The following is a 72,089-nucleotide window of genomic DNA, read 5'->3' as shown; positions in this document are numbered from 1 at the left end:
CCTTTCACTCTGTCAGCCCTACAGGGTAGGCCAGAGCTATCGCATATGCCAAAGCTACCTTTGTCATGATCAGCTATAGTAACAGGGTCTCACAAATCAGAATGCAGTATGCTTTTTCTCAGTCCTCTTTTATCTGTATGTGAATTCAGGGACGTTTTATGATTGTGTGACTGTAACTTTGTTGCTTGTATCCTTACAATTTATATTGATATTGTTTCCTGATAGCTTATTTGTATCCTATGCCCATCATTAAGTGTTGTACCTTATCATTCTTGATGAAGGTATCTTTTCTTTTATGTACACTGAGAGTATAAGCACCAAGACAAATTCCTTGTGTGTCCAATCACACTTGGCCAATAAAGAATTCTATTCTATTCTATTCTATTCTATTCTATTCTATTCTATTCTATTCTATTCTATTCTATTCTATTCTATTCTGTCTGATATGTCTTCCCGTCCTTGTTTGGTCTCAAGCAACCTTTATCTGCTCATTGCCTTGGTAATAGATTTTCCCTCTCTCTATCAAGGTCATCCTTTTTATTCGCTAAACATCCAGTGGTCACTTCTGCCATAGCTTTAGTGACCAGAATGAAAGGAGTTACAGTCCAGCAGAACAAGGAACGCCAGGTGGGAAGTCTGATGTACAGGATTCCCAGACACTAGATATTATTCAAGGACATGTTATCTCTTATTGTCTACGGAGATTCTCAGTCCTCCAGGTCATGGTTGTCCCAAAGAAGTTTTTTTTTTAAAGAGGCAACTGGACTTTCTGGTTTTTCTTTGAAGACGTTTTGCTCAGTGGTGAAATCCAATCTTTTTTACTACCGGTTTTTTTTTGTCCTCAGCTTTTTTTTTTTTAATTTATTTAATTTTGTCACAACAGTATACATAAACATTGTCATAGTAAAAAAAGAAAAACATATCATGAAATATATATATATATAAGTAAAGGATGTGCATAGCTATATTAATTAGATATAATAAAGAGAACAATAGGACAGGAACGGTAGGCACTTTTGTGCTCTTATGCACGCCCCTTATAGTCCTCTTAGGAATGGGGTGAGGTCAATAGTAGACAGTTTTTGGTTGAAGATTTTGGGATTTTTTGTAGAGACTATGGAGTCAGGTAATGAGTTCCAAGCATTAACAACTCTGTTGCAGAAGTCATATTTTCTGCAATCAAGTTTGAAGCGGTTGACATTAAGCTTGAATCTATTTTTTGCTCTTGTAATATTGCGATTGAAGCTGAAGTAGTCATTTACAGGAAGGATATTGCAATAGATGATTTTGTGTGTTAAACACAGGTCATGTCGAAGTCGACGTAGTTCTAAGTTTTCTAATCCCAGGATTTCAAGCCTGGTGGCATAAGGTATTTTGTTGTTTTCGGAGGAGTGAAGAACTCTTCTAGTAAAATATTTCTGGATGCATTCTATTGTATTTATGTCAGAGATGTGGTGTGGGTTCCAGACTGATGAGCAGTATTCAAGAATAGGTCTGGCAAATGTTTTGTATGCTCTAGTTAGTAGTGTAGAGTTTTTGGAAAAGAAGCTGCGTAAAATTAGGTTAATCTTTTAGAGCCTTTTTTGCTATGTAGTTGCAGTGAGCTTTGGCATTTAGGTCATTTGATATGAGAACTCCAAGATCTTTGACAGGGTGAGGGTCGTCAGTAAGGTAATGACCATCAAGTTTGTACTTGTTGATAGGATTCTTTTTTCCAATATGTAAGACTGAGCATTTGCTGGTAGAGATTTGGAGTTGCCAAGTTTTAGACCAATCGGAAACTAAGTCGAGGTCTTCTTGAAGGGTAGAAGTATTGTTAGTGGTATTAAATAGTTTGACATCGTCAGCAAAGAGAACACAATAACTTGAGATGAGGTCACAGAGATCATTTATGTATAGTATGAAGAGCGTTGGACCAAGAACACTACCTTGGGGAACGCCACTTTTGACAGGAACAGGATTTGATATAGCGTTACCAATTTTGACCACTTGTTGTCTGTTTGACAGGAAGGCGTTTATCTAATTGTGAAGAGGTCCCGAAATGCCATAGGATTTTAGTTTGAGGAGTAGTTTATCATGTACTACTGAATCAAAAGCTTTGCAGAAGTCTATGTAGATTGCATCTATTGCTTTACCTTGATCAAGGTTGGTAGTCCATATGTTTTTGCAATGAAGTTGTAAGTTACAAGACAATTTTTTTCTGAAACCAAATTGTTTATTAGAGAGAAGGTTGTTTGTTTCAAGGTGGAGTGTAATGGATTGGTTTATGATAGATTCCATTACTTTGCATGAGACACAGCATAGAGAGATAGGTCTGTAATTTTCAACTAGGCTTGGATCTCCTTTTTTGAAGATAGGGATGACTGTGGCTAGAGACCAGAGTTTTGGAAGGGAACTAGTTTTGAAGGCTTTATTAAAGATTATGCTTAAGGGTTCAGCTATATTAATTGAAAGTTTTTTTAAAAAGTATGCACATAGTCCATCTGGTCCAATAGATAAAGATGGTTTCAGGTTGCGAAGGGCTTTTTCAACATTATCTTCAGTGAAGTCTATATGTGTTAGGTCGTTGTTTTCTTCTGTGAAGTTTATATGAGTTAAGTCATTGTTAATATTATTGGTACGATTGGGGAATGTTGGATATGTTGGGTTCTGTGGGCGTGGCTTGGTGGGCATGGTGTGGCTTGGTGGGTGTGGCTTGGTGGAAAGATACTGCAAAATCTCCATTCCCTCCTCACTTCAGGGGAAAGATATTGCAAAATCTCCATTCCCACCCCACTCCTGGGAGAAGGATACTGCAAAATCTCCATTCCCTCCCCATTCCTGGGGGAAGGATATTACAATATCTCCATTACCACCCCACTCTGGGGCCAGCCAGAGGTGGTATTTGCTGGTTCTCCGAACTACTCAAACTTTTCCCTTATCGGTTCTCTGAACTGTTCAAAATTTCTGCTATCGGTTCTCCAGAACCTGTCAGAACCTGCTGGATTTCACCCTGGTTTTGCTTCTCATCCAAGAAGCTTCTTCAGCTCTGACTGGATGGTGGGGAATGGAAGGATTTATACTCCTTGCAGACAGCTGATCATTTGCATTCTTTTAGCAAGTCGTTAAGGCCACCTGGAAGTTAATCTGTTTCATCATGTCCCTATTTTTCTACTTGCATTTTTTATGTGCTTTCGAAATTGCTAGGTTGGCAGAAGCTGGGACAAGTAACGGGAGCTCATCCCGTTACACGGCAGCACTAGGGATTCGAACCGCCGAGCTGCCAACCTTTCGATCGACAAGCTCAACATCCTAGGCCCTGAGCCACCGCATCCCTACAAGTACTGTACTACAAGTCTACAAATGATGTTCCTTTCCTTAGAACAGACTAACTCAAGTGATTTTGCTCCCCAATATCAAGAAACATTTTCCAGCTCTTTATTTACACCTGCATCTTATATATGGATACGATGGGGTGGGGAAGACAGGGGTTATTATGTATCTTCCCTGTTATCTCCTGGCAACAGCTGCTTTCCACCTCTTCCAAAGGGAGTGGGCTTTTGTCTCCTCCAACAGATTAGAAAACCATAGAGAAGGCTGTAACACTGGGAAAGATGGAAAGAAAGAAGAGGAAGACTGACACAAGATAGATGGGCTCATCTACAGTTGTAATAGGTACTCGGTTGGAAGATTTGAAGGAACAGCTTGGGGCAGGTTATTCTGGAAAAAATAGAGTTGATACCAACTTGATGGCACATAATCACTGAGAAAAATGCAGAGGAAGTTAGCACCCACCCCTCTCTTAGAAAAATGAAATATTTTAGGAAATATTAAAAGGGCAGAATATTTCCCCTAAAAGGAAGGCAGAAACTCAGCCCCCGCCCCTTTGTCAATGGGCCATTAAGGCCTGGGTCAGTCTATTCTACATAACAAAGATCTACCTCCTTCAGGCAGAGCCATAGTAGGAATTGCCCAAAGCAGGGGTTTTGAGGAATTCTGGGAGTTGAAGTCCACAAGTCTTCAAGTTGCCAAGGTTGGAAACCCCTGGCCCAAAGCCCTTTTATTACATCATCACCCAGCAAGGCCTTAGACTCAAAACTTAGACTCAAAAACACAACCTACAAAGTTACCCTGCATGACCCCATGAGAGTCTTACAACCAATCAGAATACAAGCTCAAATTCAAAAGCCCAGAGGGGGCATAAAACCCTGGCACTCTCAGCATCTTCTCCGTTTTTGCCCAGGATCTCAAAACCACGTGGTCCTGTCCACCATTATAAACCATCTTTCCAATCAGCCACCATGTTTCCGGTGTCTTTCTCCCCGCTTGGAACTGAACCCAGATGGACATTTCTTCCAACAGCCTCTATATCACTGAAAATAAAATGGAAACATCTGAATATGTTTCTTATCAAGCTAGCTTGGAGCCCCATGAAGTTTGCCACCCAAATCACCAACTCGGCAGTTGATCTGGAGAACCAAATTAGAGAGGGTCCTGCACGCAGGCCCCCTGATGGCAGAAGCAAAAATATCCTCCTCCTCTCTCGCTTTGTTCTGCTCTGCCTCTGCCGCCTGGCTCTTTGCTTGTGTCCACCCCCAGCATTTCTGAATCCACCTGGATTCTTCTCAGCAGTATTCAATAATTCATTTGGAGCTGTTTGCAAGCTGTCCTTAATTTTTGAGATGATCTTTGGTTTGAGGAGCGGCCTCTCCCTGCTTGTCTCTTTCCGTAGCCCCATCTGCTCTGTGGCAAGAATGCAGGGGATTCTGAAGAACGCAAGGAGATAAGAGAGAAAAAGAGCTCTCAAGCCTTGTGTACTAGGTCGCTCCATTTTGTACCAAGGACGCCTGTATCACCATTCAGTTTAGCCTTTGATTATAGTTGGTTTCTTATTCTGGGAAAACCCAAAGTCTTCTTTATTGCATGAATACACCGAGACAGTCCGGGGAGGGGGGGGCAAGTTTTCCTTTTGCCCAGTCTACGTGCAAAAAAGTACTGAAAAATAGCAGTAGCAATAGCACTTAGTCTTATATACTGCTTCATAGTGTTTTACAGCTCTCTAAGAGGTTTATAGAGACAGCATATTGCCCCCAGCAATCTGGGTCCTCATTTTACTGACCTTGGAAGGCTAAATCAACCTTGAGCCGGTCAGGATCGAACTCCTGCTTCTATGGACAGAGTTAGCCCACAATACTTTATTCTAACCACTGTGCCACCACGCCATTATAGTGGAACAACACTAACCACTTTTCAAACTAGTCTTTTTTTAAAACGAATGTTTATTTTACAAAACTTGTACCCCACTGGATTCCACTGACCCTGGGCAGCTTGCATAAAAACTCTTGTATTTTATTACTCTGTGGATTTGAAATCTCTTTCTAATTGTCAGAGGTTTGCTTTATATTAGATCACTAACTTTCCCCTTTCAGAGAATATAAAGAGAGAGGGTCTTTCTAAGCTATATAATTGAATCATATAGGATTAAATTAAATTTACCAGATTAAGTTTACCAAATTAACACCTGTCTACCCGATGAGCAAAAACAATGACAATTCAGTTGTAACAATCGCTTGCCGTCTTGTACCCTCCTAGTGTGTTGGAACAATGATTCCCAAAATTCTGAGCTATAATAGCTATTAACTGGGAAGTCTGGGAGCTGTAGTCTTTAATGCCCTCCTGAACTATCATTCTCACACGTCCCAAGGAAGGAAAATGGCAACGGAGACAAGAAGTGAAGTACATTCCTATACATGTATCATTAAAAGGCTCTGTTGTTCAATGAAGTTTGCCCAAATAAATAGGTATAAAATTTAGACAATTAAATAACATTGAATTCAGTGGCTTATTTTCAAGATTCAGATTATATATATAATCTGGTTATTTAATCTGGTTCTTTGGTTATTCGGGTTTTCTCCCATGTAAAATTGGAAGTGTCTTGGCGACATTTCGACGAAGTCTCATTCGTCATCTTCAGGCTTCAGCTTCGTGCTTCTGGGAGCAATGTGTGATTGTAGCTGTTTCTTCCTTTTTAACTGCTAGTGGGGGTTTGAACTGATTGGGTGGGAGCTTGGCTGTAATCACACATTGATTACAGCTGCAATCACACATTGCTCCCAGAAGCACGAAGCTGAAGCCTGAAGATGACGAATGAGACTTCGTCGAAACGTCGCCAAGACACTTCCAATTTTACGCGGGAGAAAACCCGAATAACCAAAGACCTACATACAAACACCCGCGAAAACCTCAGAAAACAAATATATATATATATATTTGTTTTCTGAGATTAATATATATTCAATATATATATATATTAAAGTTCTCTACTACCTAGATGTGATCTGAAGTAAAATATGTCCACCTTCCAGCTTATTCCTATCTGTTCTTTGCAAATTTGTAGTAATTTCTGTTTGCTGGATCGCGATTCATACTAAGACTGTAATGTAGCATGAGGGTACAGAACTTTTAAGATATATGTAGAACAAGATTGTCAAACTTGATTTCATTGAGGGCTGCATCAGGATTGTGTTTGACCTCAGGGGGACCTCAGGGGGCCAGGGTGGGTGTGGCCAGGGTGGGCATGCAGGGGTGAAATTCAAAATTTTTCCCTACTGGTTCTGTGGGCGTGGCTTGGTGGGCGTGGCATGGCTTGGTGGAGGTGGCATGGTGGGCATGGCAAGGGAAGGTTACTGCAAAATCCCCATTTCCCCATGATCAGCTGGGACTCAGGAGGCAGAGAATAGATGGGGGCGGGGCCAATCAGAGTTGATATTTACTGGTTCTCCGAATTGCTCAAAATTTTCGCTACCAGTTCTCCAGAATTGGTCAGAACCTGCTGAATTTCACCCCTGTGGGCATGGCCAGGGCGGGACGTCACTCGACGTCACTCTTTGAGGCTCTGTTTTCAGCTGCGACAGCCTCCTCTGCCAGCAAAAACAGAGCTTGGGGAGGCTGTGCACGGTCCTCTTGAAGTCTGTTTTCGCTGCAGAGGCACCACAGGTTGGTCCTTTGCTGTTTCCGGGACAGCCCACGAGCCAGATCTAAGCACCCCGTGGGCCGGATCCAGCCTGCGGGCCTTGAGTTTGACACCCCTCACGTAGAAGAAGACATTTCAGCACACTGCGCAAAATCATAGTTTGCTTAACTAAGGGACTTGCAAAACTATAGTTACAAACACACCAAGCCATTGTTTGTAAACCACAATGTCTGGGACTGGTTCATGCAACTGCTAAGAGCCAACCCACAGTAAGGTTTAGTGTGACATCCGAACTCAGTGTACTGCTCTGCAAATTACAGGACCCTATTCCTTTTTTGTGGGACTACACTCCCAGTTCCAATCCTGTTGCCTTACACCACTGAAGCTTCTTCGATATAATAGTATGCCCTTCCATGGGATAGAGAGGAAGCCTGAGGAGACTGTTTAGATATCAACATGGAAGATACAAGGGTTGGTTTTGCTAAGTACATCATGGTGCTAAGCAGGACTCTGTGGCATCTGTCAAAGCTTCTGAGAGTCAGCAGGAAGCAGGCAGGCTTGATAGTGCTGCCTGGATCTGTTGCGCTATTTTTATATCTAGCAAATGCTTTGTCAGAGGACAGCATCCGGAGATACTGAGCCTTTTGAAATACCAGCTGGCAATGTGACAAGATGGTCAATGGCTTCCAGACCAGTTAGAAGCAGGAGGGAAAGGGGGGGGCTTTGTGCCTATGCCAGACCTCCAATTCGGGGTCACGGTAAAAAGTCTGTTTTCACCAGGGGAATCCTTGCGTTCAGTAATAGGAAAACAGCCCTTCCCCTCCTACCCAAGTTGTACAGAATTGTCTTAAACTGAGTCACAGCTTAGATCTACATTGTTATATCTCCTTCTCAGAATAAGCTCCAATTATTTTTAGGGGAACAACAAAAAGACATTTTACGTCACTACGTAATTTTTGATCCTTTTTAAAATTTCCGGTTGTAACTCGGCTGATGTTCTGAATCAATTCACCTACTCTCTATTTTTGTGATATTTTATTTTCTAAAAGACCTGGAAGACTTTCTAGGCCAGTGATGGAGTGTCAAAGGTGGCACGCCACAACCTTTTTCGAGGATACACCAGCGTTCACCAACACTCGAGGACAATTATTCTCAGAAGCACGACTCCAAAAATGAGCTTGTTTTAGGATTTTAAAAAGTAGACTTTTTGTAGAAAAAAAATTCCTTCAGTTAAGCTGGTGAATTCATGAACTCCACCAAGTAGTTTTCTTATCGGCAATACAAAAATGATTTAGCATTGCCATCCTCCCGGATCCTTAAAATAAATTAATTTCAATACATTAATTTATTAATAGATACATATTACTGTCAGAACTTTGGGATTTCCTGATAGTTCCCTGTCCAAGTACTCATTCTTTAAGTACTCAATATCCTTTAAATTTCTGGGGATCAGCCAAGATCAAGTTCATAAGCTTTGCACATATAACTCCATGTCCCCACAAAAAATATATATAGTATATATAGACTAGACTGAGCACAACCAAGCCCCCACCAACACAGGACACACCCCCAGCCAATCAGAGCACAGAAAAACCCCCATCCAATCAGAGCACAGCCAAGCTCCCACCCAATCAGTTCAAACCCCCACTAGCAGTTAAAAGGAAGAAACAGCTGCGATCACACATTGCTCCCAGAAGCACGAAGCTGAAGCCTGAAGATGACGAATGAGACTTCGTCGAAACGTCGCCAAGACACTTCCAATTTTACACGGGAGAAAACCCGAACAACCAAAGACCTATATACAAACACCCGTGAAAACCTCAGAAAACATATATATATATATATATATATATATATATATATATAAGTATGGAGGATAGCTGACGGTTATCTGTCATTCAGGCTCAGCTCAGGCTTCTGGGAGCAAAGCACGCTGAAGCCTGAAGATGACGAATGAGACTTCGTCGAAACGTCGCCAAGACACTTCCAATCTTACACGGGAGAAAACCCGAACAACCAAAGACCTATATACAAACACCCGTGAAAACCTCAGATACATATATTCACATATATATATATATATATATATATATATATATATATATATAGTGTGTATATATATTTATATACTTATATATATATAAGTAGTCTCAGACTTATATGCCCAGACCTTTTCTAACGGATAACAGTTCTTCTATACCCTAAGACTTAGGATGTTAGGAAAATAAACCTGTGTCAGAAGGATCAAATTCCTTCTTTTTCCCTTGTTTGTTTGTTTACAAGCTGAGAATTTTAATCAGATGATTTATTTATTTATTTATTTGATTTTTATACCGCCCTTCTCCTGAAGGACTCAGGGCGGTATACAGGCAAAATAAAACAAACAATACAAAGTACAATTTAAAATGCAATTTAAAAAACTTATTTAAATTAGCCTGAAAATTAAAATTTGGCATGCACTAAAAACCCCATTTAAAATTAATAAAATTTAACATTAAAATTCAATTCAAGCCAGCCCCGCGCGGATGAAAAGGTATGTCTTCAGTTCGCGACGGAATGTCCGAAGGTCAGGTATTTGGCGTAAACCCGGGGAAGCCTGCTCCAGAGTGTGGGAGCCCCACAGAGAAGGCCCTTCCTGGGGCCGCCAGCCGACATTGTTTGGCGGACGGCACCCTGAGAAGTCCCTCTGAGAGAGCGCACGGGACGGTGGGAGGCATGTGGTAACAGCAGGCGGTCCCGTAAGTACCCAGGCCCTAAGCCATGGAGCGCTTTAAAGGTCGTAACCAGCACCTTAAAGTGCACTCGAAAGGCCACAGGTAGCCAGTGCAGTCTGCGCAGGAGCGGTGTTACGTGGGAGCTACGCGTAGCTCCCTCTATCACCCGCGCAGCTGCATTCTGGACTAACTGAAGCCTCCGAGTGCACTTCAAGGGGAGCCCCATGTAGAGAGCATTACAATAATCCAAGCGAGAGGTAACGAGCGCATGAGTGACTGTGCACAAGGCATCCCGATCAAGGAAGGGGCGCAACTGCTGAACCAGGCGGACCTGGTGGAAGGCCCTCCTGGAGACGGCCGTCAAATGATCTTCAAACGACAGCCGATCATCCAGGAGGATACCTAAGTTGCGCACCCTGTCCTTTGGGGCCAGTAACTCGCCTCCAACAGCCAGCCGTGGCTGCAGCTGACTGAATCGGGATGCCGGCATCCACAGCCACTCCGTCTTGGAGGGATTAAGCTTGAGCCTGTTTCTCCCCATCCAGACCCGTACGGCTTCCAAACACTGGGACAGCACTTCAACAACTTCATTGGGGTGGCCCGGGGTGGAAAAGTACAGCTGGGTGTCATCAGCGTACTGCTGGTATCTCACCCCGAAGCCACTGATGATCTCACCCAACGGCTTCATGTAGATGTTGAACAGCAGGGGCGAGAGTGAGGCCCCTCGCGGCCGACCTCTGCCCCCCCGTCAACACCGTCTGCGACCGGTCGGAGAGATAGGAGGAGAACCACCGATACACGGTGCCTCCCACTCCCAATCCCCCCAACCGGCGCAGCAAGATACCATGGTCAATGGTATCAAAAGCCGCTGAGAGGTCTAATAGGACCAGGGCAGAGGAGTAAGATGATCACTGGAGGTCAAAGATATTATGTTATTTTCACCCAAAGTTGTCAAGTTAATCAGTGGAGGTCAAAGGTGTTATATTTATTCACCCAAAGTTGTCAAACTGCTTTGAGTAGGTGCCGCCAACGGAATACCTACCTCTCCATCTCCCCTTTTATAGATCTTAAAGATTTCGCCAATTATGATCAATGGAATGGAATACATCAGCTTATTGCAGACAAAAGTTTCCTTAACTTAGAAGGAAAGCAGATGCTTCTTCATTTAGTTAATCAATTGTCTCCTTATCTAGAGCTAAAATATATGTTTTTCTATGCATAAATTATATGACTTTCTTTACATGAGTTTTGCTACATCATGTTTATTTCATTTATACTGTCGGTGCCAACTTTTACAGAATTTAAACTTTTTATAAACGTATCAGAAAAATATTCCAGCACTAGGATTTTATGAGGAAGAGCATGTGAACTGGAGCTTATGTGTCATTGCCCAGTCCTTCTCTTGAAAAGAAGACATCTTAAAAGAAAAATCCCACTATCATATCTTTGTCAACCAACTACCTCTTTCTCTAAGAAGACAGGACCAGGGGTGAGCTGCTATGGGGTCGCAGGGGTTTGGGAGAACCTCTAGCTAAGATTTTATGGAGTTCGGAGAACCCCCAAATCCCACTCCTGGCTGGCCCTGCCCACCCCGCCCCACCCCTCCCAAGAGTCCCTATGCGACCCATTTTGGATGCAGGTAAGTGCAGGATGCAGTGCAATGGGGGCTCAGGAAGGGCGAAAAACGGACCTACCGGAGGTGCAGGAAGGTCGGAAACAGACCTGTTTCCAGCCTCTGGAGGGCCTCCAGAGCCTGGGGAGGCCATTTCTGCTCTCCCGGAGGCTCAAAGAAAGCCTCTGGAGCCCGGGGAGGGAAAAAACGCCCCCCCCTGTGGTGCAGGAGGCTGACTAGGCCCCGCCTACCATGGCCATGCCCACCCAGCAACAGGGCAGAGAAACCCTTGCTAAAATTTTTGAAGCTCACCCCTAGACAGGACCATCACTAAAATTATAGTTTGATAGAAAGTGTTTTCATACAAGAAGAGGAATTCAGGACATTTTTTAAAAAAGGTTTGCTAGTAGCCCATTTCACAAAAAGTCTAAAGCTTTACTCTTGAACCAGGTCAAGATTAAACTGCTCGAAAAGTGTGCATTCACATGCGCGCGCATACACGCACAGATACACGCACACCTATACAATTTACATGCTGATGCCACTGCAGGAAAAATCACATGGGAGGAACAAAATGAGAAAACACTCCTTAAAGGTCTCTGCTGCTTAAACACAATATTTTACCCATAAGATTGGGAAGAGCTATTGGGCAGAAACAATGGGAGAGTGTTCTTTGGGTCAGAGGTTATTTTTGGGTAAGGATTCTTTTGCCAGCTACCCATTCTGAGTACCAACATCCAGCCATCTCTAAATCGGAAGTGGGAAACAGGAGAGAAAAGTTGGTGCTTGCTCCTCCCCCTCTTGATTCAGAAGTGACAAGAGTGGTCTGCACTCTTCCCCAAAATGTTAAAAGTGGGAGAAGGCTTTGGCAGCCCCACATCCTTCCCCTCTCTCCTTCCTTCTTGTTCCCCCCTTCTTTCTTCAGAAAACAAAGAGGCTGCTTACATCCCCAGGGTGTTCTTGGCGTCTGAGAACATCCATTAACAGGCATTCTGATCTCCCCCACCACTCCTCTGGTCTTTCAAGGGGAGTGTTTCCTTATTTATGAAGCCACTCTGAAGCAGCCAAATGGAAGGATTCCCCAGCATACAGATACTCCCACTCCTACCTCCCTCCACCTTCCAAGTTGAGTGCCTGCTTACAAGGGGAAGGGGGGGCCGGGCCGGGAGCTGATCTTGCAAAAGCATTTCAGAGAAATGCTCCTCAAGCTTTTATTTCTTCAGGGCACCAATCCTCTGCAGTGCGGGAGGAGGGGCAAGGGAGAAGAGGTGTAAACGGGGAGAGATGAAAACTACTCCGTGTGGAAGGCATGGCCAAGGCTGGGGGTAGATGTGGGTGTGGGTATCTCTCTCTTTCTTCTCAGGGCAAGAGGCACGTCTTTGCAAACAGGAGGCAAGTCTTCACTTTTGGAATTAAATCTGTTTTCAGCAGGATCCTGAAAGATGCTAGTCAGGGGTCAGGCTCAAAAAGGATGGTCCAGGGAACTGGGGGATAAAGTCAGTGAACTACTGAATCCCATGACCCATAAATTAATCTTGAATCCATTTATGCATTTCAAGAGATCAGGGATTCCAGCTCCACTAAAATTGAACAGCAGTTGAATAAATACCCCTAAATGGCAACCATCTTTCTTAGAAAGGAGAAATCCTGAGGTGGAGGGATAATTAATTAGCTGTAGTAGATATTTCTTTGTATTAAGTTTTTGTTCTAATTAAAGAAGTAAGAGTCATGCAGGAACATTTGAAGAGTTACTGTAAATTATCAAAAGATTTAAGGAAAGGTCCCTGTTTTCTGCCTACTTATGCTCTATTAATCCATCCCTTCCCTTCCATCCACCTTCCTCAACTTCTACTTTATCTTCACCAGGTATTTACTGTCAACTTCGAATTAAGCCTGGCAGAAGCCATTTTTCTATCTCTCAGTTGCCACTGAGAAATAGAGTGGGGAAGGAGGATGAAATGCATTACTAGACAAAACACAGAACTTTCTCGTGGTAGCCAAGGTCATCTCTACAGGTGTTGGATAGAGACGGGGAGGAGTGCCTGGAGAGCCCACCAATTAACCTAATTGGCCAACATGACCTATGACTTTTGCGACTTCCTGACCAATGAAGTCCAAGGAGATGACCATGTGAATTACTTAAGAGCTGCAACTATTCACTTAACACAGTGGCAAGAAAGGACGTAAAATGGGTAAAAGCTCATTGAACAGCTGTCTCACTTAGCAATGGAGATCCAAAGCTCAATGGTGGACATAAATTGAGGGGTACCTGTACCCTTCCCTTTCAAGTGTGTCAATCATCAATAATCAAGCAGTCCTTTGCTCTCAAATTCTCAATATGGTCCACAGTGATTGACGTCCACTTGTTGGAGGATGGATTGAGTAAAATGTGGTGAAACACACTTAACAACTCTCTCACTTAGCAACCAAAATTTTTGGCTCAGTTGTGGTCATAAGTCGAAGATTATCTCTGCCTTCCTCTGCATGACAGCCTTGTCCTTCCCTTTTCTGGAAATTTTCCTCTCTGTTAGAGGCACCAAAATAACCCAGATGATATAAGGTCTCCTGCTGGAGCAGGGGGTTGGACTAGATGATATTTTGTGGAGGGAGTTTTTTCTTATTTTTATTACATTGAAACCTTGGGAAGCATTTAGAGTTGGTTTTCCATTTGATTGTGCTGATATGCTGTACTCAATAAAGAAGTTCTTAGAGGAAGACCTTAGCCTCTGAGTTCTGAATTGCTTGAGTTCATTAGTTGGGATCATGACATTTACTTTGTGTCAAGGTAAGTCATTGCCCACTGCACACCATCTAAACAAAGATTTTCATTGACCAATGAAGAACGGTGTTTGTGTTCACAAAATGCATTAACTCATGTTGAACTAAACCACTGTTGGAGAAATAAGCCAATTTTCTGGGTGACACATGGAATCATAAAATAGTCATGTGGGCAGCTTTGCTTAACACATTAAGCTAAAATATAGTTGGCTAATTTATAGTTCCATGTGTGGTAAGTAAGTCCAAGAAGTTTCTTTGGTTCTTCAGAACTGAAGAAGCTTCTTGGATAAAAAGCAAAACATTTTCAGAAATAAAACCAAGAAAGTCCGTTGCCTTTTGAAAAAAAAAAAGTATCTTTGGGACAAACATGACCTGTGTGATTGAGAATCTCCATAGACTTTCAGGGCAGTGTGTGTGTTGTCCTTCAATTGCAACAGTGCAATATAGTTTTTTTAAAATATTTCTATCAAATGTTTGAATGACCAGGTATCAGGACCCAGGAAAGGGAATTTGCAGAGAGAAGCAAATCAGCAATTGGCAGGAGTCCTATGGACTGTGAAAAAACTGAGTCCACCCCAGGTTCATGAATAAAAAATGAAAGAGAAAAACTCACTCAGGTTAACTTCTAATGACTACATCCATATCACTCTCTTGGCAACAACATAGATATGGTTTATCATTGTCTTCTTCCACAATGCTTTTTATTCCTTTCAACTCCCCAGAATGTTGAAAGAAAAATATGCAAAAGGAATGAAGATTCTGTCTTATCGGTCTGTCTGCCTGCCCATCTTTCAGCAGGATAATTCTGAAAATCAAACAGAATAGTTCAGTTGATTCTGAAAATGGGCCAGATCTGGCTGGGGGCTATCGTGAAAAACATTCCAGAAAAAAAAAAGTTCTTTAATCCATCCTATAGGAGCAGCAGTTGGGAAGTGACTTGGAATGTTGTTGATTGCTCTGTTCTAAGCCCTCCCACCTCAACCCTGGTCTTGAGACACGGAGTGACCCACACAAATAAAACATAACAGGAGATGAGAAGCAAACAGGCACACATATACGCAAAATATATATATATATATATTAATGTTGGTAATATGGTTGAAAAAAAATCTCTGCATGTTTTTGCTGCTTTATTGACTTCCCACTCTAACCTGGGGTTTCCTAATCATCTCTCCTCTAAATACAAATCACGGTTACTACTTAGTCAACACAGCTGAACTTTTGAGATTGGCTAGGTATTTTATTAAGTTTTCTTATGGGGGGAAAAATTCACTCGGGGTGAAAAAAAGAGAAAACTACAAGGTTTTCTGAGCCAAAGAATTTGTGAAAGTGACTCATGGAGCGGATAAAGAAGGCAAGCATCTGAAGCAGGCGGAGGCAAACAGCTGAAAAATATTACTGAAAAGAAGAAAACACGCCTGGGTCCCTCAAATTTTTTGGCAATAAGTCAGGTTTGAGGGACAAAATGTGATGATGAGCACAGGTCAGTGTGAAGATAGCACCAGTTAGGAACACTTTAAATCAAATGTGTCTTTTCCCAGTATCATGCAGGAGAGACACCTTTGGTTTCAAGGTGTTTCCAACAAGCGCTACATTCTCACATCCTCCTACACACCATCACATTTTGCCCCTTGAATCTGGCTTGCTGCATAAACCAGCTAAATAATCTTTTGGTCTGATCTCACCAGCGGGACTCTTCTTGGGTTTGGATCCTGCTAGAAAGAAAGAAAACAAGAAAAAGCAGGAGAATGTTTTTGGTAAAAAGGGATGAAAAACATAAGACAAGGCATTTGAATATAGATATGTAATGCTCCTAAGATTGGGAATGCAAGATTGGGGATGCAAGGTTGGGGATAGGCACTGCACATTTGGGAGAACCAATAATCCCACATAGATTACATATACCATCAGTTGGCCAAAATGTTTTGCTGCTTGAGATTCAAGTCGTCATAGAAGGTCAGCCAGATTTGCTGTGTGGAAGCTGCTGTCTGTGGCAGAGGTCCCACAGTCTGGTGGACACATCTGGAATTCTGAAATGTTGTGGATGCCGAGAGCATCTGGGGCAAGAGTAAAAAAAAGAAGAAGTTAACACTGTGTCCAGTAGATTGTGTGGTTGAATCCACCACATCACCTTTCATATTTTCCTGCTGGTTTCTCTCATTAAAAAAAATTGCCCTACTGAACTTTGTATTCACACAATGGCTGCCAGGAAGAATGTGTCCAGCTGAAACATTAATTTACTGGAAGGCAAGCAGGCAGGATTACTTCCAGCAACCCCTTTCTAGCTCTCAGAGATGCTATTGACCTCTCTATCTTATGCTGCCCCTCCTTCTATATGTTACTTGATTCTTGGTGACTGAATATTATCACACTGAAGGTAACCATATCCTGGTTTGCCCATTGAGGACATGATGAAGAGAAGATACATTCCAGTAAACTAAGGAAAGCAGATATGGGTCAAAAGATCTTGATTGCTGGCCTGATAGGTTTGCCATTTCAGTACTTGCTGGTAAAAAATAGCAATTTTCAAAATCAAAGCGATGCTTTCAAAAGATTTCACCTCTTCTTGGGCTTAATTTCAGTCCTTTTCTGAAGACCAATTGCTCCACTGCGTCATCCTTCCCAGCAGCCACTCTGGTCAGCCTGAAGATCCAGGAAACAAGCTGCAGAGAGAACAAACACCACTCTTCGGGGAAACGGTTCCTTCCAGAAGCCATAAACCTGAAAAGTCTTTCTTCCAAGCTTTCTTATAGTTTCAGCATTGTCAGTGAATAGCATGGGTAAATCTGTAGCGCTGGGTGCTAAAAGAGGATGCACAGCTGACTTTGCGATGACACATGGGGTCCTATTAAGAGCCTATCAGTTAACGAGATATTTCTGCATGGTATCACAAGGCAAAGAGCAGCAGTAGAAAGCATCCCTGAGAATTAGAAAGGGTTTTCTGGGGTAAAAAAAATCCTGCCTGTTCATCTTCTAGTAAATAGGTGTTTGCAGAGGGCCACATTCTTCCTGGCAGCCAGGTACACAATTTCCTGATTTTTGGAAACTGCACACTCCCCGTCGCAGAAGATGTGAGCTGGGCTTCACATCTGCCTTATAAAGTAGGTTGTATTCATTGGGAAGTTGGAAGTGGGGGTGGGGGGTGGGGAGGTACAGCAATCTGTGCTGCTTTCATCCAGCAAAGATGCAGCCATTTCTGCGTCTCTCCACATCCAGCATCTTCCTGCTCAACGAGGCAATGTGCCATGGTCTCTTGGGTTGAATTGGAAATGAGGAGGAGGACTGGAAGGAATAATCCAGAGCTTGGGGTGCGGCTGGGGTGGTGGAACTGCAAAACCAAAACCCCCGAGAACCGAATTCAGGAGAGGCAGAGTGAACTGGGCCCTGAGGTAATTGGCAGATTCAAGCAGGCAGATGGCCTTGGCTACCACTGTGGCTCACAGCTTCTTCAGCAGCAGAGAATCCCAAACAGATGCTCTGCCTTTCCAGTTTGTTCGCCAGGACAACACCCAATGCTTTTTATGTATTGCAATGCCCTTTCGTCGAATCAAGTCATTTGAGGGAAGAGCTCCCCACAGAACAGACACTTTAGCTGCGCAAAATGCTGAAACTGCTAAATTCTTTGTCTGCCACTCACGCTCCTGGCATTATTGTCCTCCTGCAAGGCTGGAACATCTAGCCCCCCCCCCCCGCTGCTTGCATGACCTCCAGATGTGTTGTCCCTTCACTCCCAGCCACGGCACTCAGGATGGGCACAGCTGTAGCCCCAAACCCCCAAAGGTCAGAAGGTCAGAACAGTTCTTTTGCACCCTCTCTTCTTTCCTATCAAATTGTGCTAGGATAGTGACAAAGCTAAATGCTTCTCCCTCCCTCACTCCCACCCCCAAAGCCAACAATATAGAGACTTTGCTTGTATAGCTATGCTTTCCAATAGATGCATTTGTCTCCCATCTGCTGCTCTCTCAAGAGACTCAGGAGGAGGAGGCCTCCTATTCTTGCCCATCTTTCTCCAATTTAGCTGCTCAAGTGCCAAAAAAAAAAAAAATCCCACCTGGTTTCAAAACCAGCTTCTGGCCAGCAAAGGGAGACTGGCAAAAAAAAAAAGAGGCTGAAGGAATGGATAACGATGGGAAGGGGAGAATTATAAGGGGCATTTCCGAGTAGATCACTTTACCGGGCCAAAGCAGGATTCAGAAAAGAAAACATCATCACTTCCGGGGACTGAGGGAGAAACCCTCTGGTAGGTCCAAGTACCTGAAAATGCATTTCTCTGACTTAACGGGAGAAGCTCTCCCCCATTTCCTGTCGTGTGGAGATGCTTAGCACTCACTCAGCATTTAACTTTCCGGAACTGACACTTGATTTGATTCCCCCGCCTAAGATTTCCCTGGATCCCTGGAAATCGGTTACACCGACTTGGTTGAGCTCCGGGGGATCCCAGACCAAGACTGAAAAAGCCTGAGAAAATGCGGCGGGGATGGGAGAGAGAATGGGCGGCTGTGGGGAATGGAAGGAGGCTGGCTGGCTGGGCGGGTGGGTGCGTGACCCGCTTGGGCCGCCACAGTCTTGTCTCCCGGTTCGCCCTCCCGCTCTCCCTGCCGGAGGAGCATCCGAAAAACAAGACGAGAGAAGAAGCCGCCCGAAGAGGCAACCGCAGCGGCGGCTTCTCCCGACGGTCCCGGCTGAACCGTCTGCGAAGACGGAGGGGGGGGGGGGGGGGGGGGGGGCGGTGGCGGAGACGGCGGGAAAAAGGCGCGGGGGACGGGAGCGCGAGGACGCCGGACGCCGCCGCCGCCGCCGCACGAAGTGAGCTCAACGGGTTTCGGCTGCTGGGCGCACCCCCTGCCCCTCCCCCGTTTCCCGGAGTAATGTGATTATTGAGCGCTTGGCACGTCTCCGTTTCCACCAAACCCCCCCCCGCCCCCCATTCTCCGAGCGGCGCGTAACGGGAGGAGGGGGAAGCGAAAAAGGGGCGGAGAGGGATGCGCGGCGGCGGCGGCGCGCGCGGCGCTGGACCTGGAGAGCGAGAGGAGAAGAAGGCGGCGAGGGCGAGGAAGGCGCTTGGGAGCGGCGCGGCGGGGAAAGCAGCGGGGGCGGGGGGCGCCTCCCTCCCTCCTTCCTTCCTTCCCAGCTGGCACCGCACTCCGGGCCTCGCCGGCCGGCCGGCTCCCTCCCCGTCTGTCTATGTCTTTTTCTGACTCCAGCGCTACCTTCCTGCTCAACGAGGTAACTTACTAGGTACCGCGCAGCCGCCGCCGTCGTTGCCATCGCCTATCACCACGCTGTACTCAGCCCCTCTTACCTTCTTCTCTTCCTCCTCCTCCTCCTCCCTGTCTGCCTCCCTGCTCCGTTTTCTCCGGCTGCTGCTAAGCACCAGGACCGGCGCGGGCGGTCCTGCCTAAAGCTCTCTTCCCCCAGATTCCCTGACCGCCTTGAATGCAACTCCTTGGCAGAAGCGGAGCCCTTGCCTGGTGGAATTATGGGCAGGAGATGTCGGGGAGCAGGAAAAGAGGGACGGGGTTTTGGGGTTTTTTTCCCCCCGCCTCTCTTTCGGTCACGGTTCCCCTTCGCGGCATTCCGATGATGTGTGTTTTGTTTTGTTTTGTTTTGTTAAAAAAAAAAACATTAGGGTGAAAACTCCTGTTAGAAAACAGTGTGAAGAGACGAGGAGATCCGATTTTTTTTGTGTTTTTTTTTTTTTGCAAAAGCTGGTGTTAACCCCTCCTCCGCCAAATATATTGGACAGCTCTCCAACTTTGGATGGGAAATGGGCGTGGGGCGGAGATTAGGTTGTGCCAGCAGCTCTGGCACTGAAGTCAAAGAGGCAGATGGAACCAGCGCCTGGGGGATTGCAGGGGGAAAATCCCCATCTGGCCCATTCCCTGCAAAGTCCTACCCTCCCCTCTTTGCCCCTGCCAGCCGTCAGCCCAGTGCAGGTGGGTAGGCATCACCTATCCCAGAGTTGGTAGGTAAGGTAAGGGTGGAAATCTTGGTTGGATCATGCATGTGCAATTGTGCATGCAAAGTTGAAGATCTCGGCAAAAGTAAAATGGGTTGTAGTCTTCCAGGATCTGGTGATGTCCGGAAGTATTGGACTGTAGCTCCCATCCTCTAGGGAATGGTAGAAGTTGTCCAATGCAGTGAGGGAGAAGAAGTAGGTTGGTGAAGTATGAATCAAGGCATCTGGTCCAAGAATGCCTCTCAAGATTGTCAAAGGTTACAGAAAAGACTGCGTTGGCATGAGGACTAGGAATGTAGTGTGCAGGAAATTCGGATTATTGGTAACTGGGTAAAAGCTGATACTAAGGAAACTGGTGTACGATAGAAGGACTATCTTCTGTGATTCCCTGTCCATGTGACTTTGCTCATCCCATGTTGCTATGTCCATCCCAGCCCACCTTGCATTTTTGTAGCAGGCAACCCCATGAGAGGTCCTCACCCATCCACAGGTTGGATGTCTCAGTATGCTTTCCTGCATCTTTGTGGTAAATTGTCTGGTACCCGCTTAACTCTTGGGAAGCAGTCTAATGGGGGATGCATTTGCTGGAAAGTGTGGTTGCACTTCTTGTTCTCCCATCCGGTGGGATTGTTCCACACTTTCCAAGAACCCTCTTCATGACCAGCTCTTTCCTTGTTGTGTCCCGCTGCTTCATGCCCCCTGGCACCCCAACCCTACATCTTCTGTGCTGCTCTAAGGAGGTGCAGATAGAGCTGCACTGTCCAGATGCCACTGCCTGCCTCGCCTCCCTCCTTACTTGCCTGTCTCTGTGCCTGCCCCCAAGGGAGGGCTGGTGGGTGGGCGCTATTGTTTTTGCTGTTGCTGCTCAGCTGAGAATGAGAGCATCCAGGGTGGGGGAATTGGATCGATAGCAGGCTGAGTTGCTTTGCCACTGTGTGCCAGCCACCTGCTGCCCCCAACCCAACTAGGGCAGGGGGCACAGCTGTAGACCTCTGTCCATCTGGAAGAGCTCCTATCTTTCTTACCTCTCGGCTCGGCTTCCTCAACAATTATTTCCTTCCCCCATGTATGACGACTCCTATCTCCATGGATTCGAAGACTCTGAAGTGGTGAGTCGACAGGCTGAGAGAAAGGGTCTATTTTAAGCTGGGAGACGCCCACTTAAAAGAACTTGGCCTCTTCCTAGTTGGTTGTTGAGGGGTGATAATCTCTGGGGGCTATTGAAAAGGACTGTTGGAAAGTTGGGGCTAAAGAACCTCGGGGGGGGGGTGCCAGGATTTGCCACCAATTCATTGCTGGGGATCGGATTAAATGGGCATCTGAGAGGAGGAGCAGTATTTTCTTATTTACTGGGACCTTCTTGACTGGCTTCCCAAATCAAGAGGCAATATTTTAGGTAACGGAGAGATCTCGATGGTGAAGAATCCCTGAGAAATAGACAGGGACAGAAGGGATTGCATTATTTGGTTGGAGCAAGACTGGTAAATAGTTTTGGTCTCAGAAGTCTTCCTCAAGGAGCAGAAGAGAGATGCTGTGGGTAGATGAGCCATTTGGATATGGTCCAGACCTGGAGATTCCAGCGCATTAACAGCTCTCTCCAAACAGCTCCACCTGCTGGCTGGTGAGCCTAATGTATGAACTCCAGCCCCTTCAGAAGGGTGGCGGGCATTGAACAGATCCTGCGTGTTCCCATTTGGACGTGTTCTACATCTCACCTTTGTGAAGGACGTGCTTTCTGCCTTTCTAAAGCTTGAAGCAGAAGGGTAGTGTAGTCCATATAAATAGGCAGCCGAGTTGAGGTTCTTTTACACTGCTTTGGGGAAACATCAGTTGTTCCCAAAGTGGCTCCCTTAAGATAATCCCTTTCTGAAAGAGAGAGAGAGAGCTTGAGAAGTAGCTTCAGAAATCCTGGGTGGGAGTGCACGAATGATAGATATGGTTAAGAAGAGAGGTTATTTGGGAACAACAATAGGAAGGAGAGAGAGCGAGATACCCAGGGAAGTCTCTACCGATAAGCCAGTTCAGCAGTGTCAATCACTAGGGGAGCCCTCAAGGTTTGAGGTTTCCTGCAGGGGGACCAGAGTTCTTCTTATCATCTCCAGACCTGGGGCTTCCTGCCTTCTAGGTTGGGGTCAGGCAGCCTCAGTAGGCACATCTGCTTTGCTTTCAGATGTGTGGGTGGGAGTCAGTGGGGGAGGTGGATGATCAGATGGCATGACGGAACTAGGTCGTGGGGGGCTGTGGCATTTCCCAAAGGCTCTGCTTGAGCTGGAGGGATGGGAGAGGTACACTGCATGTTCAAAGGGTTAGTTGTTCTCTTCTCCCCCACCCTCACCTTCCATTTTTAAGATGTCTTATCAAAATCAAAAACTGTTTCTGAAGATTGTACTGAGTTATTTTTTCCCTTCTTCCCCTTGATTATGATCTACTGTATCTCAAGAAAAAGAGAGAAAGGGGAGGGGGTCTTTCGCTAGAAACTGGGCAGATGATGATGCAAGGTCAAAAACCAATTGAGGGTCATCACCTTTTCTTCCTCTATAGGTATCGTGGTTTCTGACAGATATTTTGGGGTGTAATTATAAATTCTAAGTAACAAGATCATGAATCAGGAATCATGGGAACTATAGTAAAAAACGAAAAATCTGAGAGGCACTATATTATTAGAGAAAAGTATTCCTAAATGCTAATATCAGGTTTTTAAATTCTCAGAAAAGTTGGCATTCTGTTTATTCTCTTTATAAACTTGTTGATTGTTTCAGTTTTATTAGGTTTATGATTACTGTGTATAGTGTTAATAGACCATTCAAATAAAATTTAGATTTTTGCTGAGCTTGGCTGTTTTCTTGCAGAAGTTTCATTACCCAAACTTCATAACATCATCCATGCTAGTGTTACCTAGTTAGCTACGTAAATGTTACATAGTTAAGTACATAAATGTTACCTAGTTTGGGTAATGAAACTCCTACAAGTAAATGCCTGTGGAGATTCTCAGTCATCCAGGTCATGGTTGTCCCAAAGGTGGTTTTTCAAAAGGCAACTGGATTTTCTTTGTTTTTCCTTGAAGATATTTCACTTCAGAACCACTGATGAAGCTTCTTGAATGAGAAGCAAAACATCTTCAAGGAAAAACAAAGAAAATCCAGTTGCCTTTTGGAAAAAAAAAAACACCTTTGGGCCTGCAAGAAAATGACCAAGCTCAGAGGAACTCCTCATTTCAACCCTGAGCTACAAATATTCTCCTTTATTTAGAGTTTCTTTCAAAACTTGAAAGATTTTCTTCTACTCCTTTGATCTTGCAGAATTCCAACCTTGCAGAGCAAATTAGGCTGAGAAACAATGACTGGACCTAGAAAACATTTTGGGCCTTGTGGCTGGATTAGTGGTCCAGTGGGAGTTTTCAGTAACAGACCCACATCCTATCTTGCCTTCCATTAATCCTGGTGGCTTTGATGGCTGGGAGCAGAGGTGGGATTCAGCAGGTTCTGACTAGTTCTGGAGAACCAGTAGCGGAAATTTTAAGCAGTTCGGAGAACTGGTAAATAGCACCTCTGACTGGCCTCACCTCCATCTATTCTCTGCCTCCCAAGTCCCAGCTGATTGGGAGGAAATGGGGATTTTGCAGTATCCTTCCCCTGGAGTAGGGAGGGAATGGAGATTTTATAGTATCCTTCCCCTGGAGTGGGATGGGAATGGAGATTTTACATTTTACAGTATCCTTCTCCTGCCACGCCCATCAAACTACACCCACAGAACTGGTAGTAAAAATTTTTGAAACCCACCACTGGTTGGGAGTACATAGACTTAAAACCTGGGCAATCTGGAAGACCCTTAATTTGTGACAGTTTCTGGATCCACTACACTACCCAAATGTGTACTGGGTGCTTGTTTGAGGGGTCAAGCCAGAAACAGGCCAAACAGCCCTGATGATAAATTGAATTTGAGTGCCTTGGATCACAATCACAGCTGTTCCTCCTGTCATTTTGAATTCACCAAGTGTAATGATAAATTAAATAAAATAGCTGGTACAGGAGCAAAAGATGGGCCAAGTTCATGACTCTGGATAAGAATACTTTGAAGATGGTTACTTGTCTTCCTGTGTTTGTCTCCTCCTGTCCAATTACAATTGCTCAGGGGGAAAATAATACATTAAAAAAGAGCCCAGTCCTGCCTTCTGGGTTTCTACTCTTGATTGTAATCCATAATCCCTCATTTGTAGTATTTGGTTTTAGTATTCTCTGGAGAAAGCAGGTGGTTGGCTGCCATTTGCATTTGCCTTCAAAATAAGGAATCTTCCTTTCATTTTACGTGTGTGTGTGTGTGTGTGTGTGTGTCTTTGGTTGTTCGGGTTTTCTCCCGCGTAAAATTGGAAGTGTCTTGGCGACGTTTCGACGGAGTCTCATTCGTCATCTTCAGGCTTCAGCTTCGTGCTTCTGGGAGCAATGTGTGATCGCAGCTGTTTCTTCCTTTTAACTGCTAGTGGGGGTTTGAACTGATTGAGTGGGAGCTTGGCTGTGCTCTGATTGGATGGGGGGATTTTTGTGCTCTGATTGGCTGGGGGTGTGTCCTGTTTGGGTGGGGGCTTGGTTGTGCTCAGTTTAGTCTGTGTTGCAGGGGGATTTGAGCTGGTGAGCTGCATTGCTGTTGTTTGGCTTTGTGGTCGTGCTACATCTTCATAGTGGGTGTCAGTCTGCTGCATGTATGGATTGGCTTCTGGTCCTTGGTCATGCTTCATGATCAGTGTGGGTTTGGGTCTGCTTTCTGGGTGGATGTGCAGACCCAAACCCACACTGATCATGAAGCACGACCAAGGACCAGAAGCCAGACCGCAGCTGCAACATTAGCCATTTCAAACCCCTCCAATCCATACATGCAGCAGACTGACACCCACTACGAAGATGTAGCACGACCACGACCACGAAGCCAAACAGCAGCAGTGCAGCTCACCAGCTCAAATCCCCCTGCAACTCAGACTAATCTGAGCACAACCAAGCCCCCATCCAAACAGGACACACCCCCAGCCAATCAGAGCACAAAAAAACCCCATCCAATCTATATATATATATATATATATATATATATATATATATATATATATATATATATATATATATATATATATATATATATAATATGAGCGACAGTAAATCTAAGGATTGTCAAGACAGTGGAGATCAGAATAAAGCTCAACTAAGTGGCAAGATAAAAGGAGAGAGGAAGAGTTTGTATCTCTTTGACAGCATGCCTTTTAAGCTCTTTGGCCCACATTCAGTGTCTTCTTAGGTTGCTCGTAGCTGCAGCTGTGACAACACAAATGGAACCAGAGATAACCCCTCTCTCCCATTACCACATAGGTATGGCTATTAAGGATTTTAGATTGGGGGCTTTTAAACGTACGGCAGTGGTGGGTTGCCCCCGGTTCAGACTGGTTCGCAAGAACCGGTAGTAAAACCAGCGGGAGACTCCGCCCACCGACCCCGATGTCATCAGGAAGCTTCTGTGCATTTGCAGAAGTGTGCACATGCAAGCAAGCAAATGTGTATGCGTGGCCCCGTTGCGAACCGGTAGTAAAGGTAAGTAGAACCCATCCCTGATCTACGGGCAGGAGATCTTTCTAGAAGGAGAAAAACTCCTTAATTCTAATTTTGAGCACAGGCTTTCAGGATGCTCAAGAACTATGTTTCCAGAAACAGGGAAGAGTGAGCTTCTGACCATGCTCGCTGTGGAGGCCCTGAGAATTATCCCAGCCACCCGAGATTATAAGTATGGACTTGAGGCTAAAACATATAAAGAATACTTGCTGGAAATGGGTATGTCTAGTTCAATGAACGTTGTCCATGGGGTCGCGATAGGTCGGACACGACTTTGCAACTAACAACAACAAAGTTCAATGAAAAGAAGGACCAGGGGAGACTTAATAGCAGTGTTCCAATGTCTAAGGGGCTGCCACAAAAAAGAGGGAGTCAAGCTATTCTCCAAAGCACCTGAGAACAGGACAAGACGCAATGGATGGAAACTAATCAAGGAGACAAACAAACTAGAACTAAGGAGAAATTTCCTGACAGTTAGAACAAGTAATCCGTGGAACAACTTGCCTCCAGAAGTTGTGAATGCTTCAGCACTGGAAGTTTTTAAGAAGGGATTGGACAACCATTTGTCTGAAACGGTATAGAGTTTTCTGTCTGAGGAAGGGGTTGGACTAGAAGACCTCCAAGGTCCCTCCCAACTCTGTTATTCTGTTATGTCAGGACCATGCTGCTAAGTTCCGGTTAAGATGAATTATTGGTCATGCCTTTACCCAAGAATCTAGTCAATTAATGGTCAGTACTAAACTGGAGCTTGATAAGAGTTAATGAAATTCAAGAAGGGTTGGATGTGGACCCCTTGTGAGAATGTCAGGATTTCAGGCCGATTCCTCTCTTAGTCCTTCTTCAGGCTCCACCTTTCCTGCTACAGAGCAGATCTAAACCAGTGGGACTTAAGCTCAAAGGACTGGATTTCTGACTGAGCTTCAACACAAATTTGGTTTTAGAGGATTATTTTTGACTCATCTTCTTTTCCTCTTCTTCTTCCTCTGCTGTGCATGTGGAAAGGAGGCAGGTTATTCTCATTAACCTTGTTTGTTCGCAACAAACAAGATTGGGTAAAACTCCAAAGAGATGCATTCACACAACATGCTAAGTTTGATTAGCCTTAACCTTGGTTGTTTGTGCGTATAACTTAAGACAGAGGTCTCCAACCTTGGCAACTTTAAGCCTGGAGGACTTCAACTCCCAGAATACCCCAGCCAGCAAAGCTGGTTGGAGACCCCTGACTTAAGATGTAGTGGGGTTTTTTTTTTAATGCATTGTACCAAGTGGTTTTTAAGACATTGTGCAAAGCAGACAGAAGATGGATTCAATAACGTGCGTTCAATGCCTCGTGTGAACCACAGTCTCTTTGAATTTTTTTCTCATTCTCCATATGCCCAAGTGACAGAATATTGAGTGGGGAAGAAAAAGATAATTTTGGAAGGGAAAATAAAAAAAACCCCAGCTCTTGGTCTTCATCACGCTGCATTTGCACAAACAGAGATTGAGCAGACACTTCTGAAAAAAAGGGGAAAACATACTGACAGAGAAGGATGGGGAATCGGAGGAAGCAGGAGCACTCTAGTATGCCCTACAGTATTCCAAAAGAGGCTTTTATCAAGCCTTTGCAAAACATGGTGGTCAGAAACATTTTGTTGCCGAAGGAGAGTAGAAAATATTTCCCCGACACGAGCAGCTTCTTTGGACCTGAAGCATAAATGCCCTTTTGGGTGGGAATACAAATACAGTATGATCACCAGAATATGTATCCAGTCACTGTACTAAGGTAAACTGCCTGTCTTGGTGATACTCGGCTGCCCTGACATATGACAAATTTCCGATCGGCTTGGAAATAAACAAATTTGGAGTGGAGGAGAGTAGCCTTCTCCCTACCAGCTGTTTCGGCAGAGCTGAAAATCACTGCAACCCCGAAGGAAGAAAGCTGCTTTTGTGTAGAAGGGAAAGAGAAACAACATCTGTCAAGAGCTTTTTGTTCCGTTCATGTGCACGTAATGGGTGGTTTGCAGCTCACACGGCACTGCTTTTTACTCCCACCCTTAGGAGATGGGGTGGCTCTTGTGCTCTTGAAATTGTCTGTAAATGTTTCAGTTTGCAGAGCGTTGGGAACAACCTTTGTGAACGACTGTTGTCCGTCCAGGAATCTGAAGTTTTGAGGTTGTGATGGTGACGTGTCTGTGATTGTGATGGTGACATGTTCAAGAACCAGAAACTAAACACTTGTTTGAAGGTCTCTGTCTGTATCGCAAAGACTAAATGAGCTAAGGCGGCTGGAACAGAAGAGACAGGGAAGCAGGTCGTAATTTCTTTTGGCTGGAGCTGGCATCCTTTCACTTTGCCACTTTTCTGCTTTCTTTTAGTTGAATGGGAAAGGGTGAGTTTACAGCTTTGGTTGCCGCTGGGATGGTAAGATTTATTAATCTCAATTTTCAGTGTCTCTCATTCCCTCTTTATATACTGGAGACAGTCTGGTTTTCAGAATATTTCAAGACAGCATTAAGCTTCAAGATGTTTCATACTTTCTGTATATGCTTCCCAGTTCCTACCATCGGGGATCTTCAGCTAACTCCTTCACCCCCTCCCATCTTTTCCTTGTCTTTGAACAAATCCTGCATGGATCTCTTTGTTAACATCTTCAGATGTTAACTGCTATTCTCCCTTGTGACCCACATTTGAACATAAAACCATTCTCAGACCAGCTTTGAAGCTCCAACCATTGCAAATGTCAAAACAGCACCAGTCATGCACAAGTGGGAAATACCAGCCTAATAGGGAGTAGAGGAACAGAGAATTGAGCATGCTCAGTTGCTGCAGAATGCCAACTAATTCTTGGGGGAAGGAAAATAGAAAACTCAAGAGAGAATAGCTGGAATCTTGATGTATGGCATGCTGCTGCACCGTCACATTTTGTTGCACATAGTTTTTGGTTCCCCTTTACACAAAGCTCAGGATGGTAGTGTATATGATGTTCTAACAGTTGCTCAATTTCTGGGGAGTTAAGTTGCTACATTCTGGGTTTAAGACACTTTTCCCACTGAGTACCTTATTGTTGACTCAGCCCTTGCTTTATCAACACAAGGCCTTGCAAGGATAGGGATCATCAGTTCTATTGTGTGTTAGGGTTAAAAGTTCATCAGGTTCACCTGATTCGCCAGTTGCGCCCCTTTCTAGACCGAGATTCCTTATGCACAGTCACTCATGCTCTGGTTACCTCTCGCCTGGACTATTGCAATGCTCTCTACATGGGGCTCCCCTTGAAGAGCACCCGGAGGCTCCAGTTAGTCCAGAATGCAGCTGCGCAATTGATAGAGGGAGCGGTTCAGAGCTCCCATATAACACCTAACCTGCACTGGCTGCCTGTTGTCTTCCGGGTGCGCTTCAAGGTGTTGGTTACCACCTTTAAAGCGCTCCATGGCTTAGGACCGGGTTATTTACGGGACCGCCTACTGCCATCTTGTACCTCCCATCGACCCGTGCGCTCTCACAGAGAGGGACTCCTTAGGGTGCCGTCAGCCAAGCAATGTCGGCTGGCGGCCCCCAGGGGAAGGGCCTTCTCTGTGGGGGCTCCCACCCTGTGGAACGAACTTCCCCCTGGACTTCGACAGCTACCTGACCTTCGGACCTTTCGCCGCGAACTTAAGACATATCTATTCTCTCATGCAGGACTGGCTTGAATTTTAATTTTTTAGATGATTTTATGGGTTTTAAATTTTAATTAGTTTTATAGGGTTTGAATGTATTTTAAAACTTGGGCCAAATTTAATAAGTTTTTTAATTATTGTTTTTAGTAATATTGTATGTGTCTTGATTGTTATTTTATTTGGCTGTTAACCGCCCTGAGTCCTTTGGGAGAAGGGCGGTATACAAATTAAAATATGATGATGATGATGATGATGATGATGATGATGATGATGATGATGATGATGTACGGTCCTCATGGCTGAGTAAGGGGAGAGGCAATATTTTGAGGCCAATGATGACTGATGATTAGACAGCTGCCCTCTTTCCTAAGATGCAAGGAATCTACTAATGACAGCTCACTGAGTACTGTTTGTCTATTCCCTCAAAGGGGAGAGCAGTTTAATAAAGTTTGTAAAACATGACTCTATGGGATTAAGTTATTTTCTGAAATGGGGAGATTTATCAATAAGTCCAGGGTAGACAGATTTAAGGCTTCTGTTTGTTTGTTTTTAGTAGGGCCTTGGACTGCCCAAGCAGAGCAAAAGACAAAATAGTGGCTTGATAAAGCCTACCCTTGCTGAAAAAGTGCTTATGAGTGCATGCTCTGTTCAGCCCTATTTTATTTGACAGAGAAAAGTGCCTTAGGTTGGCAGGTGCTATGCAGCTATGGATGGATGGATGGATGGATGGACGGACAGTTGTATGGATGGATGGACAGATGGTTGGATGGACAGATAGATGGATGGACATATGGATGGATGGATTAAAAAGTTTGAGGATGTTCATGCACACACATACCCTCTGATCCTCAGCAAGCAAGTCCTTTCTTGACACGAAGGGAGAAAACTTTCTCAAGGCTTCCCCTATCATGTGCACCATAGGCTGTTTGGTTTTAGATAATATAAATCTATATTGCACTTAGATTTTAATAGGGCACGGTCAAACAAAACATGTTTTCTAGTCATACCAAGAAGAAAATATCTCTTTTGTCCTGCTTGCACAGCTCTGTGGGATCCCTGCAAAGATCCATTCATTTACTTACAGGAATGGGTTCCTTGTGTAATAGGCTCAAACTAGCAGTAGTGCCTCTTATCTATTCTCCAAGCAACATCTTCATTACAGTACTTTCCCACCTAAACCTAGGTTTGATTCTTTTGCAGAGAGAAGCCAGTGTGTGTCATTTACTCAGTCACCACCCTGGCATTGGTGCCTGCCCTTCTGGGGTGGCTTGCACTGTTGCTGGGAGCAACTTCCTTCCCCTCCCTTGAGGAAGCTGCCATGCCCACAGTTAAAGGAAGGGGAGAGCAGTGGCTGGCATTCAGTGCTGTACTGAACAGTTTTGTGCCAAGTTGGGAGGGGAAAGAAAGAGAGAAAGGGAGAGGGGGAATTTTACCCTTCTTCTTTACTTTCTCTTCTTTGTTTCTGTAAGGTGCATGTCTGAAGGCTCACATTTTTGCTGCAGAGTCCCATAAATGCGTATCTCCAATTCTTGGGGAAAGATAAGATAATTGTCTGGCAGCAACTGTGAGATACTACCAAGAATAAGTACACAGTCTTGGTGCTATTGGTTTGTCCCAGATCTTAATATGTGAAAACATAAACGGCAGAAACATAATACAAATGCAAGTCTCCTTAGTTTATTAAGCCTCCACACTCTGTTGTTTAAAAGAGCCATGAAGACCTGGCTGTCCGTCCACTTCTTCAACAAGAGAAAGTGAATCTCTCATTTCATTGAGCTTGCCACCTTTTTTTTTTACATTGTTTTATGGTTTATTGTAATTTCTTTCTTTTATTGTTGTGAGCCTCTCGGAGTCTTTAAAAGTTAGGCAGCTAATAAATTAAATTATTTATTAATTAACCAAGTCATTAATTATTTATTAATGATCTAGGTCATATAATGAACCAAGCAGGGATTATCATATTGTTGCCTGTGGCCCCTCGTACAGTCATCTAATACACAGGTGTCAAATTTGGCAATAGTATGACCAGATATTGGCACGATTATCTTGGTCCCATTTTCCAGGATATCAGGTGGTTTTAAGAATTGGAAAGAGAGTTGAAGGCATCCCAGAAACAAAGCTTCCCTCTGTAACCTCCCCCCCAAATTTTCAGCCACATTTTTCCAGTGATGCCAGATGGACTCATGTGGCGTTTGATTGAGTGGCTGACTGACTGATTGACTTTGAAGACTTCTATCCTTCTCTCTCATGAGATTTGGGGTGGTTTACAATCCATAAAGCGGTACTTTGAAAACTCAAAAATATCCATCAAAATTATAGTCCAAACGCAACGGCTGGCTGAGGAACTCTGAGAGTTGAAGTCCACAAGTCTTAAAAAAGCCAAGTTTGCAGACCCCTGACCTAGTGAAACAAGATCAGTTTCACCACCTTCCTAAAAATCAACCATGTGGGAGCTATTTAGATTTATTCAAGCAACTCATTCTGTAACCAAGGGGTAAGCCTTAAGAAGGACCCTCTCTTCGTTTCTCCTAATACTTGAAGCATCCACTCAGGGTTCTGTATACTCTGTTGAGAGAAAATAGGGTTCCAAAGAATAAAGGGAAACCAAACCACGCAGAGTTGCCACCAGCACCCTAACCCTAACCCTAACCCTAACCAGCACTTGAATCATCAGCAGTCCGTTCAGTACCCTCCACCTTCAACTAAAGTTTCCAGGCAGTCTTCAAAGGCAGAGTTGAGAGCATATGTACCGTAGTCGGACTTAAAGGTGATGAAAGCATGAGTCATTGTTGCTATGGAGCATTCTTGCTCCAAAAAAAGAAGGAATTGGTACATCAGCCAAGGCTCTGCAAAGGCTGCTCTGGTCAAAGCCTCCACCTGCTGATCAAGTAGGTAGAGAAGAATCTCCAAGTTGCGACCTGCCTCTTTGGAAGAAGTGTGACTCTGTCCAGAGGTAGCAATGGAGTCAAAGTATTTATGGCCCAATAGCACCTCCCTCTTGCTAGAATTCTGTTTTAGCTTGGTCAAGTTTTTATTGGTTCGTTAGATTTAGCTCCGTCTTTTTTATTATAGCAAGTCAAGGTGACACACATAGTACTCTTCCTCTTTTTCTTCACAACAACACTCTGAGGTAGGATGGGCAAAGACAGTGAGTGACTGGCCTCATGCTCTGTCCTCCACATATTAAAGGTAATTTTAGATTCCTAGCAGAGGAAATGTTCCTTTGGTTAAGTCATTGTAGAAAGGAGAAGTTTACTATTACAGCACAGAATTTACCACAGCAATGCTTTGTTTTGCAGCATCCAATCTGGGTCGATCACCGGGACCAGAGATTTAGTCTTCTGAGTTTTCAGATTCATGCTGGAGTCCATCCTCAAGGAACTCCTCTCTCACCAGAATGTGCATACCAGTAGAAGTCCCCTGAGGATGGGCTCCAGCATGACACCGAAAGCTCAGAAGATTAAAGCCCTGGTCCCCGTGACCCATCCAGATTGGATCCTGCAGCATTATTCTGGGATACGTATGTGTGCCTTCATTCATACTTTATTTTGCCCCAAACAATAAGTGCTTGCATCTGTCCTCTTTGCAATAGGGTTTGTTTTAACAGTTGCAAATCATATATTTTCTTTTCTCAACTTTTTTTGAAACTTGGGAGTTCCTTACTGAGGCAAAGACCTGGAGTTTTCTAACAATTTGTGGCTTATTGTTTTTGTCACTCTTTGGTTGTTGCAGTCTGGTTGGGTTTGCTGAGACATGGAGTCCTAGAATAACTGGAAGGCCACAAGTTCCCTACTTTTTTTTAAAAAAAGTACATCCATTAAACCAGAATGTATTTCCAAAACAGATGTTCCATTTACCGCCCAGTTCATTATTGAAATAAAGTATATTCTTTAAGATGCTTTGAGTATTTTAAAGTGGCCCTATAAATTATTACTACTACGTTTCAAATGCTTTGAATATTTTAAATATGCTGTATGCATTGCTTATTAGTGTTGTCAGGTAGAATTTTGGGATGCCAATCATAAGCTTTTTCCTGGTGGCCTCACTGTTGATGTCTGGTATCTCAAATTCTTCTACTGAAAAAGCACTCCTGACTTTCAAGATCAGCAAATGCTCCTTAAATCTGATCCCGCTGATAAGTGGCATTTTTTTAAAAAAAAAAATCTGTCAAATGGGTCCTTCGCATTTTTGTTGGTTTAACATACACCTACATGGCACATGTCAAAATTTAATTTGTAAATGCCTGCTGACTCCTTTCCTGTAAGAAAAGAAAACTCCACAAAAGAGTGAACACCCTGGGAAGAGCAAAGAGACTGAAGGGTCATGAGAGATGAAGTTGTTGTAAGTAGTATATGGTGTTACATGGATTAATGTGGGACCTGGAGTCTGGGGCTTGGCCAAAGGGTGGGATGAGGGCAAATAGGTTTTGAAGAGGATTTTGTAGGTAGAGAATGCTTTAATAATACCCAAATGCTTGTTGGGGTCCACCAGCAGCCTGCGGAGCTGGCAGCGGAATCGAACAATGAGGAGGCTGGGGAGGATAATGGGTCAGTCCTGGACTCAGGGGAAGGCCCGGATGAGGACTCTGTGGCAGAGACAGAGATGGGGCAGGGCCATCTGGGAGTGATGCGCAGACTCCGGAGCCTCCAGAGGCGGACAGCAGAAAGACAGAGGAACAGGAAGAGCCTGTTCCTAGTGCACGCATGCAAAGAGCTGCCAGAAGGCAATAGTAGCTAAAGCAAAAAGGACGACTCAGGAGTAAGGCCAGAAGATGATTAGCCCCTCCCATAAGGCTTAAAAGAGCAACAAAGGCTCTTGGGTTCTTTGTAGGAAAGCAACATTGCTACAATTGTTTCTTGTCGGAGTCTCTTGTTTCTGAAATTCATGGGGTTCTTGCCAAGAAAAGCCTTTGGCAGGGTGCCAAAGAAGACAAAAGTTTGTGATAAGGCTGAAGGACTTTTTCTGAAGGACTTGTTTAGGAATTAATTTGGACTAATAAATGTTCTAATAAAATATGTTTTTTAGGACTGATTGTGTCTGGTAATAACTACTTGGGCCTAGGTCACAACAGTGTGGTGGAAAGATTAGCTGTTTGATCACAGGAATATGATTCTTAGCAAATTAATAAAAGCACGGACAGAATTTAGCACTGAGCTTGTCACTAGGGAGCTGACAGCCCAAGTTTGAGATTTGAGTTCCGTGCAACAGGGTGACCAGAGCTCCCATTACTTGTCCCAGCTCCTGTCCACCTAGCACAGTGGTAGTCAACTTGGTCCCTACCACCCACTAGTGGGCATTCCAGCTTTCATGCTGGGCGGTAGGGGTTTTGTCCAATACTGAAGCACTTTTCTTTTTTTAAATTTATTTGACTTTTTAAAAAAATTTCATAGCATTATTTAAAAACATTTTCATTAGGTTTTCATAAAATTCCCTGTGACAATTTAAATTTCTGAAAATATACTATTTGTATCGCCCGCGCATAAGTTTAGTTCATGTTACGTAAGTGAAACTAAATGGCGCTATAGTGCAACCGCAAACAAAAGACTCTCATCCTGGAATAGCTCGCGCATCTCCCCCCACACCACCCAGCTGTAACAGACAAGCAGAGCTGGTAGCTGGTGGCCCCCCCAACCCCAATCCATGATGCGTGAGAGGCATGCGCAGATGACGATACATGGCGCATTACTGTGGAACCGGTAGGTGGTTAGAAAATTTTACTACTAAAAGAGATACAGAAGTGGGCGGTAGGTATAAAAAGGTTGACTACCCCTGACCTAGCAGTTCAAAAGGAGGAAAACGCAAGTAGATAAATAGGTACCACTTTGGTGGGAAGGTAACAGCATTCTGTGCACCTTGGCATATAGTCATGCTGGCTACATGACCATGGAAGTTGGCTTCCATGCTGGCTGCCTCGGGTAAGAAACGGAGATAAACACTGTGCCGTAAACTGACAGGGAAACCTTGACTTAGTGGATCCTTCAAGTGTTCAAAGGGCTTCATCCAGATTACTTTAGCAATCCTTTCCATAATAGTCATAGAGGGCAAACCATCATCATCATCATTATCATCATCATCATCATCATCATCATCATTGTTATTATTATTTACTGATTGCAAATCAAAAGGATGGAATGCATGGAGGTCACTGTAGAGTCTTTGGGGCGTGTTGAATTAGTACTTCTGAGTATTTTTGTACTAGCATCTTGTCTGTGTATAGCAGGAGCCTCCTCGGTCCACATCAACACAGAAAGTTGAGCTGCTCTTGTTCTGGCTGAGAAAAACTTCAGCCTCTCCGTTGGTCTGGGTTAGAAAATAGAATAGGAGCAAAGCTGCAGCAATCCAGCAATTACTTTACTATTCCAGTGGTTGTATGCAGTGCTATACCGCAACATAAATTACAGTGACTTTATATTTCTACCTTTCTCTGTCTTATTTTGCCTTCAGTATTGTTCGTATTGAGACAATTGCAGGCTTTCCATTCAAGGCAACCATGGTGAATGTGGCTGCAAATGGGTGTGTTTATAACCACCCCACAAACATAACCATATCAGTTGCAAACAGGAGTGAAATCCACTTACCTTCGCTACTGGTTTGCAAATGGGATTGCTTGCGCGTGACACCTCTGCGCATGCGCAGGACCTTCTGCGCATGTGCAGAGCATCAAAAATGGGAAGTGATGGCGTCCGGGTGGGCGGGCGGAGCCTCCCATTGCTGGTGATATCGGTTCGCCCGAGCTGGACAGAACTGGTTGCAACTCACTGCTTTAATATGGGGTAGGTGTCAGTCTGTTTTCACCCAAGAGCCAATCTGACTCTGAGTAAATGGTCAGGCAGAGGGGAGGAGTTACCTGCAACTATTGAGACAAAATAATCACATAGGCAGGGCTGTCTCATTGCAGGTATACCACACATAAGCACTGATCTTCTTGAGTGTAACATATTCATTGGAAGCCAGCATAGGAAAAGCTAGTACAAGTAGCCCTTGACTTATGACCACAATTGAGCCCAAAATTTCTGTTGCTAAGCAAGACGTTAAGTTAATTTTGCTCCATTTTATGGCCTTTTATTGCCACAGTTGTTAAGTGAATCCCTGCAGTTGTTAAATTACTAACACGGTTGTTAAGTGAATCTGGCTTCCTCATTGACTTTGCTTGTCAGAAGGTCAAAAAGATAACCAGTAATCCCAGGACATTGCAACCATCATAAATATGAGTCAGTTGCCAAGCATCTGAATTTTGTTCACATGACCATCGGGATACTACAACAATTGTGAGTGTGAAAAATGGGCATAAGTCACTTTTTTCAGTGCCGTTGTAAGTTCAACAAATTGTTGTAACTCAAGGACTACCTGTAGTAAATATATCCTAGAAGAAGGGCTCCAGTGCTTTCTATACTATAGAAGATGGAATGGTTTTTTTTGTTACAATAATCTTTAGTATGAAGAGAGGCCTGTTTTAAATATACAAAAGTACCTTTTTAAATCTGGGAATGAAACTTTAAGGAATGGCTGCATTCATTCTATATACATTTAAATTTGTTGCTGACTTAGCCAGTTTTCTGCGTTCGTACAATATACCAAAATACAAACTAATGAAATAAGCTGGGTTCCCAAAAATGACATTTCCCAAAAAATCCCACAACAAATGAAGCAAGCATATTAAACTCTAAGTAAGTTTAATATGTTGTGGAAAAGCATTTGCTAGGGCCTGGCATGTGCTGGTTAAACATAGAGATTTCAGATGTCAACATTTTAATAGACCACTTTCACCACGTTGGTGTTCAAATGAGAAATTGTAACCCCATAACTCCATCCCACAATATTATAACCTAATCAAAACCTAAATTCTTCATACATCCAGTAGCCTGTAAGATTTGACATTAGGAATTGTGGCACAAATCACATTGGGGATGTACAGTAGTGGCCAAAATTGTGGAAACCTTTTGGGAAAAGTGTACTTTTGAAGTTTGATGGCTAATAACACTTTTGGGGGGGAATTTCAAGATAATTGTATTCCACTGTTGGAATGGCCTGGGAATAGCCCAGACCTTAACCCAATTGAAAATCTATGGAACCGACTAAAGAAACTTGTTAGTCAGAAGCGACCCAGCAATAAAACCCAGTTAATAGAAGCAATCATTCAGTCTTGGTTTCACATTAGAACAGCTGCAGAACTAAAAGACTTGGTTCACTCCATGGGAAGACGTTGTAAGGCCGTAATTCATGCTAAAGGTTACCCAACTAAGTATTAACTGACATAGTGATAATTTTTGCATATCTCATTTTTTCTACGTGTTTCACTTCTTTATACTGTAACTGCCATTCTAATAGCAAATAAAAGTTATTCATAAAAGTTATTGCATTACATTCTTGATTAAATTATCTTTCCATTGATATATAATTTTATGGTACCACTCCTCCCCAAAAAGTGGGGTTATTAGCTAGTTTTAGAAAATATACTTTTCCCAAAAGGTTTCCACAATTTTGGCCACTATTGGTGGTACACGCTTATAGGTAGGTGATTGTTCTAAGACCCTTGGCTCTTGCAGTTAGTAATGCAGGTTTGAGACTAATTTCAATGTGTAAAACATCTCTGTAGCTGAGATCTCCACTCCAGCTGTGTTACTTGATAGTGTAATAGTATGTGGGAATGACTATGGGTGATAGGAGAGAGAGGCACAAATTGGACAACCAGGTGTGAAAAAAAGAATGAGTATAGGAAACATTTTAGAAGGGATTCTCCCTAGTTTTCCAGAGAGTAAAAGGAAAAAAGGGAAGAAATACCTTTAGTCTTGCAATAGTCTGCTGATGTCTCCTTACAATAAAGACAGAGCTAGCGCTTCTGGTGGTTCTTCTTGCCTGGGCTAATTCACTGGGCTAACAGGTAAGAGAGCCCAAACAGCCAGTATGAATTCTAATCTCCAGTCCCCAAAACAGCAATAGCAGTTAGACTTATATACTGCTTCACAGTGCTTTTTTTACAGCCCTCTCTAAGCGGTTTACAGAGTGGGCGTATTGCCCCCAACAATCTGGCTCCTCGTTTTGCTGACCTCAGAAGGATGGAAGGCTGAGTCAACTTTGAGCTGGTCGGGATTGAGCTTCTGGCAGTCAACAGAATTAACTTGCAATACTGCATTCTAACCACTGCACCACCACAGCCTATATATATATATATATATATATATATATATATATATATATTTCTTCCATTTGTCTCAGGGCTCTGCTGATTCCTACACTAGCCGCCCATCATTGGATTCCGACGTGTCGCTAGAGGAGGAACGTGAAGGGGTGAAGCGCGAAGTGGAGAACCAGGCCCAGCAGCAGCTTGAAAAAGCCAAGGTAATGGATGGGGTGGGCAAAATCTTTGTTTTTCTCAGGGTAGATAGAGGGTTACATCAAGTGAGAATGATTGCCTCTGTAACAGTCCAGGTTAGTATACTGCAGTCTAGGTTTTTTTATTGTTCAGTTGCTCTGCTTCAATTATGGAATTCCCCAGCTGGTTAGAACACTTGTCATCTTTCTCTGTTTTCCCACTCTTTCTGCCTTATTTTTCCTTTAAGCCACAGAGGATCGGCTAAACAGCTAAACAGAGGAAGTGTTAACAGCTACACAGTAGAATGTTATTGGCAGTGCGAGAAGCTGCTGTTTGGAGGCATAGATTAATTTCTGGTAGCCCTGATGAATCTGAATTACAATTGGATTAAAAGAAAAAATATCATAAGCAATAGAGCTGTGAGATCACGTGGCAACTATGAAGAGAAGCTGCAGGATTGCAGAAAAAAGCAGCATCTTTAAAGAGTATGCAGGTGCTATATTTATACTCATTTTTGGAATAAAATCTGAATTACTGCAGCTCTACTGAATAGAGCTGATGAGGAGAGTGGGGGAAAGCAACTACTAATACTGATCTCTTTAAAGTTACTTATGTAGCCAAAATAATGCACCATCCTTGTCCAAAAGTTGGTATCGTCAGGTTGGAGAGAACTCTAAGATTGTCAAAAGTACAAACTGTCTTGTGGAGAGGCAGTATTATAACTAAAATGTCAGATTGCAGGTTATAGACTCGTAGTCCACATCCCTATGAGTGAGAGAAGGTTCCTTGTCTCTCATACACAACCCAGCCCTTCCTTTTGCTAAGTAGTGTATAGAAGGTGGTGTGATCTTTTTAAAACATGGGAGAAAATGTCACGGGAGGGAGAGAGGCTGGCTGGGTAAGACACAAGGTTTCCATCTCCTGAAATTTGTAATGAATATTTGGAAACACAGATCCATTTGCTTCAGTTGTATAGAAATAGATAAAGGTATAGCCAAATAATAGCTTATTATATTATTATTTCCATTTCTCTTTAGTATGTTGTGCTAGGTCTTATTTTTTTTTTATTTGGTGCACCAGTTGTGGAATTTCAGCTTCTTTCATATTTCAAACTATGTACATGAACATATTTTTTCTTTAGAATATTCTTGTGGTTTGTAGTAATAATTATAAATCTTATCATGGGGTGCTGTTACATGATTTTTAGACAGTTCTTCATATGCAGTAGGCCAGTGTCAACCTGTGATCAAATATTTCCATTTCTTTGCAAGTATTACTGAGATTTGGTCAGTTCTGTATTTCTGTTCCCTGATATGTAAGGTTTGCATTTTGGTTACTTAAAGTTTGTTTTTTTAAAAAAAGATCCTGAAATAAAGTTTCATTTTGTTTATCTCCAGTGAGATTTGTCCACCTTTCAGGACACAGTTGAAGGGAGGGGAAAACGGGCTAAATTCTCTAGTCATCATGCCTATATGCCAGGAGGTGGCATTATGGAAATTATTTCCACATTTGCCTTTTTAATTATTAGAATGTGAAAACTCCATTTCTAATGCCTGCTGGACTTAGGGCAGGGGTGAGCAACCTTAAACACTCAAAGAGCCACAAAGGTCCTAACCAGAAGCCCCCCGTTCAATTCTGGAGCTGACCAGTAGTCCGGTTCCCCCACCATAGAGTCTCTCCTAGTGCGGCGTCCTTTTTCCTCTACCTGTCCTAACTGAAAAGTGTGGAGCTGATCGGAAAACCTACCCCTTGCCACAGAGTCTCTTCCTGTGCGCCATGCTTCCCCTCCCCCAACAGAAGCTGCTCTCAAAATTGTGGAGCCGACCGGCAACAGGGAGCCACAGCAGAGGGATGAAAGAGCCACATGCGGCTCCAGAGCCGCGGGTTGCTGACCCCTGGTTTAGGGATTGTGAATACTGGGTGAAGTGCCCTCTGCGACAGCTGAGATACTGAGCTACTATGACGAAACTGGAGGTGGGAGCACGGTGTGAAGAATTTTGGAACCTCAAGCTTTCTTCCCTGCAGGCCTCAGCGCCTACTAGAAGGGAGAAATACTAAAAAGGAAAACCTTCCCTTTTTCTATTCAGGTTTCCATCGATCCATTCCATCTCCTCTCCCCACTTTTACTTTTTCCCCATCAATATTCAGCCAGCATTCCATGTATCTTGCCTTGTTTGTTTGCTTGTTTACAATGGAAAGGATTGGCATAAAGCTGTTTAAAGCATGGTCTGGGAACAGAAAATGGATGATGGAGCTTTGGAATGGCCAGAGCGTGCTCCTCCAGGAGAGAAATAGGTGGACAACCTAGAAACTATCCTACCACATTTTAGGGGTATATTAGAAAAAAATATAATCCATATACCCATATCATTAAAGAAAGGCAGTGGAAACTGAAGAAGAAGAAGAAATCCTATTCTTAGGCTCTGTGACATAAAAGTGAATCCTGCTTAGATGTAGGTAATCTCCAAGCAGTGTTGTGCCAAAAGGATCAACAAAGGCTCAATGGTGTCTTCCTTTGAAGGCATGATCCAGCTTTCTTATTCGTGAATCCCTATAACTCAGGAGTGTCAAACTCAAGGCCTGGGGGCCGGATCTGGCCCGCAGGGTACTTAAATCTGTCCCGCAGTGCTGCCCTGGAAACAGCGAAGGACTGGTTCATGGTGCCTCTGCCAGTGAAAACGGAGCTCTGTTTCGCTGGCAGAGGGTTGCAGGAGCCAGTCGCAGCCAAAAACGGAGCTCGAGCGGCCCTCCCATGCTCCGTTGTTGCTGACAGAGTTGCAGGAGGCTGTTTTCACAGCCGAAAACAGAGCTTGGGAGTCCATTTTCTCTGGCAGAGCGCTCGGGCCGCCACAGGCACCCCCGACATGAGTAATATTGAGCTGGCCATGCCCTCCCCACAGCCTCCCCGAAGCCAAACACAACCCTGATGCAGCCCTCAATGAAATTGAGTTTGACACCCCTGCTATAACTGTTCTTGGGTGTTCTTTGAGCCAATCAAGATGACAGAAAGAGGAGAAAGAGGAGGACAGACATTTTATCGAAGGTGTTATTTTAGATTGGGACTGACCTGGCACCAATAATTCATCTTTGATTTCTTCTGCTCCTCCTCAGAACAAACCAGTTGCATTTGCTGTCCGTACTAATGTCAGCTACTGTGGCGCATTGGATGAAGAATGTCCTGTGCAGGGATCTGCCATCAACTTTGAAGCCAAAGACTTCTTGCATATTAAAGAGGTGGGGCATTAGATGAGCAGAAGCAACCTGCATTTGGATTTGTGAGGGAAGACATTGTTTTGCTGCTGCTAGGGGTTGAGGTGGAAAGGGGATGGTTTACAGGTAGTCTTCGACCTATGACCACAATTCAGACCAGAATTTCTGTTCTAAGCGAGGCAGTTGTTAAGTGAGTCACACAGCTGATTTTACAACTGTTTTTGCCATAGTTGTTAAGCAAATCACTGCAGCGAGTTTGGCTTTTCCCATTGACTTTGCTTGTCAGAAGCCAGCTGGGAAGGCTAGAAATAGTGAATACATAATTCTGGGATGCTGCAACAGATGTAAATATGTGCTGGTACCAAGCACTGTGTTTTGATCTTGTGACTATGGGGATGCTGCAGTGGGCATAAGTGCGAGGACTAGTTGCCAATCCCTTTTTTCAAGGCCATGTGACTTTGAATCGTCACTAAATGAATTGTTGTAAATTGAGGACTATCTGTACAGTGGTGAGTTTAGACCAGTGTTTCTGAACCTCAGCAGCTTTAAGAAAAGTCGCTTCTCAAAAAATGTTCTCAAACTTCCCATATAGAAATGGAGTTTAGTTTTTCAAAATGAAATGGGCATTTGGATAGGACAGGGGTCTCCTATCCTATCCAAATGCCAAATAGACATCTGTTCTGGCTGAGGAACTCTGGGAGTTGAAGTCCACAAGTCTTAAAGTTGCCAAGGTTGGAGACCCCTGGGATAGGAGACTACCAGAAAATCCCAAGGCTCCAAGTAAAAGTGTCTGCAGGATCTCAAACTTTCACTAGAAGGACAAAAGCTGCATCATGCTGTTGTGATGCAAGCACAACCCATTTCACATGGGGATGCAATGTATCAATACATGTACGTAAGAAGTGGAGTTTATGTTGTGACATTGCAAACTGCTTTCCCCATTTTCCTCCACATGCCAATTTTCCCTGTGGATGTCTATGAGTACAGGTTAAGTAGGGAGATTATACAACCCATAAATAGACAGTTGAAGTACTTGTATATTATTGCCAAGAAAACAATATAGGTGTATTGATGGAGATTCCAGAAGTTGACTCACTTTATTTTTGAATAGCCTAGAACCGTGATGGCAAACCTATGGCACGCGTGCCACAGGTGGCATGTGGAGCCATATCGGTGGGCAGGCAAGTGTTGCCCTAGCTTAGCTCCGGTGTGCATGTGTGTGCAGGCCAGCTGATTTTCGGGCCTTCTGGGCCTACTGGAAGTCTGGAAATAGGCCATTTCTGGCCATTTCAGAGTCTTCCAGGTGGGTGGGGAAGGCCATTTTCGCCCTCCCCAAGCTCCAAGAAAGCCTCTAAAGCAGGAATCTCCAACCTTGGTCCCTTTAAGACTTGTGGACTTCAACTCCCAGAGTTCCTCAGCAGCTTTGCTGGCTGAGGGACTCTGGGAGTTGAAGTCCACAAGTCTTAAAGGGACCAAGGTTGAAGACCTCTGCTCTAAAGCTTGGGGAGGGTGAAAAATGGGCCTACCAGGCCCACTGGGCCATCACGTGCCAAAAGTGAGGGGAGCATGGGGGGCGTGCGCACAGCACGGGGTGTGGGGTGCATTGAATTATGGGTGTGGGCATGTGCGTGCGCGACACCTCCCCCCCGCGCGACCCCCACTTTTGGCACGTGACAGCAAAAAGCCATGACTGGCCTAGAACTTTTGTTTCTCAACCTTGGCAGCCTTTGAGATGTGTGGCCTTCAACTCCTAGAATTTTCTAGCCAGAAAGCTGGGGTGGATTCCAGAAACAAACTGACTGGGGAATTCTTGGAGTTGAAGTCCAGATATCTTAAAATTACCAAGGTTGAGAAACACTGCCCTAGAAAGTATAGATTGGGTTGCAATATGTAACACATTAACTGATTTCAAAATCTTAATGAAAGTGCAGGTAATCCTTGATTTACAACTGTTGGAGGGATGATGGCCTTGCAAAGGGTACTTTATAGCCTGTAAGGCATTTCTGGCTGTCATAAAATATCAGAGAGAGAGAGAGAGAGAGAGAGAGAGAGAGCACGCTGTATTTTGGGTGCTTGGCAACTGTTTTATGTTTATGACCTGTTGCAGCACTCCACAGTCACGTAACTGCAAATTTGCAATATTTTTTTGTCAGTTTCTGGAAAATCTGGTCCCAATTGCGGTTGTTGATCAAGGATTACTTATATCATAAATGTGAACCTATCTATTTCTGTTATTTATGTGCTGCTCAGTTTTAACAAGGCTTCCATTTGATTGCAATAATAATAGGAAAAGAATAAAAGAAGATATAATAACTCCACTCCAATAACAGCAATACACCTTCCATTCCATTATCATACCAGGAAGATCAGTTCTTCCTATGAACCTTGCAAAGATTTTCTGGAAGTGACAAGTCACAGTGACTTTTCTTGATCTCCAACAGGGTTGGGGCTGACTGATTCAAAGATATTATCTTGTTAAACAATTATCTGTTTAACTGGATATTTAACCCAAACCCAATACAGATTGAGGAAGAGAAAGAGGAAAAAGAATTGGGGGAAAGAAAAGAAATAAAAGTCAGGTTTTTAAGAGTCCTAAAAATGTAGATAGGGTATAGTTTAATTTAGGCCTAGCATCTCATTCCTTGGTTGCTATATCCAGAAGATCAACTGTTTAATTTTAAATAATTTTTATTCCAGGGATGTAGCTTTCCAGTATTGGAGGAACAGATGTTTAGCTATAATGGCTACCCACCAAATGCTATGTTTAATGTATTAGTACTCATACTAAAAATATATAATTAGGGGAAAAAAGCACATTCGAAGTTCTGCTCATCCAAATAGTTTAAGAAGACGAGAGAGAGAGACAGAGAGAGACAGAGATGTGGGCAGACAGACCCTATCCTCTCTTTTTTTCTTTAACAGAAAGATTGAGTTCACTATCTGGCTTGCACATGACTTTCTTAGCCAAGCCAAGGGTTCACACATCACGCTAAACCTTAAACTATGCTTTGCAAACCACAAAGGCCTAAACAAAATAAATCACATTATGATTGTGTGTGATGCATGACTTTAGCTCAGTGTTCCCAACCTTGGCAATTTATTATTTCTTAATTAAACCAATTTATATAGCAGTCCAACTCACATATAGATGGCTCTGGCTGTCTTACATTTAATTTTTTTTAAAAATCCATTGTATAATAAAGCCATTAAAAAAACACTCCCCCACTCCCCATGGCAACCACAATACAATCAGATTAACCACCTGATCAGGTGTTCCAAAGGTGCTTTTTTCAGGAGGCAACTGGACTTTCTTGTTTTTTCTTTTGAAGAGGTTTCGCTTCTCATCCAAGAAGCTTCTTCAGCTGTGACAGGATAGTGGGGAATGGAAGGATTTATATTCCTTGCAGACAGCTGGTAACATTACTACAAGAACCAGGAGCAGTACTTGGGTGACCCTGAAGACAGAGATAAACCTCCAAATGCTTCAATTACCAGCTGTCTGCAAGGAATATAAATCTTTCCATTCCCCACTATCCTGTCACAGCTGAAGAAGCTTCTTGGATGAGAAGCGAAACCTCTTCAAAAGAAAAAAGAAGAAGAAGAAAGACCAGTTGCCCTCCTGAAAAAACACCTTTGGGAGAACCATGATCTGGATGACTGAGAATCTCTACAGAGATTTGATCAGCCCCGTTTTCATTTGTAGTTGTTAGGCCTGCTGACAAAGCCATGTCTTTAGGGCCTTTTAGTAAAACAGCAGGGATTGGGGCCAACTGCACCTGAGGGACAATGAAGTTCCATAAAAAAGGGACCATCACTAAGAACACCCTTTTTTGTGGTCCCACCAGATCACAATCTCTAATCGATGCGACCCAAAACATGCCCTGCCTTCCTGCCCTGATGAAAAGAGGTAGGGGGGAGAGGTGTTGCTTCAAATAACCTGTCCTCAAGCCAGGTTATAGTTTATAGGAGCTGTGGTGGTGCAGGGGTTAGAATGCAGGATTGCAGGCCAACTCAGCCCATGAAGCACTATGGGGCGGTATATAAGTCTAAGTACTATTGCTATTTAAAGGTGATAACTAGCACCTTTAATTATACCTAAAATTTTACATACAATGCCTGTGGGGTGGGGGGCTTCAACCCGTAGAATTCTCCACAATGATTGCATTGTCAAGCCCACACATTTGGAAGCTATCAAGGTTAAAAACATTAGTATAGCTTATACCTGTATGCTTAAAGGTGAAATGGAGATTAAGTTGGAGATCAAGCTTATGGCTTTTCCTGTGATATTCCCTTCAGAAATACAGCAATGACTGGTGGATCGGGCGGCTAGTGAAGGAGGGGGGAGACATCGCCTTTATCCCCAGCCCACAGAGGCTGGAGGCCATACGGCTGAAACAGGAGCAGAAAGCCAGGTGAGATGGGACGAGCATATAGAGCGTTTAATTCCGGCAACAGAAGGAGATATAAAAAGTGTCTCTGGCCATAAATTTGGGAGTAGATCGTGTTTCTTCCCACACTGAAGCTCTTGACTTACTAAACCTAGCCTCCAATGTATATGTCTATGTGTGTGCAAATATTTAGATTACCTTGATGCTTCTTTTAAGGGCAACATCAGTGGAAAATAATTTGGAAGGTCAATAGTCATGTCAATATTTATTAATAAAATTGAACCATGGGAGGGGATGTGTCAGATGCCAGGAGTAGATGGATTCTGAATCTGTAAACACACAACAACACTTTTTAAATCCTAAGGTCTTACCATGTATTTGCTTTCCTCTCCTACCACTAGGCAATCTGGGAATCCTGCTGCCAGCAACAGGCGATCGCCTCCCCCATCATTAGGTAAAGACCTAAGTAGAACTAACTTCTACATATCTCTGCTTATATATTTTTTTTATTTTTCTTTTTTTTTTAACTTGAGAAAAGGTGCGCGTCGAATCACACTGCATATTTTGAAAAATCCCAACTGGTCAGAGTTGGAACTGATCCACCTTGCGTGTTTCACCTGTGCATTGGAAATGGGGAGGGGGTGATGAAAAAAGGGGGAACAGCTACTAAAGGAAGGAGGGTTCGCCAGATGTGAGATGAATGTTATCTGGATTCTCAGAAAGAAATGTGTGGTGTGAAATTGGTAACACCTTTTAGGAGTAAGGCAGATGCTAAACGAAATCTTCAGTAGCTAAGAGCCTTTTTCCATAATTAGCAAAATAAAAAAAAAGGTAGCAGCTAATTTAAATAGTGCAGAAAATGGAATATCTTAGTCATTATATTTTGCTTACCTTGGCTTGTCTCAGATACAACATTTTCAGTGAAGTTCCAAGTGCAAACAATGACTTCCAATTTTGTAACTTAAATACAGGTAGTCTTCGATTTACAATAGTTCATTTAGTGACCATTCAAAGTTATATCAGCATTGAAAAAAGAGACTTATGACATTTTTTCACACTTATGACCATTGTAGCATTTCTATGGTCACATGATCGACGTTCAAATGCTTGGCAATTGACTCATATTTATGGCAGTTGCCGGGTCACCTTTTGCAAGCTTCAGACAAGCAATGGGGATGTCAGATTCACTTAACAACCATGTTATTAATTTAAAAAATGGCAGTGATTCACTTAACAACCGTGGCAAGAAAAGTCATAAAATAGGGCAAAACTTTTTTTTTTATTTTTTGAAAAAACAAACAAACCACATACAAATCATTTTTGAACATAATATCAGTCAGGTACATAATTAAACATAGTTCAAATTTCACACACACCCCATTGTATTGTTTATCCAATGTATTTCCCTTTCTCTCTTAAAATTTTATTATTTGCATATTTCTATCATAAAATCTGTTCCATCCCCCTATCCTGAGATTAATGTTAAATCAAGTCTAGTCCCCATATTTTTACCCCCTTTCTTGCCCTTTCCTTCTTCATTAGAAATATTTATTCCCACCACAATTTCCTTTCTTTCCATTTCTTGTAATCACTATCTTTAATCCTTACATTTTACAAAATACAACAATAATTATCCCTAATTTTATCGAAAACAGACCAATAACAAAAAGAAAAAAAAAAAGAACAAGGTAGAATCTATAAAAATCTCTCATACATTTAAATCTCACCTTTTAATTTAAAAAAGGTCTCCCATCACTTATTATTTCATAATCTAATACCAAAAAGAAAAAAGTAAAAAAAACAACAAGATAAGATCTAAAAAGTTCTCTACTACATTCCATTCTCACATTTCAATTTCAAAAAGGTCTCCCATCACTTTTTTATTCAATAACAATTTCCACATTATCTATTCTTAGTAAAAGAGCAAAGTAAAAAGGAGCAAACGTTTCTCATTTCTCAAAAAGTTCCTTGCTTATATTCAAATGTTCTATTGGAAGTTTTATCTCAAACTATTTCAGTTTCATTACTTATGCTTAAAAGTTTCATATTTTCTTAGCTTATTAAATTCCTTAACAGTCCTTTCCCTCTTTTCTCACCATTTTTATAATCCTCTAATAATCTTTAATACAGATTTTAACTTTACTTTTTAATATCATGCTTTTTGTTTTCTTCACTAGCATTGCTGCAAGCAGCTCTTGTCTTTTCCTAAAACATTGTTCATGTTCCAGTTCTGTAATTATCTATTATGTTTCTTGCTTAGATGTCATTTGTATATTTCTCTTGTTGCCCATTGTTCTCTGCTTGTTCTTTAATGTTGTAAATCTTAAAGGTCAGCCATCTGGTTGCTAAAATCCTCTCTTAAAACTGTCCTGCAATCGCAAAGACATTTCCATCTTATATTTCTTCCTCTGCCTTTAGATGTCACTCTTTAGTCTACAGTTGCAATCCACAAATAACAAAATATCCATTTTGCTTCTGTAACATTGAGCCGCACTTTTTTTGTTTCAAATTGTTTCCCTTTTTTCAAATTTGTCCCATTTAAATAGTTTCATTATAGTTCTTTAGATCCAAATTTGTAGAGAATAGAGGAACTTGGAGATGTTCAATTAAAGTCCAGTTTTAAAATCTTCTTTAATTCCTTTTTTTCTTCCTCTTGCATGTAATCTTTAAATAATCAATAAAAGCTTCCAAAATTCTCCAAAATCTATTTTAATTAAAAGTCTTATTTTTCTCTGTTTAATTAAGGCTCTAGACTTCAGTTCCAAACAGAATTTTGTCAGGATTTAGGTATCGTTTCAATTATTTCCTTCTGTTTTCACTTCCTGTTTAATTTAGCCTCTATTTCACAATTTTTCTTTTAAAGCTTGTTGCCAAAGTTACTCAAATTGCCTCTTCGTGAGTCAGTATTGACTCACCTGGCTTCGATATCTTGTTCAGTATTTCCGCTTTATCCTCCTGCCCGTTCTTTGTGGCCATCCCGACTTTAGGCAGCTGGTGATGGCTGCGGTCCACCACGCTGGGTTGAGGGAAAAAAGCCAGAGCTGCAGGGAATTTGCAACTTCCCTGTTCACTCCAGCAGCTCCCTCATTCTTCGCTGCCCCTGCAGGGCAGCTATGGTCCGGTTCGGACCCCCATATTGGAGGTCCTCACCCTGGAGCTCACCCTGGAGCTCTCGGGGCTCGCGTCCGTTCTGTCGCGACGCTGGCCACACCTCCTACCCCACTCGGGGCAAAACTCACTTAACAAATGTCTCGCTTAACAACAGAAATTTGGGGCTCAATTGTAGTTGTAAGTCAAGGACTACCTGTAGGTGTGTGTACATGTGAAAATATTTACAGATCCCTCACATCCAGGACATAAACTGTTTCAACTCCTACCCTCAAAACGATGCTATAGAGCACTGCACACCAGAACAACTAGACACAAGAACAGTTTTTTCCCGAAGGCCATCACTCTGCTAAACAAATAATTCCCTCAATACTATCAAACTATTTACTAAATCTGCACTACTATTAATCTTCTCATCATTCCCATCACCAATCTCTTTCCACTTATGACTGTATGACTGTAACTTTGTTGCTGGCAATCCTTATGATTTATATTGATATATTGACCATCATTTGTGTTGTAAATGTTGTACCTTGATGAATGTATCTTTTCTTTTATGTACACTGAGAGCATATGCACCAAGACAAATTCCTTGTGTGTCCAATCATGCTTGGCCAATAAAATTCTATTCTATTCTATTCTATTCTATTCTATTCTATTCTATTCTATTCTATTCTATTCTATTCTATTCTATGTGCTGCTGCATTTGGGAAATAATGTCAAGTATTTTCTGGGAGAAGCTTCCTTGTCCTGTTGCAATTCCAGGAGATCAGATCTCCACCCCTGCAGAACTCCAGTCCTTCACATAGTTTTTCTCTTGCTAGTTCATGACTGTTGACAACCCCGTATCTCTTTTTTTTTCTCTTCCAACAAGCCAAGCAGAAGCAAAAGCAGGTAAGGCCTTAACACTGGGGTTCCTTTCTTGGATGCTACTCCCTTTCTCCTCCAGACAGTTCCCAAGAAAAAGGTTGGATGAATTCTGAGGCGGTCTTGTCTAACTTGATATTTGAGCAGGTTGGATGCTAGGACAAATCTGAGAGCCGAGCTTCCTGGAATCGAAATAACTGTTCAGGAATGGTGGAGTTTCCTGTATCACAGAGTAGGGCTGGAGTCTCTTCGTCTTACAAAGAACCTGAAACCTCCCCAACTGGGGTGTGATATTGTAACAAAAGCAAAACGAAATGGATACTGGGGGAGGTGGGTGTGATCCTGATGTTTGGGCTATATGTGTAAAGTATTTGGTGAAATGTGAGGCTTGGAGAAACCCCTCTCTACCTTTACTACTTCCCCTTTTTCTCCTTATGATTAGCAGCAGACTTTTAGCTGCAGGATAGTGGGAGAAGCCACTTCCTGTAACACGCTCTCCTTTTTATAGACAGAGCACATCCCTCCATATGATGTGGTTCCTTCCATGCGGCCAGTGGTGCTGGTGGGACCCTCACTGAAAGGATATGAGGTATGAGGATGGGCAAGAGGATGAAATTCACCCCTATATTCTCTCCTAAACCCGCACCAGATACGCTAGTGCTGACTGTGGCTGTCAGCTAACTAGTGTCTTTGCTCACCTCCCAACTCACCTGTCCTTCTCTTTCCTCCAGGTGACCGACATGATGCAGAAAGCTCTTTTTGATTTCTTGAAGCACAGATTTGATGGCAGGTGAGGCATTTAAAAAAAAACCCACCTTTCTCTTCCTCCTCTCCAACCTCCTGCCCACCATCTCCTAAGGCAGAGGTGGGGAACTGTGGCCCCTTTCTGACCTATGGACTTCAACTCCCAGAATTTTAGGAGTTGAAGTCCACAAGTCTTCAAGAAAGGGCCATCATTCCCCACCTGTGTCCTTAGGGCATTTAGCAGAGCCATCCTATCTTTCAGAATCTCCATCACACGTGTTACAGCAGACCTGTCTCTGGCCAAGCGCTCGGTGCTCAACAATCCTGGGAAACGGGCCATCATTGAGCGATCTACAACTCGGTCTAGTATCGGTGAGTCCTAAATAATTGGGGTCAGTCTAGCCCCTGATTCATTTCCAGAAGAACCTCAGTTTGGAGAGTGTCTCTGCCACCTAGAAGCTTGACATCTTCAGGGATCGACACCATCTTTTTAAAATTGTGCTTACTATTGTTTTATAAACAACTGTAGAGAGATATTTGAACCTGGAGTCAGCAGTGAAATAGGTCTGGAAATTTGTATCTTATAAAAAATATAGGCAAGCAACATTCTTTTTTCTAAATTATTTTTGGGTTCAGCTTCAGAGTTTTATAATCCACCTGAGACCTTATTAAAGGAATTCCAAACTGAAGCAGTTCAAAAGCAGCAACGTGTTTATGAAAAATTAGCAAGAGTACAGAAGTAGTTTTATAAGTGTCACACCTTGAAAGGCAAGGGAAATCTCTTTTTCCCATTTTTATTGTTGCTGCAACTATTTCATTGGTTAGTTGTGTGGAACCAGGGTAACACTTTCAAATCTCCTGATCTGTCCTTCTCTTCTTCTCCTTTGATATATCTCCTGTTACTCAGGCAACTATTCCTAAAACGATATTTCCCATCTCATTCTTGTCATTTCAGCACAGACACTTTCCGAGTCACTTTCTGGCAGGGGGCCCGGCTCGGGGGGCGCAGACACAATAGTGTCTGTGTCTGTGTTCCCTCTTGAACCATTTCCAAAAACAGGCGAGAGTTGGGTTTTTTGTTTTTGTGTTTGCTGATGTTCTTTCTTCTTCTTTGGGTGCTTTTTACCATATGATTTAAATCAAGAGTCATTTCAGGTTCCTTGATAAATGAAACTCTTTCGTCTCCCTGCTGTGGCTCCCTGTCGTCTGGTTGGCCCTCCCCTCGCCCTCCCAGTCACTCCTTGCATGGCCTGAGAAGGTAAGGGCGATGGCAGGGATGGAGACTCACTCCATATTCCAGAGCAGAAGGGAAGCGCCCCTGCACTTGCCTCTCATCTCGCGGGCACTTCTCCCGGCACTTCTTGGTGCTGCATGCACCTTGGTCGCTTGGGGAAATGCGTGACTTTCTCTCTGCCCTGAGACACTGGCCCAACCCAGCTGTGGCTGATGCTCCGCTTCGTCATGGGCTGCAGGAGGAGGAGGGAATGCCGTCTCCCCCATTGTGAAGCATGCTAAATTTAAGTCTGCTGTGCAAGGCGCTGCAAGAGCAGTGAGCAGGCCATAATAATAATAACAACAACAACAACAACAGAGTTGGAAGAGACCTTGGAGGCCTTCTAATCCAACCCCCTGCCCAGGCAGGAAACCCTACACCACTTCAGATAAATGGTTATCCAACATCTTCTTAAAAACTTCCAGTGTTGGAGCATTCACAACTTCTGCAGGCAAGTTGTTCCACTGATTAATTGTTCTAACTGTCGGGAAATTTCTCCTTAGTTCTAAGTTGCTTCTTTCCTTGATCAGTTTCCACCCATTGCTTCTTGTTCTACCCTCAGGTGCTTTGGAGAACAGCCCGACTCCCTCTTCTTTGTGGCAACCCCTGAGATATTGGAACACAGCTATCATGTCTCCCCTAGTCCTTCTTTTCATTAAACTAGACATACCCAGTTCCTGCAACCGTTCTTCATATGTTTTAGCCTCCAGTCCCCTAATCATCTTTGTTGCTCTTCTCTACACTTTTTCTAGAGTCTCAGCATCTTTTTTACCTCATGGCGACCAAAACTTGGAATGCAATATTCCAAGTGTGGCCTTACCAAGGCATTATAGAGTGGTATTAACACTTCACGTGATCTTGATTCTGTCCCTCTGTTTATGCACCCAGAACTGTGTTGGTTTTTTTGGCTGGCTGGCTCATATCTAAATGGTTGTCCACTAGGACTCCAAGATCCCTCTCACAGTTACTTCTATTGAGCAAGGTACCACATATCCGGTACCTGTGCATTTTGGTTTTTTTGCCTAAATGTAGAACCTTACTTTTTTCACTGTTGAATTTCATTTTGTTAGATAGCGCCCAATGTTCAAGTCTGTCAAGATCCTTGCCATGAAGGTGGCAAGAACAGTGGCATCAGCCACAGCCGGGCTGGGCCAGTGCTCTAGATTTGCAACCTGCTCTCCCGCCTCCATGGCCTGCTCGCTGCTCTCCCAGTGCCTTGCGCAGTACACTTAAATTTAGCACGCTTCACAATGGGCCGGAAGAAGTGCCCGCGAGATGAGAGGCAGGTACAGGAGCACTTCCCTCCCGCCCTTGCCTTCTCAGGCCATGCGAGGAGTGACTGGGAGGGTGAGGGCTGGCCAGCCAGCCAGCAAGGAGCCACAGCAGGGGGACGAATGAGCCGCATGCAGCTTGGGAGCCGCACGTTGCCAATACCTGGTTTATACAAACCATTTTCCCTAGGTTTCAGAAAAGGCATGGAGGAACCATTTCATATTGACTGTAACGTGAAGTGTGTTTATTAGAGTTTAAAGGCACATAGCTCAAAATAGACATGAGTAGGAGGAAATGGGGGTATTGCTAACTGAGTATAAATAGAGGAAGAGGAGGGAGGGAAGATTCAGGGGCAAGGCCAATATTAAAATATTGTAATTTGAATCATCAGTAGGGGTTTAGGACCAAATGACACTGTAACACCTAATCTTGAACAATGAGCCATGCATTTAACACTGCTGTTGTGGGGAATGACAATGTCATTTGAGCTTTTGAATTGTGCAAATTTTTCCCACTCTGCTACCATCCCAAATAAAAATAATTTCAAAGCCACTCCTATTGGAGATTCATGAAAACCTACCAGTTCAGTAAGAATTGTTAGTTATTGTCAAGACCCCTCATGTAAATATTAGCATGTCCTAGCCATTAAGATTTTTAGCAACTTGTTTTCAACACACACACACACACACACACATACACACATATACTATGGAGTCCCTTCTCTATCACCCTGTTGATGGTAAAGGTAAAGGTAAAGTTCCCCTCGCACATATGGTACGGTATGAGCACGGTATCCAAAAAGAGAAGCCACCTTCTGATTGGTGATTCAATTGTAAGGGATGTAAATTTAGGAAAGGATATGGAGGTTTTGAAAGAGGTCAGGTGTCTACCTGGTGCTACTCCAGCAGAGACAAGAGGCGTATTCTTAAGGTAGTCAAGAATGCCAGTAAGGATTCTGATGTTGATGCTATTATACATCTTGGCACAAATGATCTGTCCCAAAAGGATGTGCTTTCTGTGCAGAATGATTTCCAGAGCTTGGGGTATGAACTTAATAGCATAGGTTGTAGGCTTAACTTTTCAGAGGTTTTACCAGTACATAAGGAACAAAAAGGTAAAGGCCAGCGTGTAGTGGAGTTTAATGTGTGGCTAAAGGAGTGGTGTAAAAGGGAAGGCTTTGGTTTTATAGTCATGATGTTTGCAACTGGTCCAATGAAAAATTGTACCAAAGAGATGGATTGCATCCATCAAAGAAAGGGACTGAGTTACTTAGCAATACATTCACAGATTTTCTGGATAAACATTTAAACTGAACAGTGGGGACAGAGAATTAACTGATACAGAAAATTTCTGTCCCCAGCAATCGAAAACTAAAAGGGTTATCAGTGCATGTAACATAGATGTCTGTATGGGTAAGACTATCAGCCCTGCTATCAAGCAAAACCAAGCATTTAACAGTGAGTGCCATACCATGTGCACTAAACCAACAGGTGGCAAGAAAGTAGGGGCAGTCAACACAGGTTATGTAGACAGTAAACACAAGGTCAATCCAAATGGACTCAAATGTCTATACACCAATGCACAGAGTATGAGGAATAAACAGGGTGAATTAGAAATTCAAGTAAATGAGGGTAGATATGATATTGTTGCCATTACGGAAACTTGGTGGGATGAAACTGACAAATGGAACATACAGCTAGAGGGATATAAATTATTTAAAAGAAATAGACCAAATAAAAGAGGAGGTGGAGTTGCACTATATATAAGAAATAACTACATCTCTACAGAAATAGAGCACAACAATGATGAAAATCATCTTGAATGTATTTGGGTCAATATAAAAGGGGTGAAAAACGATATTGCCATAGGTCTATACTATAGGCCACCCAACCAAACAGAGGAAGTAGATGAACTTTTTGCTAGTCAGCTAACTAAGGTATGTAGGAAGCACATCACAGTAGTAATGGGGGTTTTAACTACCCTGACATCAACTGGGAAACAAACTCTGCACCAAGTGGAAGATCCAACAGATTCCTAACAAACCTAGCAGACAACTTTGTTTCCCAAAAAATAGAGAAGGCAACAAGGGATCAGCCATGTTGGACTTAATTCTCACTAACAGAGATGAAATGATAGAAGGTGTTGAAGCTACAGGAACCTTGGGGGCAAGTGACCACGCAATATTGGAATTCGACATTAAGCAAATACAAGTAGTAGAACAAAGTCAAACTAGAGTCTTGGACTTTAAGAGAGCTAATTTCAATAAACTTAGAGAGAGCTTGAGAAGGATTCAATGGATGAGAATCCTCAGGGGAAAACAACTCAAGAAGCTTGGGAAATTTTGAAAAGTGAGATTATAAAAGCGCAGTCTAGCACAATACCAATGAAGAAGAAAATAGTAGATCTCAAAAGAAACCAGCATGGATGCATAAAGAACTATCTGACAAATTGAAAGACAAAAGGACAAATATAAAAAGTGGAAAGAGGGCAAATAACTAAGGCAGAATATCAGCAACAGCCCGAGCCTGTAAAGATGAAGTGAGGAAAGCTAAGGCTCACAATGAACAAAGGCTAGCGACAAAAGTAAAAATAACAAAAAGCTTCTTCCAACATGTTAAAACAAGAAAAAGTCAAGGAAACAATTGGCCCATTGCTGGGAGAAAGTGGCAAGAAGATGACAAGCAACAGGGAGAAAGCAGATCTACTTAACTCATATTTTGCATCTGTCTTTACACAAAAGGAAAAACAATCCAACCTATCAAAAACAGCACTACAAAAACAGATTAGAAACACAAGTTAAAATAGGGAAGAAAATGGTAAGTGAACACCTGTCTACCCTAGACGAGTTCAGATCACCAGGACCGGATGGATTACACCCCAAGGTTCTGAAGGAACTGGCAGACGTGATCTCAGAACCACTGAACTATATCTTTCAAAGATCCTGGAGCACAGGGAGCTGCCAGAGGACTGGAAAAGAGCTGATGTAGTTCCCATCTTCAAAAAGGAAAAACAGATCCAGGAAACTACAGACCTATCAGTCTGACCTCAATACCGGGAAGATTCTGGAAAAGATAATCAAGCAACGAATCACCGAACACCTAGAAGCAAACAAAGTAATAACCAAAAGCCAACATGGGTTTGTCAAAACAGATCATGCCAGACTAATCTTATCGCATTCTTTGACAAAATGACAAAATTAGTAGACCAGAGGAATGCTGTTGATATAATTTACTTGGACTTCAGTAAAGCATTTGATAAAGTAGACCATAACCTACTACTAGATAAAGTAGATAAATGTGGGTTAGACAGCACCACCACCAGATGGATTCGTAACTGGCTGACCAACCGCACTCAACGTGTAGTCCTCAACGGAACTACATCCACATGGAGGGAAGTATGCAGTGGAGTACCCCAAGGCTCTGTTTTAGGCCCAGTACTCTTCAACATCTTCATCAATGACTTGGACGAGGGGATAGATGGGGAACTCATCAAATTTGCAGATGACACCAAGCTGGCAGGAATAGCCAACACTCCAGAAGATAGGCTCAAGTTACAGAAAGATCTTGACAGACTTGAACATTGGGCGCTATCTAACAAAATGAAATTCAACAGTGAAAAAAGTAAGGTTCTACATTTAGGCAAAAAAAAAATGCACCAGTACCGTATATGTGGTACCTTGCTCAATAGTAGTACCTGTGAGAGGGATCTTGGAGTCCTAGTGGATAACCATTTAGATATGAGCCAGCAGTGTGCAGCAGCTGCTAAAAAAGCCAACACAGTTCTGGGCTGCATAAACAGAGGGATAGAATCAAGATCACGTGAAGTGTTAGTACCACTTTATAATGCCTTGGTAAGGCCACACTTGGAATATTGCATCCAGTTTTGGTCGCCATGATGTAAAAAAGATGTTGAGACTCTAGAAAGAGTGCGGAGAAGAGCAACAAAGATGATTAGGGACTGGAGGCTAAAGCATATGAAGAACGGTTGCAGGAACTGGGTATGTCTAGTTTAATAAAAAGAAGGACTAGGGGAGACATGATAGCTGTGTTCCAATATCTCAGGGGCTGCCACAAAGAAGAGGGAGTCGGGCTGTTCTCCAAAGCACCTGAGGGTAGAACAAGAAGCAATGGGTGGAAACTGATCAAAGAAAGAAGCAACTTAGAACTAAGGAGAAATTTCCTGACAGTTAGAACAATTAATCAGTGGAACGACTTGCCTTCAGAAGTTGTGAATGCTCCAACACTGGAAATTTTTAAGAAAATGTTGGATAACCATCTGACTGAGATGGTGTAGGGTTTCCTGCCTGGGCAGGGGGTTGGACTAGAAGGCCTCCAAGGTCCCTTCCAACTCTGTTGTTATGTTATATGTTATTTCTGTTGTCAAGTGAAACAGTTTAATGTTTGTAAGCTGCCCAAAGTTGTTTCTGACAGGAGGGGCAGCACATAAATTTAATAACTAACTAACTAAAATAACATAACATAACATAACATAACATAACATAACATAACATAACATAACATAACATAACATAACATAACATAACATAACATAATATAACATACATGCTAGTCGTTGCTGACTCTAGGGGGCGGTGCTCATCTCCGTTTCAAAGCCGAAGAGCCAGTGCTGTCCAAAGACGTCTCCGTGGTCATGTGGCCGGCATGACTCAATGCCAAAGGCGCATGGAATACTGTTACCTTCCCACCAAAGGTGGTCCCTATTTTTTCTACTTGCATTTTTACGTGCTTTCAAAACTGCTAGGTTGGCAGAAGCTGGGACAAGTAACGGGAGCTCACCCCGTTACACGGCAGCACTAGGGATTCGAACCACTGAGCTGTTGACCTTTCGATTGACAAGCTCAACGTCCTAGCCCCTGAGCCACCTTGTTGATGGTATTTTTGCAAAATACAGGAGCTGCAAATAATTAATATAGCGTTGCACTTGTTATGATAAAACAAGAGGATGAGGCCCATGCTAATACATAGCAAGGAAAATATAGGTGAAGTAGTGTTGCACAGGTCACATATTTTACAACCCGGGGCACTGCTGTTGAAGGTTCAAATTGCTGCAGTGTTTTAGTAATTCTAAAGTCTGTTCTTCCTCTCTTGGCATGGTGATCTGTGCAGAAATTAAGTTTAAAATTGGCAATAATTCATTTTAAAATTTTTATGCATTTGCACATTGGAAATAGCTTTTAGCTTTTGAAGCACATGACCTTAGAAATGTACCCAAAAGAACTACTTTAAAAGCAATCTGTGAGCAAAGTGGAAGATTGATGGAAAGCCTGTCTGGAGGATAAATGGGAATATATACCACGGCCCTGGTGAATGACTCAGATGTCATAGTAAGGGAATAAAATATTTTTAGACATTAATATCTTTTTAAAGATGCAGCTACTACCCCAGTTTAAGACAAGTTACAGTACTAGTATTATTGTTCATTAAACGTATGTGTGATCTAAAAACTCCTGCAATTTTTCCATGCCTCTTTATGGAATCAAACAATCTGTTCTAATATTTCTTGCTAATATCCATGAAGTTACAAATGTGGTGGGTGTGAGCAGCGCATAGACCTATAGGCCAAACGCAGCTCTTTTGAGGGCACATTTAAACTGCAAAATTATATTGGTGGGATTTTTAGTTTAAGTTTGAAAAAGAAGAAGAGATGAATAGGCTTATAATCGCTTTCCCCTCCTGGTGGCCTGATTGCCTCAGTGCTGGATCTTCTGTAGCTCTTTCAAACCGGGAGGGGGTGGAAACTATTACAAAACGGTTATCCTTCCCCAGCATATGGGCATGGATTTCCACTGGATGAAGTAGAAGGCTGTGATATGGCTATGAGTAAGAAAAGTTGGAAAATTTTAGAGATTTTACTTTCATTTGACATTGCATAGCAAACATGGATCAGATAACCTCACCTGATCTCTCTTAAACAGCTGTCTAATCATTCTCCTTGAATATACTTGCTAGCTCAAATTTCTCAGTTTTCTGCTGCAGTCAACATATTGTATTTATATTCCTTTTATGTTCCATCAGTGCAGACTGTAGTATTTCGAAAGCACTTTTTATGCATTTCCCCAAGCATTGACTCAAGAACAGCGATCCTCCCAAATTCCATCAACCATGCCGTCTATGCATGCTTATTCAAAAATAAGTCCTACCGAGTATTTTTCGCACTATAGGACGCACCTGACCATAAGATACACCTAGGCTAACTTGAGCTTCACCTGACAGCATCTTTTTAATGTAGACTGAAGGCACTTCCTACACAGCCACTCTTTCCTGTTGCTGTATTCTGTACCATTGTGTTAACATCCCTTTGCCTACTTTCTGAGGATGGGAAATGACTTTTCCTATTGACCAATAAAGAAAAGGGTGGGGAAAAATACTGGTATTCCATCCAATGCCCAATCTTGTCAGTTTGTTATCAGAAGGAGAAACCACAATTCCTTTCAGATGAATGGAGGCAAATCTCGGGAGACAGCATGATTTAGAGAAAAAGGAAGGAACTTCCTTTCCTTCAGAGCTCAGGAGGAGATACTGCAAAATGTTTCTCAAAGCATTTCCCCTGGAGAAAGAGGCAAACAAGGTCAGCCTCTGAAGCGCCCCTACCACCATCCCAGAAGCCCTGTGGAGATGCAGTGAGTTGGCACCAGGATCTCCGATTGGCACTTCCTCAGGGTATGGAAATGGCTCAAGATAAAATTAAACTCATTGATCAGTCGTGAACTATTTTAGGAAAGCATCAATTCTATAACTAAATTCAGCTCTCTGAATAAATTATATGTTTGTTGTGATGTCCTTACTTTCACTTGGGTTAGTTCTCAAGAATCGGAGAGGGCAAAACCTCGGCTGTCACTTGAAATGGCTCTTTCATTTCTTGAGCTTTTCTCTTGAAAGTTAACTCAATTTTCTGCTTAAATCTTCCTTCTGATTGAGAAAGAGGAGGCAAGTCAAGACATCATTGTTACCTTCCCTGCAAGTGACTTCTGCTGACTCTTTGCCCAAAAGTTCTTCTGTGGAATCACCTTCAGAAGACTTCCTTCTAAGGCAGGGGTCAGCAACCCACGGCTCTGGAGCCGCATGTGGTTCTTTCATCCCTCTGCAGCGGCTCCCTGTCACTCAAAATATGCATTACAATTGCCGATGTGTGATACCCACCGGCACACGATTTATTGAGCTTTTCAACACCTGGTAGACCAACCTTGGATAAATCCAAGAAAAGAAAAGTTTCAGAAGAAAACAGAACATTTAATTCAACTACATATGCCAGTTCTGTGGCCGCTCAGAAAATAGTCAGGCACGGGAAGGGTTTTGCGGCTCCCGGTGTTTTCTTTTCTGTGGGAAACAGGTCCAAATGGCTCTTTGAGTTTTTAAGGTTGTCGACCTCTGTTCTAGGGTAACTCTTGCAGCTTTTACTCTGGGAGATCACAGTTAGTTTTCAGCCTTTTCCTATACTTTGTTAGATACTATCTCTGCAGACATGCTACTCCATGTGTAAACCCAAAATGGTTTAGAGTTACCCTTTTTAAAACAGGTAGTCCTTGACCTACAACCACAATTGAGCCCAAAAGCTAGACAGTTTTTAAATGAGTTTTATTCTACGACCTTTCTTCTCCGAGTTGATAAGTTGAGTTCTGCGCTGTCAAGTTAGTAATATGATAGTTGAGTGAATTTTACTTCCCCATTGACTTTGCTTGTCAGAAGGTTGCAGAATGTGGTTATGTGACTCCGGGGACACTGCAGTTGTCATAAATGCATGCCAGTTGCCATGTATCTGGATTTTGACCATGGGGATGCTGCAATAGTCATTAGTGTGAAAAATGGTCATACGTCACTTTTTTCAGCGCTGTTGTAACTTCAAATGGTGGCTAAGTGCTACCTGTACTGTTCTTGATAGGCTCCTTCTCCATGAAGGGACATGAAAACTGGATTTGTTAAACATGAATTACTGAATAAAGTTTTGAATAAATAAAATTCATTCAATGCACTGAGCAATTAACCACAGTACACTGATTTAGATACCACATTACGCCTAGCCCAAACAAATCACATTATAACTTAGTCTGATGTGTGAACTCACTCACTCGTAGTTTTATAATTTCTGCCCGTTCAGTGAGTGGCCTCTGTCTTGGAACTAGTTCAAATTGATTGTAAGTTCTTAACTGACTTGTTTAACCATGAATTTTGATTGGGTTTAATTTATAACCTTTAAAGATGCAATTGTGAATTACTAGGAAGCAGCAGCACCAGTAATGAAGTTTGGCAAATGGTCAGCAACAGGCCTCCATCATAAAGTGCCTTATATGTAATCTTATCAGCTTCTCCCAGATAATATTATCATATTAGTCAAAATAAATTTATGAGGCATGTCCCATACTTTAATCAGCTTTTACCTCAGAATTGGTAAGTGATTAAAAATTCCTATTATGTGCCTTTAATCTTTCCGTGTGACTCAGAGATATTCATTAGAGTCATCTGATATTAGATTTAAATGGGAGTTTAAGCTCCTGACCATAAAGTCAATTTCTCACAAAACGGGAAAAAAAAAAAAGATAGGAAGGGTGAACAGAAAAGAAAGCAAACTTGAACCCAAATTCTTAGCCACAAGTTTCTTATTCTGACCAGGTGGATCCAAATGGCTTAAGAGCTGAACGTGGCTATTTTATCGGCAGAGAAATGGGCGAAACCTGCTTCCTCTCTCAGATTCTGCGAGGGGAGGCAGAATAGCAAAACTGGGACTCTGGGATTGTCAGTTTGGAGATCAGAGAGGTTCACCATCAAACTGGAAGAGAATAGGAAACACGAGGGGTCCTTCTCCCTTTGCCCCGAAATACAAGGCAGGTGACTATGTGGAATATGATGGGGACCCCCCAGATTAGAAGGGTGCCTAAGACCAGTTCTAGTCATCGCAGAAGCCATGTGCAGGGGGAGAGAGATTAACGTTCCCTCAGGACAAGACAAGGGAGCGAATAACCTTTGGAAGGAGATTTGTTGACCAAGCCCCCCTGGCGCTGAGTACTCACTGCCTGCGTAGCTGTTCCATGGTCAGAAAAGCAGCCTCAGTTGGCATCAGGATTGCCGGGATAGCAGGCTAGGACCCATGGGCAGGGGTGGGCTTCAAAAATTTTAGCAAGGGGTTCTCTGCCTGATTGCTGGATGGGTGTGGCCATGGTGGGCGTGGCCTAGTCGGCCTCCTGCAGCATGGCGGAGGGGCATTTTTGCCCTCCCCAGGCTCCGGAGGCTTTCCTTGAGCCTCTGGGAGGGTGAAAACAGCCTTCCCAAGCTCCGGAGGCCCCTCTGGAGGCTGGAAACGGGCCCACTTCTGGCCTTCCCAAACTTCTGGTAAGCCTGTTTTTCGCCCGCTGCGAGCCTCCGTGTGCACCCTGCACTTACCTGCATCCAAAACGGACTGCATGGGGATTCCGGGGAGGGGAGGGGAGGGATGGGAGGAGCCAGCCAGGAATGGTATTTGGGGGTTCTCCGAACTGCACAGAATCTTAGCTAGAGGTTCTCCCGAACCCCTGCAAACCCCCAGCAGCCCACCCCTGCCCATGGGAGCCAATTTGGTGCACACCAGGGAGGGAGGGGATGGTTAATGAACAAGCAAAGCCTGATGGGCTGGTTTCCCATTAAAGCCAAGGGAAGAGGCTTCTGCTTCGTGTTACCTCAGCATGGCAGCTTTTGTGATTGCAAGTGGGTGTCCCTCTTTGGGACTTCTCCTGTGTAGTAAAAGCTCTGTCTTTTACTAGAGGAGGAGGAAGACGAAGAGGAACATTGGAGGTGGGAAACGCAAGAGATACAAGTAGTCCTCAACTTACAACCATTTGTTTACCGTGTGTTCAACATTAACAACAGAACTCAAAATAGTGACTTATAATCAATCCTTGCACTTATGATTATTGCAGCTTCCTCATGATTAAAATTTGGATGCTTGGCAACTGGCATATATTCACAATGGTTGTGGGGGGGTCACATGATCACCATTTGCAACCTCCCCAGCTGACTTCCAACAAGCAGAGTCAGCGGGAGAAGCCGAATTCACTTAACAGCGAAGTGACATTCACTTAGCAACTGCAGAGATTTGCTTAACAACCATGGGGGAAAAAAATTGCAAAATCGGCAAGACTCACTTACAACAATGGTGTTGCCGAGTAATGGAAATTCGAGCCCCAACTGTAGTCATAAGTCAAGGATTAACTGTATCTGAGACATACAGAGGGAAGGAAGCTGAGAAAATGGCATTTCCTCTTGGGGAGAAGGATGTCCAATTCACAGTCCTTCTGTTGCTTTTACAGCTGAAGTCCAGAGCGAGATTGAGCGGATCTTTGAATTGGCCAAGTCCTTGCAACTGGTAGTGCTGGATGCAGACACCATCAACCACCCAGCCCAGCTGGCCAAAACCTCTCTGGCTCCCATCGTTGTCTATGTCAAAGTTTCTTCCCCAAAGGTGAGCTGGGAATACGGGGGTTACGCCAGTGGTGGGTTGCTCCTGGTTCTGTCCAGTTCTTGCGAACCGGTAGTAAAAGCGGCAGGAGGCTCCGCCTACCCGCCTGGACATCATAATAGATGATTTGCGCATGCACAGAAGCGCGTGCATGCGCCCGCTCCTGTTGCAAACCAATAGTAAAGGTAAGTAGAGAACCCACACCTGGGTTACGCCCAATCGGCAGCTTTGCTCCCATCCAATACCAGTCTTCCCAGGGTGCTGCCTCCTTGTGCTATTCCCTGGTGATGCTCCTGAGCTTACAAAGCTCTAAGACTTATGTAATAATCTTTACAACAGGCCTCACAACAGGGAAACAAACAGTTGCCATCCAAATAAAGTTAGCAAGTCAAGACAATCTTTGAATACCACAGAGAGTGTCTCCTCCCCTTCCTTCTCTGAATTTTGCCTTTCACTCCCATTCTCTGCTTTAAAAAGGCAAGATTCCAGGTGCATGTTCACTAGCAGATGGTGATGGAAAAATACTTAGTGCAGTCTTCAGGATTTTATGCTAAAGCTGCATGGAACAGGGTGGCCTGAATTGCCCTGCCATTTTCTTTTCAAGGAAATTGGATGGGAAATGATTGTTTTCCATGACCAGAGAAGAGGCAGAGCGATGCCAACCTTGCTCTCTGAGTGAACAGCTTGATAGTCCCAAAGGTGCCTTTTTGTTTTTTTTAGAAAGTCCAGTTGTCTTTTGAAAAAAGCACCTTTGGGACTACTAGTTTCTATATTTTGTAAAAAGCACCTTTGTCACAATGATGACCTGAATCAGGGGTCTGCAAATCTGGCTCCTTTAAGACTTGTGGACTTCAACTCCCAGACTTCCTCAACAAAGCTGCCTGAGGAACTCTGGGAGCTGAAGTCCACAAGTCTTAAAGGAGCCAAGTTTGCAGACTCCTGACCTGGATGTATTGAGAATCTCCATAGACATAGGGCCTGATAGGAAGGTGGACTGCTCTCATAACTAGCTGGTCTTCAAAGCTACCATATCAGAAGAAGAAACCACATTAATCAAGAGAACCCCCCCTCCCTTCCTTAGGAAATCCATATTCATTTTCAATGAGGCCAGTCAACCTTTGGGTGACTATGGGCTATCTGTCGTAATTAGGAGCAGTTGTATCTACAATACACGAGGGAATGATTCAAAGGGGTATGGACAAGAGTTTTGCTTGAGGAACAAACTTTGAAGATGTGTTTTTCAATTATTTTAGCCAAATCATATTGGCTGTGTAACTGTTTTCATACACCTCCTGCCTCAGAATAGCTGAAAACTGTGACACCAATATTGCATATTTGTACAAAGGAATATTTGACCTTCTGTGGACCAAGGAAAAGGGGCTAAGGGCCACATACCAGTTAGGCTGTAGCAGCATAGCTCAGCAGATCTGGAATTTTCTCAGCTGGCCAAGGCTGAGAAAAGGAACTGAATGTTTTTGAATGAATGTTCCTACGCAGAAAGCCAAATTCATTCCTCGGCCAGTGTCTTACTTATGCACAGCAATAGTTCTAGATCAGCTCTTCCCAATGGAGGCCCCTGACAGATGTCGGGGTTAAGGAATCCTAAGGTAAGCAAGCCAAGACCATTCTTGAGAGTTAATTAACCCACTTGGGCTTTCTTAAGTTTGGATAAGGGTGTTCTAGATGTATTCTAATTCTTAACCCAAATCTGTTACTAAGACATTATATAGTAGCTCTAGATTTCACGTGGCTACTTTGAACTCTTTGCCTCTATCTTCTCCTTTTTCTGTGGAAGGTGTTGCAACGCCTTATTAAATCCAGAGGGAAATCACAGGTGAAGCATCTCAATGTGCAAATGATGGCTGCTGACAAGCTTGTCCAGTGTCCTCCGGTGAGTCTTTTATGCATAATGTTTTTGATTCATCGCCCATCTCCTCCTTGTCCTGGCTTTGCTTGTGTCCACTTTGGCGGCAGGAGTAAAATAAATTTCTCTGGCTGCCCATCTCTACTCATACCCTGCCCCTTTCTTAAAGAGACCGATATAAAGTTACATTCTAGAATCAGTTTGCTTTCGGAGATACAACAAATGGTTTTTCCACAAACCCCAACCAACACTAGTCTGATTTTCTACACAGGTAGCCCTCGACTTACAACAGTTCATTTAGTGACCGTTCAAAGTTACAACATCACTGAAAAGTGGCTTGTGACCATTTTTCACATTTACGACTATTGCAGCATCCCCATGGTCACATGATCAAAATCCAGACAGTTGGCGACCGAATCGTATTTATGACAGTTGCAGTGTCCCAGGGTCATGTGATTCCCCTTTTGTGACCTTCTGACAGGCAAAGTCAATGGGGAAGCCAGATTCACTTAATGACTGTGTGACTAACTTAACAACTGCGATGATTCTGTGATAACAACTGTGGCATGAAAGGTCGTAAAATGGGGTAAAACTCTCTTAACCAATGCCTCACATAGCAACAGAAATTTGTGAGCATAAGTCGAGGACTACCTGTATTTTGCAATGTCTAACATCCATACAGGGAACATACGCAAGTTCTCAATTAATAGGTTTATTTATTCAGGAATCCAGGCTGTCCATGAAATTTGGGAAACCACTGAAGCATTAAATTTACAGTGATAGTTCTGTACCTGTTTTAAGAGAGATGTCATTTTCAGGAACTTAATCATGGTCACTACTGCACACTTGTATGATGCCTCAGCAGCTGTTGCCTCTGTTCCAGGCCTCCTTTGCCTGCTGCCTTAAAGACCAGAATTCTGATTCTTCCCCTGCCATTGTTCAGAATTTGGGATGATGGGAGCAGGAATTTACAATGCAGGTTGTCTTCAACATAGGACAGTAAATGGAGACTGTCTACTGTACTAAAGGAGAATATTTGTAGCTCAGGTTTGAAATGAGTGGTCCTTGATGCTCTCTGAGTTTGCGTGTTTTCTTGCAGACTAGCTTGTTGTTATTTTTTGCAGTGACTAGCACTAAAGAGGTTCCCTTGTTAGGGTAATGAAACATCTGCAAGAAAACAAGCAAGCTCAGAGAGTACTAAGGACTCCTCCCTGTCTATTATGATTGTAATAACAGTCATTAAGTAGGTTATTATGTGATGTCCTACGACCATTGTTACTTTACAGCGGTCGTGAAGCGAATCACCATATTCATGGTGCTTTTGCTGAAAAGTAGAAGTAAACGCTGGGTTTTGGCAAAAACCTAAATTGCAGTCATATGACTACAGGATGCCGCAAACAGCTGTAAATGCAGGCCAATTGCCTGAAATGCAGTCATGTGACTGCAAGGGAGGGCAGCCATCAGAACTTTACCACCAAGTTGTAAGTACCTTTTGCGGGGAGTGGGGGATGTCTGTTATTTTTATTTATTTATTATTTGGATTTATATACCGCCCTTCTCCCGAAGGACTCAGGGCGGTTTACAGCCTAGTAAAAACAAAAATCACAAAAATTAAAAACATTTAACATTAAACAAAGTTATAACTTTGAACAGTTGCTAACTGACTGGTCTTAAGTCAAGGGCTAACTATACAGAGGCAGCAGCAAGGGCAGATTGCAGTGCAGTTTATAAGTCTTACTCCTTCCGCTTTCTTTTTATCTTTGCTATTTGTTTCCCCCAAGGAACTCTTTGATGTGATCCTAGATGAGAACCAGCTGGAGGATGCTTGTGAACATCTGTCTGAGTATTTGGAGGTATACTGGCGAGCAACCCACCACCCTGCACAAGGCCTTGGGAGCCAGAACCTCCTGACTCCTTCCACTGCCATTTCTGGCCTGCAGGTACGACAAGTTTCCTTCTTGCCCGAACTGAAAAGACTCTAGTATAACATCCAGTTTCTGGCAGTAACTGTGACAGATGTTTTGCAGCTCATTGGGGGACTCCAAAGGCAATAGGCTACCCTTGTTATCTCCAGCCATTGGGAATTGCTATTATGCTACATTCAGTTTTGGTCCCCACATTGTAAAAAAGGATGTGGAGACTCTAGAAAGAGTGCAGAGAAGAGCAACAAAGATGATTAGGGACTGGATGCTAAAACATATGAAGAACGGTTGCAGGAACTGGGTATGTCTAGTTTAATGAAAAGAAGGACTAGGGGAGACATGATAGCTGTGTTCCAATATCTCAGGGGTTGCCACAAAGAAGAGGAAGTCAAGCTATTCTCCAAAGCAGCTGAGGGCAGGACAAGAAGCAATGGGTGGAAACTAATCAAGGAGAGAAGCAACTTAGAACTAAGGAGAAATTTCCTGACAGAACAATTAATCAGTGGAACAACTTGCCTCCAGAAGTTGTGAATGCTCCAACACTGGAAGTTTTTAAGATGATGTTGGATAACCATTTATCTGAAGTGGTGTAGGGTTTCCTGCCTAAGCAGGGGGTTGGACTAGAAGACCTCCAGCGTCCCTTCCAACTCTGTTATTCTATTCTGTGTTACCCCCAAACTAACCCTCAAGTGGGGCAGTGAACCTTGGCCCCACTATATATTGGACTCCAGATGCCATTAGCCATTGCCAGCATTGCAAGTGGTCATTCTTTGTGTCCAAAAATATTTTGACTGGCAGAGGTTTTCCGTTTTTGAGTTATTCTCTTAGAGAATCTTCAACCAGCTGCCCCTCATTCCAAAAAGCTAACTTTAGGTGAAGATGAAGAGACCAGTGTACAGGTTGTTCTTGATTTATGAGCGCATTTGGGACCAAAACTTCTGTTGCTAAACAAGGCGATAGTTAAATGAATAAGGATCAATTTTATAACCTTTTTTGCTTCAGTTGTTAAACAAATCACTGTCGTTAAGTGAATCACATAGTTGTTAAGTGAATCTGGCTTCCTCCAGATGTTGGAAGTTGGCTAGGAATCGTGCAAATGGTGCCAGAATTTTGATCATGTGACCATGGGGTCACTGCAATGGTTGTAAGTACGAGGATCAGTTGTAAGTCACTTTTTTTAGCCCAATTGTAACTAGGTAAGTCACTCAATGAACGGTTGTAAGTCAAGGACTACCTAAACAGCTTTAAAAAAAACCCAACAACATACAGCCTCATTTAAACCATGAAGAAATATAAGCAAATTTATTCTGTTTCTCCTAGCTGATTGATTTGATTAAAATGCTTGTCGGGAGATTAATTAGTACTGAAGCAAAGAATCAGTCCTAATCCAATTGAAATTTCTTGATTATAAATACTGTAATTGGAAACCGTATGTATGAACCGTAATCCTATCCTGTGCAAATCAATAAACTGCAGGGCACCGGTAGAACTTATTTGTGGTCCATTTCCAAGGTTTCAATATTTTTTGGTGAAAGTATAAGTGCAGTGAACAGTGCTGTAGATCAGGAGTGGGGAATGATGGCTCCTTTACGACCTGTGGAGTTTGATTCCCAGAATTCCTGAGCCAGCATGGACTTCAGGAATTCTGGGAGTCGAAATCCACAGGTCGTAAAGGGGCCATCATTCCCTGCTGTAGATGAATTGGGGATCCTGAATCTAGTCATATGGAAGCTCTTGGATGCAGCAAATTAAGGGCTGAATTCCAACCCAGCTCCGACTGTCATGTTGGGAGAGCACCAGGCAACGGAAGGCTTGCTAACAACTTCCTTCTGCCCTTCCTTCTCGCAGAGCCAGGCCCCAATGGGTGAGCAAGAGAGTGAGCGCTCCCCGGTGGAGCACGACAGCTTGATGCAATCTGACGAAGTGAGTGACGCCTCGCGCAAGACATGGACGGCGTCCTCTCAGCGCAGCTCCCGGCACCTGGAGGATGAATACTCCGACGCCTACACTGACCTGTACCAGCCTCACCGCAACCACAACAGTGGCCTCCGCAGCACCAACGGCCATGACTCGCAGGACCGTCTTCTGGAGCGCGACTCTGAGCACAATCACAACGACAGGAACTGGCAACGCAACCGGCCCTGGGCCAAAGATAGTTATTGAAACTTCCTGGCCAGGCCTCCAGGGACACAAGACACGGCGGCTGCTGTCTTTGCCATCTCCCAAACTGAGTTAATTGCCTGATCTCAAGCCTTTGTCTCTTTCCCTTTGTAGCTGAGCCCCACAGAGTGCACAGGTGCTATCTAGGGAAGCCCAGACATAGCCATGGCTGCCTAAAAGAGCATTGGATGATTTATCTGGCCCTCCTTCACTTTGGATTATGTAGGCCATGATAGTATCTTTGCAGGGTAAACTTCATATCCCGGTCCCGTTTTGGGATGGGTGGGGAGTCTAGGAACTGGATTGGGCTTCTGCATCTCAGAGAAAGAAATTTTTTCCAAGAGAGAAGTTGGTTGTAGCTCCAATTTAAACTGAGCAGGAGATCAGAGCTGAAGGGAGAAAGTAAGCCAGGCATGTGGAGACCTTAGGATGAGTTTACTTCTTCCAAGCGGGAGACCCAGAGCCTCACTTTTTGCCTTGCTGTAAGGTTAGACCTGTGTGCACATGTCCCAAGATCTGTCCGAAATTGAGATTGGTATAGATAACCAAGACTGCTAATTAAGAGTGATGCACTCTAGAAATTGATATATGAACAGCCAATACTGTTTCAATTACAGGGTGTGATCTTCACGGCATTGGCAACCATTTTGTGCAAATGCTTTGGTGAATCACGTGCAATAAGCAGCAGGCGAAACTGAGCCACAATATTTCAGCCTGCACAGGAAGAGTAATACATCAGGAAGAAGGTAGAACTAAAAGGCTCCCTGGCACTGAATGTTCTGCATTCGGGGGATTTAGTTTCGCTTAAAGTTGAGATGGTGAAAAATCATTCAACTATGGCAGGGTAATCTAAGAGATTATCGATAAATTATTTGCTGCTAATTTGGATATAATCCAAGTATCACAAGGCCAAAAGATATCTATGTAGCGGTGGCTTTTCTACAAGAATATTTAAATGTTCATGACTATCATTGAGAGGGCTACACAGCTTCCATCTTCTGTTGCCCTTGCAATTATTGATAGATGGGTAAGGCCAGATACAAAAGAAAAAAAAATTGCTTCAGATTTACCCAAGATTTTCTTAAGTTTTCATATTCTTTTATATAACTCCCATGACCTTGAAGCAAGTTATTGATTCTAAGGAAGCTGAGATGCGAACCGTACTGTGCACTACTAACACATGTAACATAAAGCCTCAAGAATCATTTGGTAGAGTAGCAGCAGGAGAGAGGTTTAGCCCTTTCCATCCTAGCTCCAAAATAGTCTGTCTCCAACATATCCCAGCCAACTGGCTGCCTTTTCTAGATGGGAGTTTTAGATCCAAAGGGGGCAGTGGGGAGAGAGTCTTCAGCAGAGAAAGTTATTTTGCACACAAAAAATAGCCAGTGGAGAAGGGTTCAGTTAGGCCTTTCCTGACTCTTGCTGGCCTTTTATTCCAAATCTGTTTCATCCCCAATAGAGTGAAACCCTTGAAACTTTTATTTCCTTGGAACCCCAACGCTCAGCCTTGCTCCTCTTGTCCTGCTAGGTCATCCTCCTGCACAGTCACTTCTGTTAGCGGACTAGTGGGAAGACATTTTTAAAGCCACAGTATGAGATGCTTGAGTCTGTATCCTCCTCACTTGTCCCAAAATTTCTTGCTAATTGCATGCAACTTTGATCTTCCACTTTCCACTTGTGTTGCGGGAAGTGGAAGGGAGATGAGGTGCCGAGTAATCGGTTAGGTCCTGCTCTTTCATGGTGACTCCTACCCTCAGTACTTTGGGGCTTCCATCTTGCGGAAGTGGCCCAGGGCTATAGACATCCTACTTCCTGCTTTTTCTGATGCGCAAACCCTGCTCTTCCATTCCCCCTCTTCCATTCTCGGGGCAGTGGGTGGCAGCCCCTTCCTTTAAAAAGCACGTACAGCTACCAGAAATCAGCCTGTAAATATTGCCCACTAGCATTGGGAGTTGTGTTGAGTATCTGTTGTACCTTTGGAAGGTCCAGAGCCGAAGGGGAAATGCTCTCCTGTTTTGTGGCTTGAGGACCAGGAAATGTTTCTATCCCTGCGGTAGTGGTTGTTTGATGGGCTGCTGCAACAGCTTTGTTACTCTTCTTTTGTAGAGAGCACTTATTTCCCCCAAAAACTTGTAAGCCTGTTTGAAACAACAAGCATTTGTTATTTATAACATGTGGCTGAGTGGTTGTTATTTTGAGTACAGCTGCAAGGACATTGGATTGGAGGATTTGAAGGACAGAATTCAAGATGGTGTTTTGGTTGGTGTTCATAACCCCCTTC

At 43.2% G+C, this 72,089-nt stretch overlaps 1 protein-coding gene across 2 annotated transcripts; it reads left to right on the top strand.

Annotated features, from left to right (window-relative positions):
* Positions 1–19,080: 19,080 nt before the first annotated feature.
* CACNB3 (calcium voltage-gated channel auxiliary subunit beta 3) lies at positions 19,081–71,826 on the top strand. 2 transcript variants are annotated; one of them, XM_058169640.1, is made up of 13 exons: positions 19,081–19,282; positions 38,458–38,580; positions 41,666–41,788; positions 46,061–46,176; positions 46,554–46,606; positions 50,135–50,154; positions 50,636–50,716; positions 50,859–50,917; positions 51,134–51,243; positions 63,714–63,865; positions 65,658–65,753; positions 67,508–67,666; positions 69,497–71,826. In XM_058169640.1, the coding sequence occupies exons 1-13, from the start codon at positions 19,241–19,243 to the stop codon at positions 69,809–69,811; spliced, it is 1,449 nt and encodes a 482-aa protein (XP_058025623.1). In that variant the 5' UTR covers positions 19,081–19,240; the 3' UTR covers positions 69,812–71,826. The 2 variants fall into 2 exon arrangements, with proteins under 2 accessions (XP_058025623.1, XP_058025622.1); XM_058169639.1 differs by lacking the exon at positions 19,081–19,282 and adding an exon at positions 20,044–21,124.
* Positions 71,827–72,089: the final 263 nt, after the last annotated feature.

This window comes from Ahaetulla prasina, chromosome 2 (assembly GCF_028640845.1).
Source record: "Ahaetulla prasina isolate Xishuangbanna chromosome 2, ASM2864084v1, whole genome shotgun sequence".
Taxonomy (NCBI): domain Eukaryota; kingdom Metazoa; phylum Chordata; class Lepidosauria; order Squamata; family Colubridae; genus Ahaetulla; species Ahaetulla prasina.
The sequence above is the reverse complement of the archived record's forward strand: the minus strand, read 5'-3'. Positions and strand labels throughout refer to the sequence as shown.

Coding starts and splice junctions, on each gene's coding strand:
- CACNB3 (XM_058169639.1), top strand. CDS start 21,080: ATGTATGACGACTCCTATCTCCATGGATTCGAAGACTCTGAAGTG. Junction 50,918..51,133: donor AAGCACAGATTTGATGGCAG/GTGAGGCATTTA, acceptor CCTATCTTTCAG/AATCTCCATCACACGTGTTA. Junction 51,244..63,713: donor TACAACTCGGTCTAGTATCG/GTGAGTCCTAAA, acceptor TTGCTTTTACAG/CTGAAGTCCAGAGCGAGATT.